The sequence below is a fragment of the Staurois parvus genome, unplaced genomic scaffold, assembly GCF_062004578.1.
Source record: "Staurois parvus isolate SC_StPar_1 unplaced genomic scaffold, SC_StPar_1.0 ptg002326l, whole genome shotgun sequence".
Classification (NCBI taxonomy): Eukaryota; Metazoa; Chordata; class Amphibia; order Anura; family Ranidae; genus Staurois; species Staurois parvus.
This window is the reverse complement of record NW_028320122.1, coordinates 139-72,227: the sequence shown is the minus strand read 5'-3', so window position 1 is coordinate 72,227 and position 72,089 is coordinate 139. Positions and strand designations below refer to the sequence as shown.

The window sequence follows — 72,089 nt, the reverse complement described above, 5'->3', positions numbered from 1 at the left end:
CTGAATACCGCACTGTATATATATATATATGATGTCTTCTGAATACCGCACTGTATATATATATATATATATATATGATGCCTTCTGAATACCGCACTGTATATATATATATATGATGTAATTTCCTCTCTTTTGTCTTTCTTTATATATGAATTAATTCATATGAATTCCCCGTTTTTCTCGGCGCCGTTCTCGCCGTTTTCTCTTCTTGTTTTGTTTAATCAAACTTTTATCTTTTCTGTAAACATTTCCGTAATGAAATATCCGCTAAGCTGACATAATGTTGGTAAATTTGACTTCATGGCGATCAATAATTTTCCGGGATTTAGTCGGATTCCAGGAATCTCGGAGAGTCACATACAGAGATCAGGCGGTGTCTGAGTCAGGCGCGCAGTCAGCTGTCCGCCATGTACAGTATGAAATATGTGACTGTCTGAGGGTTGTTCTGAAGACGGGAGACTCTGACACGGAGCACATTGTGTAGTCTGTGATTTCACCCTCCGATGAGATTATCCCAAACAATGTGAGTGCTGGTGATTGCAAGCTCTTGTGAAGAGAGAGTCAGATAGATTGACGTGGATGGTGATGTGAGAAGAGTGGGAAGGAGCCTGCGCAGAGCAGGCTCAATGTCCGTATGGTGTTACCGGTACCCCGTCCTTTATACAAGGAGACCCCACCATTACAAACCAATAGGACTTTATACAAATATTCCTGTTCATTGTACAAAAAGGGTATTGAGAAACAAGGCGCCCCGACCGCGTGTGCCAAAAAGAGCTCAATTGGTATAAGTAGCAGTTTACAAATAAACATGGCCCCCAGATGGTCCCGTGCCCCCAGATGGTCCCGTGCCCCCAGATGGTCCCGTGCCCCCAGATGGTCCCGTGCCCCCAGATGGTCCCGTGCCCGCAGATGGTCCCGTGCCCCCAGATGGTCCCGTGCCCCCAGATGGTCCCGTGCCCCCAGATGGTCCCGTGCCCCCAGATGGTCCCGTGCCCGCAGATGGTCCCGTGCCCCCAGATGGTCCCGTGCCCCCAGATGGTCCCGTGCCCCCAGATGGTCCCGTGCCCGCAGATGGTCCCGTGCCCCCAGATGGTCCCGTGCCCGCAGATGGTCCCGTGCCCCCAGATGGTCCCGTGCCCCCAGATGGTCCCGTGCCCGCAGATGGTCCCGTGCCCGCAGATGGTCCCGTGCCCCCAGATGGTTCTGTGCCTGCAGATGTTCCGACGCGTTTCGCAGGAACAAAGCCCGCTTCTTCAGGGAGAGTTATACAGGGTTCAGTCATGAAGGCACAAATGGCAGCAGTCGGGCCACAAGAGTAGAACCACAACCACTGCATGGCGAAGAACCCAACCACACCTTCCATGATGTATAAATGTGGAAGGAGGCCGATGGAATGTACTCCTTCAGTAAGCCGAAAAGGTAAATTATGGATCCCAGAGGTTTCCCGGAGGACGGCCATCCTACAAAGCACTGCAATGGGCAATTCCATCCATGACTTTGAAAGAAAGACCACACCGAGTTGGCTGGTTTACACCTCTGGGATCCGCCATGGTTGGGGTTCTACTCTTGTGGCTCAGACTGATATTTGTGTCTTCATTATTATTTCACCCTGAAGAAGCCGGCATTGTGCCTGCGAAACGCGTCGGAGACATCTACATGAATATGACCATCTGGAGGTTATGTCTGGAAATGGCTAATTGTCCCGCCTGCAGCTCTTTGAGACGCGCGCTGCTGGAGTTCCGTGTTTTTAAACACATTTTTAATGTTTTTGTACAATAAAGATGAACATTTTTCTATATAATTTGGTGTGGTACCAGTACAGCCGTTACTTCGTAATGTTGGGGTCTTGTTGTTCTTCAGTGTCTTCAATGACTTACAGTCGGGTGGGGTCAGGTGGGCGGTGGCTGGGCTAACTCCTCCTACTGCTACAGCATGGATGGACGTTTCCTCAGCCGGCACCCTCAGTGGGCAGCAGCATCCAGTTCATCGGACCTTGTCAGCCTGAGGGGGGTCACAGCACTTATCGGGGTCACTTTATAAAATGAAGACCGGTCTCCCCAGGAGGAGACAGCGAGGTGGTGGAGAAGTGTGCTCCCCCCTCAGAGGTCCTCCCAGGAGGAGACAGCAAGGTGGTGGAGAAGTGTGCTCCCCCCTCAGATGTCTCCCCAGGAGGAGACAGCGAGGTGGTGGTGAAGTGTGCTCCCCCCTCAGAGGTCTCCCCAGGAGGAGACAGCGAGGTGGTGGAGAAGTGTGCTCCCCCTCAGAGGTCCCCCCAGGAGGAGACAGCGAGGTGGTGGAGAAGTGTGCTCCCCCCTCAGAGGTCCCCCCAGGAGGAGACAGCGAGGTGGTGGAGAAGTGTGCTCCCCCCTCAGAGGTCTCCCCAGGAGGAGACAGCGAGGTGGTGGAGAAGTGTGCTCCCCCTCAGAGGTCCCCCCAGGAGGAGACAGCGAGGTGGTGGAGAAGTGTGCTCCCCCCTCAGAGGTCCCCCCAGGAGGAGACAGCGAGGTGGTGGAGAAGTGTGCTCCCCCTCAGAGGTCCCCCCAGGAGGAGAGAGGAGAGAGTGAGGTGGTGGAGAAGTGTGCTCCCCCTCAGAGGTCCCCCCAGGAGGAGAGAGGAGAGAGCGAGGTGGTGGAGAAGTGTGCTCCCCCTCAGAGGTCCCCCCAGGAGGAGAGAGGAGAGAGCGAGGTGGTGGAGAAGTGTGCTCCCCCTCAGAGGTCCCCCCAGGAGGAGAGAGGAGAGAGTGAGGTGGTGGAGAAGTGTGCTCCCCCCTCAGAGGTCTCCCCAGGAGGAGACAGCGAGGTGGTGGAGAAGTGTGCTCCCCCCTCAGAGGTCCCCCCAGGAGGAGACAGCGAGGTGGTGGAGAAGTGTGCTCCCCCCTCAGAAGTCTCCCCAGGAGGAGAGTGGAGAGAGCGAGGTGGTGGAGAAGTGTGCTCCCCCTCAGAGGTCTCCCCAGGAGGAGACAGCGAGGTGGTGGAGAAGTGTGCTCCCCCTCAGAGGTCCCCCCAGGAGGAGACAGCGAGGTGGTGGAGAAGTGTGCTCCCCCTCAGAGGTCTCCCCAGGAGGAGACAGCGAGGTGGTGGAGAAGTGTGCTCCCCCTCAGAGGTCTCCCCAGGAGGAGACAGCGAGGTGGTGGTGAAGTGTGCTCCCCCCTCAGAGGTCCCCCCAGGAGGAGACAGCGAGGTGGTGGAGAAGTGTGCTCCCCCCTCAGAGGTCCCCCCAGGAGGAGACAGCGAGGTGGTGGAGAAGTGTGCTCCCCCCTCAGAGGTCCCCCCAGGAGGAGAGAGGAGAGAGTGAGGTGGTGGAGAAGCGTGCTCCCCCCTCAGAGGTCTCCCCAGGAGGAGAGTGGAGAGCGGGGTGGTGGTGAAGCGTGCTCCCCCCTCAGAGGTCCCCCCAGGAGGAGAGTGGAGAGAGCGAGGTGGTGGAGAAGTGTGCTCCCCCCTCAGAGGTCTCCCCAGGAGGAGAGTGCGAGGTGGTGGAGAAGTGTGCTCCCCCCTCTGAAGTCTCCCCAGGAGGAGAGCGGAGAGAGTGAGGTGGTGGAGAAGCGTGCTCCCCCCTCAGAGGTCTCCCCAGGAGGAGAGTGGAGAGCGGGGTGGTGGTGAAGCGTGCTCCCCCCTCAGAGGTCTCCCCAGGAGGAGAGTGGAGAGAGTGAGGTGGTGGAGAAGCGTGCTCCCCCCTCAGAAGTCTCCCCGGGAGGAGAGTGGAGAGAGCGAGGTGGTGGAGAAGTGTGCTCCCCCCTCAGAGGTCTCCCCAGGAGGAGAGCAGAGAGAGCGAGGCTGACACCCCCTACATTCCTCTTGTCTCAGGAACATGTCGGAGCCGGGACGAGCTGCGGTTGGATGGATCCGTCTTCTTTCTGGTTGTTGTCGGATTTGCTGCCTGGGGAGGAGGGGCAGGTCGGATATCATAACTACACCTAAAGCACCGCACTACATGGGACCGCATGTACCTTGTCCCATGATGGGGGGGGGGGACAGAAGAATGTAAAAACTTTGTCTTGTTAGATCTTTGAGACAAGCCACCAAATTGTCCACCAAATTGTCCACCAAATTGTCCACCAAATTGTCCACCAACGCGCCACAGCAGACAATAGAGGACATGCAGCAGTTTTCTGACACAACACATCCAACAGTAGTGTGTCCTGGGGGGGGGGGGTTGTAGTACACTGAGCCACATCTGGTCGGAGGTGCGGGGGGTTAATGCATTGGGGTGATATTCAAAATCAATATCCCCGCGTCATGCTAAGGCATGCGATGAGAACTGACAGGTGTTGCAGAAACACAGCCGTGTCATTGTGGGGCCCGATGTCTCCTGAGTGGGTGCCGTTCCTGACAATAGATCAGAATCATGCAGAATAGTCCCTGTCGCTGCTTACTCCACCCCTGAAGATACTAGAGCTCCACTCTGAGGACACTGGTGCCCCACCCCTGAGGACACTGGTGCCCCACCCCTGAGGACACTGGTGCCCCACCCCTGAGGAAGCTAGGGCTCCACCCTGAGTATAATGAAGTCCTACCCCTGGGGATACTGGAGCCTTACCCCTGAGGATACTAGGGCTCCACCCTGAGTATAATGAAGTCCTACCCCTGGGGATACTGGTGCCCCACCCCTGAGGAAGCTAGGGCGCCACCCTGAGGATAATGAAGTCCTACCCCTGGGGATACTGTTGCCCCACCCCTGAGGAAGCTAGGGCGCCACCCTGAGGATAATGAAGTCCTACCCCTGGGGATACTGGAGCCCTACCCCTGAGGATACTAGGGCTCCACCCTGAGTATAATGAAGTCCTACCCCTAGGGATACTGTTGCCCCACCCCTGAGGAAGCTAGGGCGCCACCCTGAGGATAATGAAGTCCTACCCCTGGGGATACTGGTGCCCCACCCCTGAGGAAGCTAGGGCGCCACCCTGAGGATAATGAAGTCCTACCCCTGGGGATACTGTTGCCCCACCCCTGAGGAAGCTAGGGCGCCACCCTGAGGATAATGAAGTCCTACCCCTGGGGATACTGGTGCCCCACCCCTGAGGAAGCTAGGGCGCCACCCTGAGGATAATGAAGTACTACCCCTGGGGATACTGGAGCCCTACCCCTGAGGATACTAGGGCTCCACCCTGAGTATAATGAAGTCCTACCCCTAGGGATACTGTTGCCCCACCCCTGAGGAAGCTAGGGCGCCACCCTGAGGATAATGAAGTCCTACCCCTGGGGATACTGGAGCCTTACCCCTGAGGATAATGAAGTCCCACCCCTGGGGATACTGGAGCCCCACCCCTGAGGATACTAGGGCTCCACCCTGAGTATAATGAAGTCCTAGCGCTGGGGATACTGGAGCCCCACCCCTGAGGGTACTAGGGCTCCACCCTGAGTATAATGAAGTCCTAGCGCTGGGGATACTGGAGCCCCACCCCTGAGGGTACTGCCTCTCTCCTGCCTCAGCTGTAACCAGATGATTGCCCGCTCTCACCTACATGTTGTCTGGACCGACCTGCTGATAATTCGATGTGTAGGGAAGTGGTGGTGACAGCTGACTTCATTCTGATGATATAAAGAGCCGGACTTGACAGACAGAATATTCTGGAGTGGATTTCCAGGAGCCGGAGGTCCGCCATCCTCTATTGATCTGTGAGTGATGCCATTCGCCTGCCAATTCTCCATTGATTTCCAGCAATGAGCCGATGGCGGCCGATCTTCTGTGATTTATAGGAAGCTCCCGGTTCTGGTATCATGGATCGAATATTTGGAGGAAGCGAACTCTGATCTCCTCCGGTGCCCTCCACACAACATGCATGGCCCTGAGTGACCCCCCCCCCTCGTTGTCGCCTGTTGGAGTGACACCTTCAGAATGAGTCTTCCAGAGCATCCAATATAAATCTACCCGACCCGTACTGCGGGGGGCGCTGCGGCAGGATGAATACAGCCTGGGCCATTATTTGTGCTCAGATATCTCAAGGATAAGTTCACCTTTCCAAAAAATCATCTTTTTGCAGAAAAAGAAAACATTTATTATTTACACGAGCCTGCAGAGCATTGCACCTGTGATCAGCGGATGGCGGGGGCTCCTGCAGACACTGCCGAGGGCTCTGAGCCCGTACCTCGTACCTCTGTATGGACTGGGCGTTCCAGAGCTGTAGGCAGTGTGAATGGACTAGGAATACTCTGATCAGCTCTCCGGCACGTCATTGATGCCACGGGATGTCTGCCGCAGTGGCCGATGGCACTTGTAGTTCAGTCATAGATTCCCATGAAAGAATGACGCAGCTGAGTAGGCGGAGCCCCACACAGCCACATTGTTTTCAAAGTGTGACAGCAGGTGTTGGAAGAAGAACCCCCTCCCTCTGTCACAGGAAGTGAACTGGGGGGGGGGGGCTTAATTCAGGTGTAACAGTTGCTAAAGGTGACCCCCTCCTGTACACATTATCTGGATGGACTGGTGTCTCCACTCAATGTGTCTTCTCATCACTGTGGGGTCTCCTTACCAACCCAGTGGAGATATTGCCCAACACAGGGGTCTCAGGTCACCACAGGGGTCTCAGGTCACCACAGGGGTCTCAGGTCACCACAGGGGTCTCAGGCCACCACAGGGGTCTCAGGTCACCACAGGGGTCTCAGGCCACCACAGGGGTCTCAGGGTGGACCTTGGAGATGCACATTTTTAGAGGCATCTGGTATATATTGTGCTGATGGGAGGGGCCGATGGTCACAAGTCAATGAGGGTTTTCTACACCTGACTTTGTTATAACCACAAAAAGCTAAATTCTCCCAGCCGATCTCTTCATCAATAGAAAAAGCAGGAGGTGTGGAACCCTCATTGTGCTTCCCGTGTATCCTACTACTGATCATTCCCTTATGTGGTCCCTATATCATGACCACCAGCCCATCACCCCTATAGCCTGACCACCAGTCCATCACCCCTATAGCCTGACCACCAGTCCATCCACCCTACATCCTGACCACCAGTCCATCACCCCTATAGCCTGACCACCAGCCCATCACCCCTATAGCCTGACCACCAGTCCATCACCCCTATAGCCTGACCACCAGCCCATCACCCCTATAGCCTGACCACCAGTCCATCACCCCTATAGCCTGACCACCAGCCCATCACCCCTATAGCCTGACCACCAGTCCATCCACCCTACATCCTGACCACCAGTCCATCCACCCTACATCCTGACCACCAGTCCATCCACCCTACATCCTGACCACCAGTCCATCCACCCTACATCCTGACCACCAGTCCATCCACCCTACATCCTGACCACTAGTCCATCCACCCTACATCCTGACCACCAGTCCATCCACCCTACATCCTGACCACCAGTCCATCACCCCTATATCATGACCACCAGTCCATCCACCCTACATCCTGACCACTAGTCCATCAACCCTCCATCCTGACCACCAGTCCATCCACCCTACATCCTGACCACCAGTCCATCCACCCTACATCCTGACCACCAGTCCATCCACCCTACATCCTGACCACTAGTCCATCCACCCTACATCCTGACCACCAGTCCATCCACCCTACATCCTGACCACCAGTCCATCACCCCTATATCATGACCACCAGTCCATCCACCCTACATCCTGACCACTAGTCCATCAACCCTCCATCCTGACCACCAGTCCATCCACCCTACATCCTTACCACCAGTCCATCCACCCTACATCCTGACCACCAGTCCATCAACCCTATATCCTGACCACCAGTCCATCCACCCTATATCCTGACCACCAGTCCATCACCCCTATATCATGACCACCAGCCCATCACCCCTATATCATGACCACCAGCCCATCACCCCTATAGCCTGACCACCAGCCCATCACCCCTATAGCCTGACCACCAATCCATCACCCCTATAGCCTGACCACCAGTCCATCACCCCTGTAGCCTGACCACCAGTCCATCACCCCTGTAGCCTGACCACCAGTCCATCACCCCTGTAGCCTGACCACCAGTCCATCACCCCTGTAGCCTGACCACCAGTCCATCACCCCTGTAGCCTGACCACCAGTCCATCACCCCTGTAGCATGACCACCAGTCCATCACCCCTGTAGCCTGACCACCAGTCCATCACCCCTATAGCCTGATCACCAGTCCATCACCCCTATAGCCTGACCACCAGTCCATCACCGCTATAGCCTGACCACCAGTCCATCACCCCTATAGCCTGACCACCAGTCCAACACCCCTATAGCCTGACCACCAGTCCATCACCCCTATAGCCTGACCACCAGTCCATCACCGCTATAGCCTGACCACCAGTCCATCACCCCTATAGCCTGACCACCAGTCCATCACCCCTATAGCCTGACCACCAGTCCATCACCCCTATAGCCTGACCACCAGTCCATCACCCCTATAGCCTGACCACCAGTCCATCACCCCTATAGCCTGACCACCAGTCCATCACCCCTATAGCCTGACCACCAGTCCATCACCCCTATAGCCTGACCACCAGTCCATCACCCCTATAGCATGACCACCAGTCCATCACCCCTATAGCCTGACCACCAGTCCATCACCCCTATAGCCTGACCACCAGTCCATCACCCCTACAGCCTGACCACCAGTCCATCACCCCTACATCCTGACCACTAGTCCATCCACCCTACATCCTGACCACTAGTCCATCCACTCTACATCCTGACCACTAGTCCATCCACCCTACATCCTGACCACTAGTCCATCCACCCTACATCCTGACCACTAGTCCATCCACCCTACATCCTGACCACTAGTCCATCCACCCTACATCCTGACCACTAGTCCATCCACCCTACATCCTGACCACTAGTCCATTCACCCTACATCCTGACCACCAATCCATCCACCCTACATCCTGACCACCAGTTCATCCACCCTACATCCTGACCACCAGTCCATTAACCCTATATCCTGACCACCAGTCCATCCACCTTACATCCTGACCATCAGTCCATCACTCCTACACCCTAACCACCATTCCATCCACCCTACATCCTGACCACCAGTCCATCCACCCTACATCCTGACCACCAGTCCATCCACCCTACATCCTGACCACCAGTCCATCCACCCTACATCCTGACCACCAATCCATCCACCCTACATCCTGACCACCAGTCCATCCACCCTACATCCTGACCACCAGTCCATCCACCCTACATCCTGACCACCAGTCCATCCACCCTACATCCTGACCACCAGTCCATCCACCCTACATCCTGACCACCAGTCCATCCACCCTACATCCTGACCACCAATCCATCCACCCTCCATCCTGACCACCAGTCCATCCACCCTACATCCTGACCACCAGTCCATCCACCCTACATCCTGACCACCAGTCCATCCACCCTACATCCTGACCACCAGTCCATCCACCCTACATCCTGACCACCAGTCCATCCACCCTACATCCTGACCACCAGTCCATCCACCCTACATCCTGACCACCAGTCCATCATTGTTCATTTTATATTGTTTAATAAGAGAAAAAGGTGCAAATAAAACATTTACAGAAAAGACATTACAAAAAGAAGACAATAATATGATAGAAAACATCAAAAGAATTGAGAATGAAAAGACCTAACTTAGTCCTGGAGGATCTGAGTTCCAACAGAGTTCAGTCAATGGCCAAAAAACGGGTCCAACTGTTGGCGCTCATCAGATTCCTGTTTCCATGGTGAAGAGAACTCCTCAGCTGGACATACACAAGCTTTGTGGGGACTTTCCAGAGGGTGTCACTGAGCCCTCCCCTCACCCAATCACAAGAACTAAAGGGTGCAGAAATGGGAAATGTACCTCATTCTAAACATATTCATATTTCTGGGCTACCCTACCTGCCACCTACCTACCTCTCTACCTACCCACCTACCTACCTCTCTACCTACCCACCTACCTACCTCTCTACCTACCCACCTACCTACCTCTCTACCTACCCACCTACCTACCTCTCTACCTACCCACCTATACTTCATAGTCAGGAGACCAACATACGTATCATGATGCAGAATTCCATCTGTACCAGTCAATAGAAACCAATACTGACCATCTGATATGGAATCCTAGGACCCGGAATGTGACTAATTATCCTCCTGCACCGTATACCCGGCTGAGCTGGACCTGGATTGTTCCACTTGTTCTTCTACATGGGAATGTATCCTTCTTGGTGTCATTTAATGGGTTCAGGATTTATATAAATGTCGGCTCTGCAGGGAGACCTATTCCACCAGGAATGTGTTCTTAGCACTCAGCAGGGTAAACTACGATAGATCCATAGACTGGGCCTCATAGGTTATCTATTGTATGATAGATCCATAGACCGGGCCTCGTAGGTTATCTATTGTATGATAGATCCATAGACTGGGCCTCGTAGGTTATCTATTGTACGATAGATCCATAGACCGGTCCTCATAGGTTATCTATTGTATGATAGGTCCATAGACCGGTCCTCGTAGGTTATCTATTGTATGATAGATCCATAGACCGGTCCTCATAGGTTATCTATTGTACGATAGATCCATAGACCGGTCCTCATAGGTTATCTATTGTATGATAGGTCCATAGACCGGTCCTCGTAGGTTATCTATTGTATGATAGGTCCATAGACTGGGCCTCATAGGTTATCTATTGTACGATAGGTCCATAGACCGGGCCTCATAGGTTATCTATTGTACGATAGATCCATAGACCGGTCCTCATAGGTTATCTATTGTATGATAGATCCATAGACTGGGCCTCATAGGTTATCTATTGTACGATAGGTCCATAGACCGGTCCTCATAGGTTATCTATTGTATGATAGATCCATAGACCGGGCCTCATAGGTTATATATTGTACGATAGATCCATAGACCGGGCCTCATAGGTTACCTATTGTATGATAGGTCCATAGACCGGGCCTCATAGGTTATCTATTGTACGATAGATCCATAGACCGGGCCTCGTAGGTTATCTATTGTACGATAGATCTGTAGACCGGGCCTTATAGGTTACCTATTGTATGATAGGTCCATAGACCGGGCCTCGTAGGTTATATATTGTACGATAGATCCATAGACCGGTCCTCATAGGTTATCTATTGTATGATAGGTCCATAGACCGGGCCTTATAGGTTATCTATTGTATGATAGATCCATAGACCGGGCCTCATAGGTTATCTATTGTATGATAGATCCATAGACTGGGCCTCATAGGTTATCTATTGTATGATAGATCCATAGACCGGGCCTCATAGGTTATCTATTGTATGATAGGTCCGTAGACCGGGCCTCATAGGTTATCTATTGTACGATAGATCCATAGACCGGGCCTCATAGGTTGTTACCTTGGACTATCAGATGTTGACTGAGGTCATTACTGAAGTTGGGTCTCCACACATCCCTTCCAAAGTCCTAAAATGGGGGTCTAGTTGTAGAGCCGGTCCTGTATGGGACATACGAAGGTTCTCCTCAGCAGATCTCTGGTTATCGGTGTTCTTCTAAGGGACGATTTTTCTGCATTGTTTATGGTGATTTCTAACCGAAGGAAGTTCTCAGAAGATTTGAATGAAACTTGTAAAATGTAAGCAGAGTAAGGGGGCCACAGAGTTCCTGATCCATTATTGGGGGGCCCTGACCTGATTACTGTCATATAGGAGCTTCACCCCACTAATTGGCTGCTGCCGTCTCACAGCCGCAATGGAGGCCTTGCACATGGTGACCATGGTCCAGCAGACGTGACCATGTAGAGTGATCTCTGTCCCGTGTCCATTCATAGGATGAGCTCTGGCACAGGCCACCCCGTGTCCATTCATAGGACAAGCTCTGGCACAGTCCACCCCGTGTCCATTCATAGGATGAGCTCTGGCACAGTCCACCCCGTGTCCATTCATAGGACGAGCTCTGGCACAGTCCACCCCGTGTCCATTCATAAAATGAGCTCTGGTTCAGGCCACCCCGTGTCCATTCATAGGATGAGCTCTGGCACAGTCCACCCCGTGTCCATTCATAGGATGAGCTCTGGTACAGGCCACCCCGTGTCCATTCATAGGATGAGCTCTGGTACAGGCCACCCCGTGTCCATTCATAGGATGAGCTCTGGCACAGTCCACCCCGTGTCCATTCATAGGATGAGCTCTGGTTCAGGCCACCCCGTGTCCATTCATAGGATGAGCTCTGGCACAGTCCACCCCGTGTCCATTCATAGGATGAGCTCTGGCACAGGCCACCCCGTGTCCATTCATAGGATGAGCTCTGGCACAGTCCACCCCGTGTCCATTCATAGGATGAGCTCTGGTTCAGGCCACCCCGTGTCCATTCATAGGATGAGCTCTGGTTCAGGCCACCCCGTGTCCATTCATAGGATGAGCTCTGGCACAGTCCACCCCGTGTCCATTCATAGGATGAGCTCTGGCACAGGCCACCCCCCTCCATGGTGTTCCCATCGTATTTGTTGCTGGAAATTCCGAGAACATTTCTTGTGAACAGAAGAGGAAGCTCCCGCCTGAGATGAAGGGGCGGCATAAAGCGGTGGAGAGTCCCCGACGTCGGTGTTTGTGCTCGGAATGATAAGTCCTCTCTTCCAGGACATGATAAAGGACTCCTTTGTGTTTGGAGTCGGGATGCTGCATTGATTCCGCAGACAAACACAGGAGCAGCCGCTGTGCGGTGATAATACGGAGCAGCCGCTGTGCGCTGATAATACGGAGCAGCCGCTGTGCGCTGATAATACGGAGGAGCCGCTCTCTCATGGATCTCACAAGACGGCCAGGAAATTCTTCATCTCGGAGATTTCTCAGGAAGCAGAATCTGTGTGTTTTCTGCAGATTAAAGACAAGAAGCAAATCTGCCATTTTTTCTGGTTTGTGGAATTGCAGAGGAATGGGGTGGGGGATGGGAGTTCTGCCAGACACAGGTGATCTCTGTAGATTGGGGACTTCTTCTCAATCTATTCATCCTAATGGTAGTAATGGAAATGTAGTTCTGGGCGCACCATCACCACGCGTAGGCGCTCTCTCATGACATCTCTGATGAAAAGACTCCACATAATCGTTACTCAGATAATTGGCCATCAGGTATTGGGCAGCTCAAACTCCTCTATTCCTCCAAGTCATCTTATTCCTGCATCGGTCAGGATTTTTTGGGCCCTTGACTGGGGCCCTTTGGGTTTAGCATTATAAAGGCCAGGACTGGGGTCTTCTGCACTTTGTGTTGAACAAGTCAGGGCTGTGGTCTTTTGGGTCCTGTGTTATATTGGTCAGGACTGGGGTCTTCTTCTTTTGGGTCCTGTGTTATATAGGTCAGGACTGGGGTCTTCTTCTTTTGGGTCCTGTGTTATATAGGTCAGGACAGGGGTCTTCTTCTTTTGGGTCCTGTGTTATATTGGTCAGGACTGGGGTCTTCTTCTTTTGGGTCCTGTGTTATATAGGTCAGGACAGGGGTCTTCTTCTTTTGGGTCCTGTGTTATATTGGTCAGGACAGGGGTCTTCTTCTTTTGGGTCCTGTGTTATATTGGTCAGGACAGGGGTCTTCTTCTTTTGGGTCCTGTGTTATATTGGTCAGGACTGGGGTCTTCTTCTTTTGGGTCCTGTGTTATATAGGTCAGGACAGGGGTCTTCTTCTTTTGGGTCCTGTGTTATATAGGTCAGGACAGGGGTCTTCTTCTTTTGGGTCCTGTGTTATATTGGTCAGGACTGGGGTCTTCTTCTTTTGGGTCCTGTGTTATATTGGTCAGGACTGGGGTCTTCTTTTTTGGGTGTTGTGTTATAGAGGTGAGGACTGGGGTCTTCTTCTTTTGGGTCCTGTGTTATATTGGTCAGGACTGGGGTCTTCTTTTTTGGGTGTTGTGTTATAGAGGTGAGGACTGGGGTCTTCTTCTTTTGGGTCCTGTGTTATATTGGTCAGGACTGGGGTCTTCTTCTTTTGGGTCCTGTGTTATATTGGTCAGGACTGGGGTCTTCTTCTTTTGGGTCCTGTGTTATATTGGTCAGGACTGGGGTCTTCTTCTTTTGGGTGTTGTGTTATATTGGTCAAGACTGGGGTCTTCTTCTTTTGCATCCTGTGTTATATTGGTCAGGACTTGGGTCTTCTTCTTTTGGGTCCTGTGTTATATTGGTCAGGACTGGGGTCTTCTTCTTTTGGGTCCTGTGTTATATTGGTCAGGACTGGGGTCTTCTTCTTTTGGGTCCTGTGTTATATTGGTCAGGACTGGGGTCTTCTTCTTTTGGGTCCTATGTTATAGAGGTCAGGACTGGGGTCTTCTTCTTTTCGGTCCTATGTTATAGAGGTCAGGACTGGGGTCTTCTCTTGGGTCTTGTAATATAGAGATCAGGCCTGGGGTGTTCATCTTCTGGGTCCTCTGTTATATTGGTAAGGACCAGAGTCTTCTTTTGGGTCCTGCAATATAGAGGTCAGGACTGGGGTCTTCTTTTTCTGGGTCCGTGTTGGAGAGGCCAGCACTGGGGTCTTCTTCTGGATCCTGTGTTAGGTAGGTCAGGATGGAAGTATTCTGGGCTCCATGTTGGGGGTCAGGACTGGAATCTATTAAGTGCTGTGTTAGGTAGGTCAGGATGGAAGTATTCTGAGCTCCATGTTGGGAGGTCAGGACTGGGATCTACTGGGTGCTGTGTTAGGTAGGTCAGGATGGAAGTATTCTGGGCTCCATGTTGGGGGTCAGGACTGGGATCTACTGGCTGCTGTGTTAGGTAGGTCAGGATGGAAGTATTCTGGGCTCCATGTTGGGGGGTCAGGACTGGGATCTTCTGGGTGCTGTTAGGTAGGTCAGGATGGAAGTGTTCTGGGCTCCATGTTGGGAGGTCAGGACTGGGATCTTCTGGGTGCTGTTAGGTAGGTCAGGATGGAAGTGTTCTGGGCTTCATGTTGGGAGGTCAGGACTGGGGTCTTCTTCTGGGTGGTGTGTTAGGTAGGTCAGGATGGAAGTATTCTGGGCTTCATGTTGGGAGGTCAGGACTGGGGTCTTCTTCTGGGTGGTGTGTTAGGTAGGTCAGGATGGAAGTATTCTGGGCTCCATGTTGGGAGGTTAGGACTGGGATGTACTGGGTGCTGTGTTAGGTAGGTCAGGATGGAAGTATTCTGAGCTCCATGTTGGGAGGTCAGGAATGGGATGTACTGGGTGCTGTGTTAGGTAGGTCAGGATGGAAGTATTCTGGGCTCCATGTTGGGGGGTCAGGACTGGGGTCTTCTTCTGGGTAGTGTGTTAGGTAGGTCAGGATGGAAGTATTCTGAGCTCCATGTTGGGGGGTCAGGACTGGGATCTTCTGGGTGCAGTGTTAGGTAGGTCAGGATGGAAGTATTCTGGCCTCCATGTTGGGGGTCAGGACTGGGATCTTCTGGGTGCTATTTTAGGTAGGTCAGGATGGAAGTATTCTGGGCTCCATGTTGGGGGGTCAAGACTGGGGTCTTGTTCTGGGTGCTGTGTTAGGTAGGTCAGGACTGGGATCTTCTGGGCTCCATGTTAGGTAGGTCAGGATGGAAGTGTTCTGGGCTCCATGTTGGGGGTCAGGATGAAAGTGTTCTGGGCTCCATGTTAGGTAGGTCAGGACTGGGATCTTCTGGGCTCCATGTTAGGTAGGTCAGGATGGAAGTGTTCTGGGCTCCATGTTGGGGGTCAGGATGGAAGTGTTCTGGGCTCCATGTTAGGTAGGTCAGGACTGGGATCTTCTGGGCTCCATGTTAGGTAGGTCAGGATGGAAGTGTTCTGGGCTCCATGTTGGGGGGTCAGGACTGGGATCTTCTGGGCTCCATGTTAGGTAGGTCAGGATGGAAGTGTTCTGGGCTCCATGTTAGGTAGGTCAGGATGGAAGTGTTCTGGGCTCCAGGTTAGGTAGGTCAGGATGGAAGTGTTCTGGGCTCCATGTTAGGTAGGTCAGGATAGAAGTGTTCTGGGCTCCATGTTAGGTAGGTCAGGACTGGGATCTTCTGGGCTCCATGTTGGGGGGTCAGGACTGGGATCTTCTGGGCTCCATGTTAGGTAGGTCAGGATGGAAGTGTTCTGGGCTCCATGTTGGGGGGTCAGGACTGGGATCTTCTGGGCTCCATGTTAGGTAGGTCAGGATGGAAGTGTTCTGGGCTCCATGTTGGGGGGTCAGGACTGGGATCTTCTGGGCTCCATGTTGGGGGGTCAGGACTGGGATCTTCTGGGCTCCATGTTGGGGGGTCAGGACTGGGATCTTTTGGGCTCCATGTTAGGTAGGTCAGGATGGAAGTGTTCTGGGCTCCATGTTGGGGGGTCAGGACTGGGATCTTCTGGGCTCCATGTTGGGGGGTCAGGACTGGGATCTTCTGGGCTCCATGTTAGGTAGGTCAGGATGGAAGTGTTCTTGGGGTGGTCCTGGTGTTCTGTGTCAGTCATGTATGGATGATGTATCTCCGGAATGTTCGGATGGATGATCTCTCGTACATTGTAGATGGAGTATGTCTGTATTTCCCTCATGCAGGCGCTCTGCACATCCCGTGTTTATGGCGGTCTCCATGTATGTGTTCTGCGGATGGATTGTTCTCCTCCAATGGTAACGTGTTATTTAATGAGCGCTCTGTGACCGCGCGGCTCGCTGTTCTGGCCGTTTGTTTTGATTATCGTGGTTTGAATGTAAATCTGCGTCAGCCGGGAGGCGCTGTGTGTGGAGCCGACCTCGTGAATAAAACATTTCTCCTCCACATCTGGAATACTTCTATCTGTTCTCATGGAATTCCTCCGGGATCCATTATTGGACGATTCGCCGGCAACAAACGACACTCACAGGCAGATCCGGTCTTCTCCTCTCCGTGTTTTATTACTGAAACGTGAATTCTCCCCGGGAGGCTTCTATTAAACGGATTCTTCTACATTGTGTCACAACTGACCTCACACACTGGAACACGCTTCCTGCCCTCCACTCCACCCTGACATGGCATCATGCACCAGAACATGCTTCCTGCCCACCACTCCACCCTGACATGGCATCACGTGCCCACCACTCCACCCTGACATGGCATCACGTGCCCTCCACTCCACCCTGACATGGCATCATGCACCAGAACACGCTTCCTGCCCTCCACTCCACCCTGACATGGCATCATGCACCAGAACACGCTTCCTGCCCACCACTCCACCCTGACATGGCATCATGCACCAGAACACGCTTCCTGCCCACCACTCCACCCAGACATGGCATCATGTGCCCACCACTCCACCCTGACATGGCATCATGTGCCCACCACTCCACCCTGACATGGCATCACGTGCCCACCACTCCACCCTGACATGGCATCACGCGCCCATCACTCCACCCTGACATGGCATCATGCACCAGAACACGCTTCCTGCCCACCACTCCACCCAGACATGGCATCATGTGCCCACCACTCCACCCAGACATGGCATCATGCACCGGAACACGCTTCCTACCCACCACTCCACCCTGACATGGCATCAAGTACCCACCACTCCACCCTGACATGGCATCAAGTACCCACCACTCCACCCAGACATGGCATCATGTGCCCACCACTCCACCCTGACATGGCATCAAGTACCCACCACTCCACCCAGACATGGCATCATGTGCCCACCACTCCACCCTGACATGGCATCACGTGCCCACCACTCCACCCTGACATGGCATCATGCACCGGAACACGCTTCCTGCCCACCACTCCACCCTGACATGGCATCAAGTACCCACCACTCCACCCTGACATTGCATCACGTGCCCACCACTCCACCCTGACATGGCATCATGCACCGGAACACGCTTCCTACCCACCACTCCACCCTGACATGGCATCAAGTACCCACCACTCCACCCTGACATGGCATCACGTGCCCACCACTCCACCCTGACATGGCATCATGCACCGGAACACGCTTCCTGCCCACCACTCCACCCTGGCATGGCATCACGCACCCACAACTCCACCCTAACATGGCATCATGCACCGGAACACGCTTCCTGCCCTCCACTCCACCCTGACATGGCATCACGTGCCCACCATTCCACCCTGACATGGCATCACACACAAGAACCCGCTTCCTGCCCACCACTCCACCCTGACATGGAATCACACACCGGAACACGCTTCCTTCCCACCACTCCACCCAGACATGGCATCACGTGCCCACCATTCCACCCTGACATGGCATTATGCACCGGAACACGCTTCCAGCCCACCATTCCACCCTGACATGGCATCACGCACCCACCACTCCACCCTGACATGGCATCACGCACCCACCACTCCACCCTGACATGGCATCACGCACCCACCACTCCACCCTGACATGGCATCACACACCAGAACCCGCTTCCTGCCCACCACTCCACCCTGACATGTCATCATGTACCCACCACTCCACCCTGACATGGCATCACACACCAGAACCCGCTTCCTGCCCACCACTCCACCCTGACATGGCATCACGTACCCACCACTCCTCCCTGACATGGCATCACGCACCAGAACACGCTTCCTGCCCACCACTCCACCCTGACATGGCATCACGCACCAACCATTCCACCCTGACATGGCATCACGTGCCCACCACTCCACCCAGACATGGCATCAGGTACCCACCACTCCACCCAGACATGGCATCAGGTACCCAGCACTCCACCCTGACATGGCATCACACACTGGAACCCGCTTCCTGCACACAACCCACCACTCCACCCTGGCATGGCATCAGGTACCCACCACTCCACCCTGGCATGGCATCAGGTACCCACCACTCCACCCTGACATGGCATCAGGTACCCACCACTCCACCCTGACATGGCATCAGGTACCCACCACTCCACCCAGACATGGCATCAAGTACCCACCACTCCACCCTGACATGGCATCAGGTACCCACCACTCCACCCAGACATGGCATCAGGTACCCACCACTCCACCCAGACATGGCATCAGGTACCCACCACTCCACCCTGACATGGCATCAGGTACCCACCACTCCACCCAGACATGATTAGTCTGATGAAATGCCTGGTCACTAGGCTTCTCCCCCAGGTACATGGCTTCTGTAAAGTCCCCTCAGTATAAAGACGATACAAAGGAGGCCACAGCTGGCTAACATACAACATGGAAGATCCACACATTACATACATGTGAATTCAGCAGAGTTGGAGTTCTGTTGTCTGATGTCTCACACGACATCCTAATATTGTGAAGGAAAAGAATTCCTGGACTCCATCCACCTGGAGGATACTTGGCTGGAGGTAACAATGATTTATTGAGAAGGAACACGTGATCAGCAGATCAGTAACAATCGATAATAATTACACGTGGAGACAAATGGCCATCAATTCCAACCAATAAGAATGATAAGCTGGTAGTCGGGAGAAATGCTTCTAAAGCATATTATTCAATTCAAGAGGGAAAAAACTTCCCCCAAAAAACATCTGGAGAACCCATCCCCCCCGGGCAAAACTCTACAATATTCTACAGTTTATAGCGATTCGTTTCTGCGTCCTTCATGGCCTTCATGGCCTTCATCTTCATGCTTTCCAGTTGTCCTCACTAGATTTCTGAATTGAGGGTTCTCAAGTGCCATATTCATCATATTCATCTCCAGATCTCTTCTCATTTCACACTTCAGTCGTACCTGACCAATGTCTGACCAATCAACACCATTATTTCCTAATTTTCCTCCCTCTTCCATCCCACACTCCTTCAACCTTCTGAGAACTCTCTCCTCTACCTCAATAGGCACCAAATGGATTTTTAAGGATCCTCCACCTTGCATGTATATTGTCACCAGTCCCAGCGTAAACCAAGACAGCTGCCCAACCCTCTCGGTGATCTGTCCAAAGTCCCTCCAACCATGACCCTGGGGAGACACAAAGCGTTCTCCTGAGATGATCCTGGCAATGAAGTATTGGATATCCTTCTTATTGATTACAGAGCTCCCTATAACTACCACCAGTCTAGGCCTGCCTACGTGACCCGTCCTACTCATACTAGATGGGCTGGTCTTCCAGCTGTTCAGGGAATCAGTATTTTGGGGGGGATTCCCACTTCTGAGTTTGTCCCCTCACATCATCACTCAACTTGACAAATGCGTTTCCCTACCCTACTTTAACATCTATCTCAGCATCTGATTCCAGCTGCCTGTCAGGCACTCAACAAGGAGCCTACCTGACCAAAGCAGATTTCTCTGCCGCTATATCAGATGTTCTCGGACAAATAAAGGCTCCCTTTCTACCAGCCTCTCCTCCTACCTCCACCGGAATTGATACCATCTGCCCTAGAAGGTAGACCTGCAAAAATTTGAAAAAGCCTGTGAGATGTTAGAGGAAGCTGTGGAATATTTTTCCCCCCCCGCACTCCCTGCTTCCTGCAATGTGCTTGACCGTGTAGCTATGCACTCTTCTGTACAAAATCCTTATAGCTGCACTTGATTCTCCTCCTCCTGCCCTTCTGGGTAGGAAGGGAACTAAAAAAAAAAGACATTTCCCATTCGTGAACAAATAGAATTGGAGATTTAAGGCACTTGGGATTCTAGTGAAAATAACTAAAACGTGGACTGCCCCAGTAGTAGACCTTGTTGTCTCAGACCCTGCAGAATCTTATGGCTGACATTATGGCTGGTTGAAGCTGCCAATAAGACCCCTCACTTGGACCCTCTTTGGTGAGGCACTTGACAAATTCTTAAAAAAATGTCACAAGAGGGAAGGTCCTTCTGCCATGGTGAAGGGTTCTAAAAAATCCTTCTTCATGGGCCTTTGCCTCCTAAAAAATGCAGAGCATGTAGTATGAAGTCTCTCTCTAACGTCTCATGCTCAGGCCTTAAGATTCAAAAGAGATCCCTCAGTGAGATTCTCCATGAGAGTCCTGGCTCTCATGGCTGCCTCATTCAAAGCTGTTCCCTTCACTCAGTCCCACTCCAGGCCTCACCAACACAACATTCTGGAACTGCTTGGAACAAAACATACTCCTTAATTCGATCTTCTTATGCTTCTCTCCAGTCAAGTGAGGAACTTTCTAGCTTGGTGGATTGCCAGTCCCACTTTGGTAATTGGAAATGTGTTTCTCCTACAGTCGCAGGCTAAGGAGGAGTCTTCCAATCTTTCACCGTTTAGGGAATCTGGTCTCTTTGAGAAGCAAAGCTCTCTATCAACATAATGGAGCTCAGAGCAATAAAATCGTCTCAGTATCACTGGACCCCCCTTCTTCAAAGATACCCAATCAGTGCGCAGTCATACGGTGCCAAGTTAGTGGCCTATATAAATCATCTGGAGGTTACTAGGAGTCAGGAAGCCTCGAAGGAAGGAAAATGCTGTCCAGCCATCTCTGCTGTTCACATCCTGGGATTGGACAGTTGGAAGGTGGATTTCCTCAGACAGTGCCTGGATCAAGGAAAAGGATCAAGGTTCCTTATTGCCTTCAATCTCCTATGTCAGAAATGGGGGACTTTGATGTGGACATCCTGGCCTCCAGGTTCAACAACTTACACCTGTTTGTGGCCAGGGCCAAGGACAATCTAGAACTGGCATCCAATGCTCTGGTGATCTAATAGACTCAGTTCAGTTTAATATGTTTTCCCTTTAGTGTGGATTCATCCTCAACCACTCCATAAAAAGAGAGGATGAGAAGAAAATGGTGATCTTCACTGAAACAAACTGGCTCAGAAGAACCTGGGCCAAAAATCTACTCAGACTTCTAGGACCCCTTGCACACAGGCTGGACCTGCAGTCTCAAGATCCCCTGTTCCATCCTGCTTCTCAGTCACTGGCTTTAGTGGCATGGCTGTTGAAACTCAGGTTGTGAAGGACAGGGGCATATTTGATGCTGTCATTCCCACAATAGTCAGGGAGAGAAAAGCCATCTCTATAAAAATCTATGACTGTAGATAGAGATCCTGCTTTGCCTGGTGTGAACGCATGTATTTCAACCCCAAAGATGATATGGCACCTCGCATTTTGGCTTTCCTGCAGGTGGACTTGACCAAAACCTGGCTCTTAAGCACCATAGAAGTACATGGATTCAGAACAATGGGCAGCAGATCAGGGGTATTGTGCTGTTATCAGGTGGGAAGGACATGGCTTTAGCATCATGGACAGCAGATCAGGGGTACGGTCCCATTATCAGGTGAGGAGGACATGACTTCAGCACCACGGACAGTGAATCAGTTAAGGTCTCGTTATCTGGTGAGGAGGACATAGGCTCAGCACCATGGACAGAGGATCAGTGGTAAGGTCCCATTATCTGGTGAGGAGGACATGACTTCAGAAACGTGGACAGAGGATCAGTGGTAAGGTCCCATTATCTGGTGAGGAGGACATGGGCTCAGCACCATGGACAGAGGATCAGTGGTAAGGTCCTATTACCAGTTGGGGAGGATTTGGCTTCAGCACCATGGACAGAGAATCTGAGTTAAGGTCCCCTTATCTGGTGAAGAGCACATGGGTTCAGCACCATGGACAGAGGATCAGAGGTAAAGTCCTGTCATGAGGTGAGGACACAACTTCAGCACCATGGACAGCAGATAGGAATAAGTAATATTTATTATTATTATTATTATACAGTATTTATAAAGCTCCAATAGTTGGCTCAGCGCTGTACATTACAGAGGGGGACAGAACATGTGACAGAACAATACCAATACAATGCGAAACATGAAGGGATCGAGGGCCCTGATCCTGGGAGCTTACAATCTAGGAGGGAGGGGATGGTGGCACAGGAGGAGATAGCTGTGGGGGATGGAGTGGTAGGAAGAGTGGAGGAGGTTGGCAAGTTAGCAGGGGGTGGGGTAGGCTTCCCTGAAGAAATGGATTTTCAGGGTGCGCCTAAAGGAGAGGAGAGTAGGTGATAGTCTGATGGATTAGGGTAGGGAGTTCCAGAGGATGGGAGACACCCTGGAGAAATCCTGGAGGTGGGCATGGGAGGAGGAGACTAGGGAATTAAAGAGAAGGTCTTGTGAGGAGCGGAGTGTGCGTGTTGGGCGGTACTTGGATATTAGGTCGATGATGTAATTTGGGGCAGTATGGTGGACGGCTTTGTACGTCAGTGTTAGGATTTTGAATTTGATCTGTTGGGCAATCGGGAGCCAGTGGAGGGATTGGCAGAGAGGGGTGGAGGACACTGAGTGGAGGCCAGTGGAGGGATTGGCAGAGGGGGGGTGGAGGACAATGAGTGGAGACCAGTGGAGGGATTGGCAGAGGGGGGTGGAGGACACTGAGTGGAGACCAGTGGAGGGATTAGCAGAGAGGGGTGGAGGACACTGAATGGAGGCCAGTGGAAGGATTGGCAGAGGGGGGTGGAAGCCAGTGGAGGGATTGGCAGAGAGGGGTGGAGGACACTGAGTGGAGGCCAGTGGAGGGATTGGCAGAGGGGGGTGGAGGGCACTGAGTGGAGGCCAGTGGAGGGATTGGCAGAGGGGGGGTGGAGGACAATGAGTGGAGGCCAGTGGAGGGATTGGCAGAGGGGGGTGGTGGAGATGGAGCGGTTGGAAAGGTGAATGAGTCTGGCAGCCGTATTCAGGATGGACTGAAGAGGGGATAGCCAGCGGCGAGGCAGGCCAGTGAGGAGGGAGTTGCAGTAGTCGAGTCGTGATATGATGAGGGAGTGGATGAGCTGTTTAGTGGTTTCTGGGGTTAGGAATGTGCGGATTTTGGCAATGTTGCGGAGGTGGAGTCTGCATGTTGTGGAGGTGGAGTCTGCATGTTGCAGGGGTGGAGTCTGCATGTTGCGGAGGTGGAGTCTGCATGTTGCGGAGGTGGAGTCTGCATGTTGCAGGGGTGGAGTCTGCATGTTGCGGAGGTGGAGTCTGCATGTTGCGGAGGTGGAGTCTGCACGAGTTTGTTAAAGATTGGACTTGGGGCTGGAAGGATAGGTTGGAGTCCAGAATGACACCAAGTACTTTGGCTTGCGGGGTGGGGCTGATGGTGGCATTGGTGGTTGTGATGGAGAGGTCGGGGGGGTGGGGTCCAGGCTGGGGGGAAGACTAGGAGCTCAGTTTTGGAGAGGTTCAATTTGAGGAAGTGGAGTGACATCCAGTCTGATATGTCGCTCAGTAGGTGTGTGATTCGGGCAGAGACCGAGGGGGTGAGGTGGGGGGTTGAGAGATAGATTTGTGTGTCGTCGGCATAGAGGTGGTAATTGAAGCCGTGAGAGTGTATGAGTTGGCCAAGGGAGGAGGTGTAGATGGAGAAGAGAAGGGGCCCGAGGACGGAGCCTTGGGGGACCCCAACAGAGAGGGGGAGTGAGGGGAAGGTGGTAGCATTATAGGTAACACTGAAGGAGCATTGGGATAGGTAGGAGGAGAGCCAGGTGAGGGCGGAGTCTCTGATGCCGAGGGAGTGTAGTTTTTTGAGGAGGAGGGGGTGGTGGACTGTGTGGAAGGCCGCAGAGAGGTCAAGGAGTAGGAGCACTGAATAGTGGCCATTAGCTTTGGCGGTTAGCAGGTCGTTGGAGAGTTTGAGTAGGGTGGTTTCGGTGGAGTGTAGGGGGGTTTCAGTGGAGTGTAGGGCGGTGTCGGTGGAGTGTAGGGCGGTTTCGGTGGAGTGTAGGGCGGTGTCGGTGGAGTGTAGGGCAGTTTCGGTGGAGTGTGGGGCGGTTTCGGTGGAGTGTAGGGCGGTTTCGGTGGAGTGTAGGGCGGTGTCGGTGGAGTGTAGGGCAGTTTCGGTGGAGTGTGGGGCGGTTTCGGTGGAGTGTAGGGCGGTTTCGGTGGAGTGTAGGGCGGTTTCGGTGGAGACTGAGGGGGTGAGGTGAGGAGGCGGAGACTGAGGGGGTGAGGTGGGGGGATGATAGATAGATTTGTGTGTCGTCGGCATAGAGGTGATAGTTGAAGCCGTGGGAGTGTATCAGTTGGCCGAGGGAGGAGGTGTAGATGGAGAAGAGAAGGGGCCCGAGGACAGAGCCTTGGGAAACCCCAACAGAGAGGGGGAGGTGGTGGCATTATAGGTAATGCTGAAGGAGCGTTGGGATAGGTAGGAGGAGAACCAGGAGAGGGCGGAGTCTCTGAGGCCGAGGGAGTGTAGTTTAGTAAGGAGGAGGGGGTGGTGGACTGTGTGGAAGGCCGCGGAGAGGTCGAGGAGTAGGAGCACTGAATAGTGGCCATTAGCAGGTTGTTGAAGAGTTTGAGTAGGGCGGTTTCGGTGGAGTGTAGGGCGGTTTCGGTGGAGTGTAGGGCGGGTTTGGTGGAGTGTAGGGCGGTTTCGGTGGAGTGTAGGGGGGTTTCGGTGGAGTGTAGGGCGGTTTCGGTGGAGTGTAGGGGACGGAAGCCGGACTGTAGGGGGTCGAGGAGGTTGTTGTCGGTGAGGTGGGCGTTAGGCGATTGTAGACTAAGCTCTTGAGGAGTTTGGATGTAAATGGCAGCAGGGAGATGGGTCTGAGGTTGTTCAGGTCGGTGGGGTCCAGGGAGGGCTTTTTAAGTATGGGGGTGATGTGCGCGTGCTTTGGGGGGGAGGGGAATGCGCCGGAGGAGAGGGAGAGATTGAAGATGTGGGTGAGGGAGCGTAGGATGGAGGGGGAGGGAGGTCGTAGGAGTTGTGAGGGGATAGGGTCAAGTGGGCAGGTGGTGAGGCGGGCATTAGAGAGGACCTTGGTGACCTCCTCGATGGTAGTGTGGTTGAAGGAGCGGAGTGTTGGGCTTCAGTATGAGGAATGTTAGGTGGGGTGGAGGTCATAGCAGTGGTGAGACCGAGGGAGAGGGGTGATGAGGGGGTTGCTGTGTGAGAGGGGATGGGTGGGGGGGGGAGTTTGAGGAGCGGCGATGTCCCTGCGAATTGGTCAATCTTATTTTTTAAGCGATTGGCAATCTCGTGGGCGGTGAGTGAGGTGCTGGGTGGGGGCGGGGAGCGGTGAGTGAGGTGCTCGGTGGGGGCGGGGAGCGGTGAGTGAGGTGCTCGGTGGGGGCAGGGAGCGGTGAGTGAGGTGGGGGTGGGGGGGGGGGGGGGCGAGAGTAGAGAGTTGAAGGTGGAGAAGAGTCGGCGAGGATTGGAGGAGAGGGCCTTGATGAGGGTCAGGAAGTCGGCTTGTTTGGCTGCGTGGAGGGAGGAGGTGGAGGTGAGGAAGGTGGATTTGTAGCGGGTGAAGGCTTGTTGGGATCTGGTTGTGCGATATTTCACTATCAGCCAATACTGCTGCCCTGATTTTGGGCCCAGGTCTCTAATTTTGGGTCAGGTCTCTAATTTTGGGTCCAGGTCTCTAATTTTGGACCCAAGTCTCTAATTTTGGACCCAGTCTCTAATTTTAGGTCAGGCCTATTTTTGGGCCCAGGTCTCTAATTTTGGGTCAGGTCTATTTTTGGGTCAGGTCTCTAATTTTGGGTCAGGTCTATTTTTGGGTCAGGTCTCTAATTTTGGGTCAGGCCTATTTTTGGGCCCAGGTCTCTAATTTTAGGTCAGGCCTATTTTTGGACCCAGGTCTCTAATTTTGGGTCAGGTCTCTAATTTTAGGTCAGGCCTATTTTTGGGTCAGGTCTCTAATTTTGGGCCCAGGTCTCTAATTTTGGGTCCAGGTCTCTAATTTTGGGTCAGGCCTATTTTTGGGTCCAGATCTCTAATTTTGGGTCAGGTCTAATTTTGGGCCCAGGTTACTGGTTCTGGGTGGTATCTGTCCCAGCTGTGCACTCTGTACATTTCGATCTTCTCTTCCCCCCTCCCCCATGCTGGAACCGTCCCCGGCACTGTGCTCACGTTTCTCGAGTGACATGGATGTGTGCTGAGACTAAGCGGGGGCAAGCTGTCTTCTCTCCTCGCTCTCTCATTACTCTCTTCTCTCCATACTTGTGCTCCCCTCCCCCACCATCATCTCCCTGTACCGTATTTATCTTCACTGGACGCTTGCTTGCAGGGAATGTGATCTTGGCCGTGTGTATTACCCACTAGAACTGTACAGCTGAGGCAGAATGAGCGGAATCTCCGCGATGGAGATGATACCTCATGGATGGCCGTATTTCCATCTTCCTACGGGGACTTATAGCGCCATCAATGTACGCAGCGCTGTACTTGTCTCCTGTACATCAGGCCCCGCCCCCGAGGAGCGTACAATCGAAGGTCCATCACTCACATACATACATATCCATACTAGGGCCGGTGCAGACAGGAGCCAATTATCCTCCCAGCATGTCTATGGCGTGTGGGAGGAAACCGGAGTACCCAGAGGAAACCCACGCAGGCACAGGGAGAATATGCAAACTCCATGCAGGTAGTGCCGTGGTTGGGATTCTGACCCGATGAACCTAATACTGCCCTGGCTACAACCATGGATGATCCCAGCTTCTTCCTCCAGATATTCCTGCAATGTAGATCGGATGATCCGTGTGATTGGTCAGCGAATTCTTGTACCCACCCAGGGGGTCCGGGGATGGGGGTCCGGGGACGGGGGTCCGGGGATGGGGGTCCGGAGATGGGGGTCCGGGGGTCCGGGGATGGGGGTCCGGAGATGGGGGTCCGGGGACGGGGGTCCGGGGATGGGGGTCCGGGGACGGGGGTCCGGGGATGGGGGTCCTCTCAACAGGCTGTAATAGGATAGAGTCTGATACCTCGGTACCGGGAATCTGGGCTCAGGTCTCTGATCGCTGTACCAGGATAGACCCAGACACCTCGGTACCGGGAATCTGGGGTCAGGTCTCTGATCGCTGTACCAGGATAGACCCAGACACCTCGGTACCGGGAATCTGGGCTCAGGTCTCTGATCGCTGTACCAGGATAGACCCAGACACCTCGGTACCGGGAATCTGGGCTCAGGTCTCTGATCACTGTACCAGGATAGACCCAGACACCTCGGTACCGGGAATCTGGGCTCAGGTCTCTGATCGCTGTACCAGGATAGACCCAGACACCTCGGTACCGGGAATCTGGGGTCAGGTCTCTGATCGCTGTACCAGGATAGACCCAGACACCTCGGTACCGGGAATCTGGGCTCAGGTCTCTGATCGCTGTACCAGGATAGACCCAGACACCTCGGTACCGGGAATCTGGGCTCAGGTCTCTGATCACTGTACCAGGATAGACCCAGACACCTCGGTACCGGGAATCTGGGCTCAGCTTTCTGATCACTGTACCAGGATAGACCCAGACACCTCGGTACCGGGAATCTGGGGTCAGGTCTCTGATCGCTGTACCAGGATAGACCCAGACCCCTCGGTACCGGGAATCTGGGCTCAGGTCTCTGATCGCTGTACCAGGATAGAACAAGACCCCTCGGTACCGGGAATCTGGGCTCAGGTCTCTGATCGCTGTACCAGGATAGACCCAGACACCTCGGTACCGGGAATCTGGGCTCAGGTCTCTGATCGCTGTATCAGGATAGACCCAGACACCTCGGTACCGGGAATCTGGCCTCAGGTCTCTGATCGCTGTACCAGGATAGACCCAGACACCTCGGTACCGGGAATCTGGGCTCAGGTCTCTGATCGCTGTATCAGGATAGACCCAGACACCTCGGTAGAGATGAGAAAACAGTGAGCACCAATCACCTCTCATGTCATGTTCTTCCTCCATTGTCTGCATACATTGCATGACCAATCAGAGATCATCTCGGGGAGCAGAACTACCCCACCCCCCCCCCCTTCATGGAAGGTGCCAACCATCTGCTCGCTGTGCCCCGTGCCACCATATGGCACACCTTGTGTCCTGGAGGAGAATGACTGGAGATCAGAAATAATTCTCCATCTCCAGAACTTGTAGAAGGACTCCTCATCCTCATCCTCATCCTCCTCCTCCCCCATCAATATGGGTCCTGTTACAAATCCAGTCACACCAAGGGCCCAGAATTGATGATTGGAGGAGTCCCGGTAATTGGAGAACGTTCCGTGTCACATAATGGAGAGCGTTCCGTGTCACATAATGGAGAGCGTTCCGTGTCACATAATGGAGAGCGTTCCGTGTCACATAATGGAGAGCGTTCCGTGTCACATAATGGAGAGCGTTCCGTGTCACATAATGGAGAGCGTTCCGTGTCACATAATGGAGAACATTGTACAACTCCGGAACTTTTGTGGATCACACATTTCAAACTCCCCATTTGTCTGGAACAACACGAGCCAATCGGATTACTCGACCAGCCCCGGAAATTCCCGGAGTAGGAAATGACCGATTCTCCTCGCTATTCACTAACATCTCATCACTTCCCCGACAAATACCAGATCCACATGTCAGTGTGAGGTCATAATTCCGGAATATGGGACCCATCACATGGGGGGCCCATGGGTCAAGGCCAGGAGCAACACCCAGCCCCCAACTGCCACTGTCATCTGCTTTCCTGTACTGCCTGCCTGCAGTGCCACCTACCTTCCTGTGCCACCCACCTGCCAGCAGTACCACCTTCCTCTACTATCTGCCTTCCATGCCACCCACCTGCCTGCAGTGCCACCTACCTTCCTGTGCCACCCACCTGCCTGCAGTGCCACCTACCTTCCTGTGCCACCCACCTGCCTGCAGTGCCACCTACCTTCCTGTGCCACCCACCTGCCTGCAGTGCCACCTTCCTCTACTATCTGCCTTCCATGCCACCTACCTTCCTGTGCCACCCACCTGCCTGCAGTGCCACCCACCTGCCAGCAGTACCACCTTCCCCTACTATCTGCCTTCCATGCCACCTACCTTCCTGTGCCACCCACCTGCCTGCAGTGCCACCTACCTTCCTGTGCCACCCACCTGCCTGCAGTGCCACCTACCTTCCTGTGCCACCCACCTGCCTGCAGTGCCACCTACCTTCCTGTGCCACCCACGTGCCAGCAGTACCACCTTCCTCTACTATCTGCCTTCCATGCCACCTACCTTCCTGTGCCACCCACCTGCCAGTTTTACCGGCTCCCTGAACTACCTACCTTCCTGTACCACCCACTTGCCAGTTTTACCGACTCCCTGAACCACCTACCTTCCTGTACCACCCACTTGCCAGTTTTACCGACTCCCTGAACCACCTACCTTCCTGTACCACCCACTTGCCAGTTTTACCGGCTCCCTGAACTACCTACCTTCCTGTACCACCCAGCTGCCAGTTTTACCGACTCCCTGAACCACCTACCTTCCTGTACCACCCACCTGCCAGTTTTACCGACTCCCTGAACCACCTACCTACCTGTACCACCCACCTGCCAGTTTTACCGGCTCCCTGAACCACCTACCTTCCTGTACCACCCACCTGCCAGTTTTACCGGCTCCCTGAACCACCTACCTTCCTGTACCACCCACCTGCCAGTTTTACCGGCTCCCTGAACCACCTACCTTCCTGTACCACCCACTTGCCAGTTTTACCGACTCCCTGAATCACCTACCTTCCTGTACCACCCACCTGCCAGTTTTCTTTATATTTTAATAAATATAGTCAGGACCTAAAAATAATAATATGGAGAATAACAACTTGTGCTTTTGAGTCTGAAGCGGTCTTCTCCCCCCCCCCCCCCCCGGAGGGGGCTCTTGGCTCGCCGTCATGTTCTCCAGGCACTCCTTAGCTCTGTCATAAAAGAACGAATTGTTTACAGAGCACAATAGCTGAAACTGTACACAGGACAGCGAGGCAGAGCTGGGACTTACATCTGAGGTAGCCCACAGACTCTGGGAATCCTTTGTCCCGGGTTAGCTGTGTTTTACTGATTGTATATAATGGACGTCGGGCTATAAAGGTGTCAGTCTGGAGTTCCCCTTTAAGGATCTTGGATTGGAATTACTGAAGATTGTTGGGCTGGGAGGCAGAAATAATAAATCTCACCGATGAGCCGCGTTCTCTGCCAGGCGTGTGAGACGTGATTTATCTGCATGTGTGTTCTCTGCCAGGCGTGTGAGACGTGATTTATCTGCATGTGTGTTCTCTGCCAGATGTGTGAGACGTGATTTATCTGCATGTGTGTTCTCTGCCAGGCGTGTGCGAGACGTGATTTATCTGCATGTGTGTTCTCTGCCAGGTGTGTGCGAGATGTGATTTATCTGCATGTGTGTTCTCTGCCAGACGTGTGAGACGTGATTTATCTGCATGTGTGTTCTCTGCCAGACGTGTGAGACGTGATTTATCTGCATGTGTGTTCTCTGCCAGACGTGTGAGACGTGATTTATCTGCATGTGTGTTCTCTGCCAGGCGTGTGAGACGTGATTTATCTGCATGTGTGTTCTCTGCCAGGCGTGTGAGATGTGATTTATCTGCATGTGTGTTCTCTGCCAGACGTGTGCGAGACGTGATTTATCTGCATGTGTGTTCTCTGCCAGGCGTGTGAGACGTGATTTATCTGCATGTGTGTTCTCTGCCAGGCGTGTGAGACGTGATTTATCTGCATGTGTGTTCTCTGCCAGACGTGTGCGAGACGTGATTTATCTGCATGTGTGTTCTCTGCCAGGCGTGTGAGACGTGATTTATCTGCATGTGTGTTCTCTGCCAGACATGTGAGACGTGATTTATCTGCATGTGTGTTCTCTGCCAGGCGTGTGAGACGTGATTTATCTGCATGTGTGTTCTCTGCCAGGCGTGTGAGACGTGATTTATCTGCATGTGTGTTCTCTGCCAGACGTGTGAGACGTGATTTATCTGCATGTGTGTTCTCTGCCAGACGTGTGTGAGATGTGATTTATCTGCATGTGTGTTCTCTGCCAGGCGTGTGAGACGTGATTTATCTGCATGTGTGTTCTCTGCCAGGCGTGTGAGACGTGATTTATCTGCATGTGTGTTCTCTGCCAGGCGTGTGAGATGTGATTTATCTGCATGTGTGTTCTCTGCCAGGCGTGTGCGAGACGTGATTTATCTGCATGTGTGTTCTCTGCCAGGCGTGTGAGACGTGATTTATCTGCATGTGTGTTCTCTGCCAGGCGTGTGAGACGTGATTTATCTGCATGTGTGTTCTCTGCCAGACGTGTGAGACGTGATTTATCTGCATGTGTGTTCTCTGCCAGGCGTGCGAGACGTGATTTATCTGCATGTGTGTTCTCTGCCAGGCGTGTGTGAGACGTGATTTATCTGCATGTGTGTTCTCTGCCAGGCGTGTGAGATGTGATTTATCTGCATGTGTGTTCTCTGCCAGGCGTGTGCGAGACGTGATTTATCTGCATGTGTGTTCTCTGCCAGGCGTGTGTGAGACGTGATTTATCTGCATGTGTGTTCTCTGCCAGGCGTGTGAGACGTGATTTATCTGCATGTGTGTTCTCTGCCAGACGTGTGAGACGTGATTTATCTGCATGTGTGTTCTCTGCCAGGCGTGTGCGAGACGTGATTTATCTGCATGTGTGTTCTCTGCCAGGCGTGTGCGAGACGTGATTTATCTGCATGTGTGTTCTCTGCCAGGCGTGTGCGAGACGTGATTTATCTGCATGTGTGTTCTCTGCCAGGCGTGTGCGAGACGTGATTTATCTGCATGTGCGTTCTCTGCCAGACGTGTGCGAGACGTGATTTATCTGCATGTGTGTTCTCTGCCAGGCGTGTGTGAGACGTGATTTATCTGCATGTGTGTTCTCTGCCAGGCGTGTGCGAGACGTGATTTATCTGCATGTGTGTTCTCTGCCAGGCGTGTGCGAGACGTGATTTATCTGCCTGTGTGTTCTCTGCCAGGCGTGTGCGAGACGTGATTTATCTGCATGTGCGTTCTCTGCCAGGCGTGTGCGAGACGTGATTTATCTGCATGTGCGTTCTCTGCCAGACGTGTGCGAGACGTGATTTATCTGCATGTGCGTTCTCTGCCAGGCGTGTGCGAGACGTGATTTATCTGCATGTGCGTTCTCTGCCAGGCGTGTGTGAGACGTGATTTATCTGCATGTGTGTTCTCTGCCAGGCGTGTGCGAGACGTGATTTATCTGCATGTGCGTTCTCTGCCAGACGTGTGCGAGACGTGATTTATCTGCATGTGTGTTCTCTGCCAGGCGTGTGTGAGACGTGATTTATCTGCATGTGTGTTCTCTGCCAGGCGTGTGCGAGACGTGATTTATCTGCATGTGTGTTCTCTGCCAGGCGTGTGCGAGACGTGATTTATCTGCATGTGTGTTCTCTGCCAGGCGTGTGCGAGACGTGATTTATCTGCATGTGCGTTCTCTGCCAGGCGTGTGCGAGACGTGATTTATCTGCATGTGCGTTCTCTGCCAGACGTGTGCGAGACGTGATTTATCTGCATGTGCGTTCTCTGCCAGGCGTGTGCGAGACGTGATTTATCTGCATGTGTGTTCTCTGCCAGACGTGTGCGAGACGTGATTTATCTGCATGTGTGTTCACTGCCAACCTGGGATCTGCACCGTGGCCAGCGGAGATGTGACAATGAAACGGCGAGGATGAAGCGGATCATGGTGAAGGGTGACCATGAGGATGAGGATGAGGAGGAGGATGATCTGGACAGTAATGGTGGGGAGGTGTTTCTGTTATTCACAATCAGTTGCCTCCAAGGCCTGTGTGGCTGATTGTGGCCCTCTGAGAGGTTTCAGGGGCCCCTCATATTCTGGCTGGCCATCAATGGTTCTATTCTGATAATCCTCCCCCATATCATGCCATGTTTGGTGAATTTCCGGTTCCAGGTGGAGTTGAGGTTTCCTCTGGTCAGAGGTTCTCCTCGCAGGTAGAAGGACGTCCTCAGAATGTGAGAAGATTGAATACCGATCTCCTCTGACTCCAAGTCTCAGCCGGTGTTCCTTCATGACTTTGTATGGAGAATGTTGTCACCTTCAGGGACTGATGAACCGCTCCGTACGTGGGAGGGACTAATGAACCGCTCCATACGTGGGAGGGACTGATGAACCGCTCCATACGTGGGAGGGACTGATGAACCGCTCCATACGTGGGAGGGACTAATGAACCGCTCCATACGTGGGAGGGACTGATGAACCGCTCCATACGTGGGAGGGACTAATGAACCGCTCCATACGTGGGAGGGACTGATGAACCGCTCCATACGTGGGAGGGACTGATGAACCGCTCTATACGTGGGAGGGACTGATGAACCGCTCCATACATGGGAGGGACTGATGAACCGCTCCATACGTGGGAGGGACTGATGAACCGCTCCATACGTGGGAGGGACTGATGAACCGCTCCATACGTGGGAGGGACTGATGAACCGCTCCATACGTGGGAGGGACTGATGAACCGCTCCATACGTGGGAGGGACTGGCCGGGACTGAGTGACACCATCACAGCAGACCTGAGCTGGCCACCAATTGTGTAGATGGGGAACAGGCGGTCGGTCGGTGGATGGTCACTTCATGACACTTGTAGTCCTCCACCCTCCAGAATTCCGCACATCCGTACTCCTCCATTGTCAGCTGATGGAGTCTCATTAACAGGTGGAGCTGACATGGAGTCCTCTTCTTGTCCCATCAATATTCCTTGTTCTTCCCTGGAGTCGGCTCAGTCTGGGATTGGATATCTGGACACACTTATAGATCGCTCTGCTGGTCTGGGTGGAAATGGATCTGATTGGTCCGAATGACGGAGTTTGATGGACCAGCATTGATGAAGGATAATGTGTCCTCATAGAATGTTCCATGACACCTCCTGGCTGAATCAGCAGAAACCCGGAGCACTGGGGTCAGAGAGGAGAGCGACTGTCCCTTTAAGAAATGGAGGAAATAGAATCTAATGGGATGTCAGGGCCCCCCCCCCCCCTCCCCGGAGGAGAACATCCCACTGAGGTCCCATCAGTCTCTGTACCAGAGGAGCTTACACTCTAATGTCCCCTCCCCCACAGTCCCATCAGTCTCTGTACCAGAGGAGCTTACACTCTAATGTCCCCTCCCCCACAGTCCCATCAGTCTCTGTACCAGAGGAGCTTACGCTCTAATGTCCCCTCCCCCACAGTCCCATCAGTCTCTGTACCAGAGGAGCTTACACTCTAATGTCCCCTCCCCCACAGTCCCATCAGTCTCTGTACCAGAGGAGCTTACACTCTAATGTCCCCTCCCCCACAGTCCCATCAGTCTCTGTACCAGAGGAGCTGACACTCTAATGTCCCCTCCCCCCAGCTCTGACATATACCACACTCACTGCTGCTCTCTGGCCTTGTCTCCGCCCCTCCTGTAGTTGTCTGTGGTGGGTGGAGCCTGCTGGGAGCTCTGTGATAGGCCCAGTGATGACTTTAGCGGGTAATATCTGGGTTTGTGATTGGCTGACCGTTGGTGTGATCTCCTCTCTTCCAGAACATGAAGTCGTCTACAAGAACCGGGACGGTTATGTCTTCAAGCTGAACGTAGAAACCACCGAGATGGCGACTCTGCTGGACAACTCCACCTTTGTAAGAATCTCTGCGGGGGAGGGGCGGGGGGGTCCGACATTGGATGGGGCCACATTAATACTGCGGGGGGAGGGGGGTCCAACATAGAGATGGGGCCACATTATACTGCGGGGGAAGGGGGGGTCCGACATAGGATGGGGGCCACATTATACTGCGGGGGAAGGGGGGGTCCGACATAGGGGTGGGGGCCACATTATACTGCGGGGGAAGGGGGGGTCCGACGTAGGGATGGGGCCACATTAATACTGCGGGGGGAAGGGGGGGTCCGACATAGGGATGGGGCCACATTAATACTGCGGGGGGAAGGGGGGGTCCGACATAGGGATGGGGCCACATTAATACTGCGGGGGGAAGGGGGGGTCCGACATAGGGATGGGGCCACATTAATACTGCGGGGGAAGGGGGGGTCCGACATAGGGATGGGGCCACATTAATACTGCAGGGGAAGGGGCGGGGGGGTCCAACATAGGATGGGGCCACATTATACTGCAGAGGAAGGGGGGGTTCGACATTGGATGGGGCCACATTAATACTGCAGAGGAAGGGGGGGTTCGACATTGGATGGGGCCACATTAATACTGCGGGGGGAGGGGGGTCCAACATAGGATGGGGCCACATTATACTGCAGGGGAAGGGGGGGTCCAACATAGGATGGGGCCACATTATACTGCAGGGGAAGGGGGGGTCCGACATAGGATGGGGGCCACATTATACTGCGGGGGAAGGGGGGGTCCGACATAGGGATGGGGCCACATTAATACTGCGGGGGGAAGGGGGGGTCCGACATAGGGATGGGGCCACATTAATACTGCGGGGGGAAGGGGGGGTCCGACATAGGGATGGGGCCACATTAATACTGCGGGGGGAAGGGGGGGTCCGACATAGGGATGGGGCCACATTAATACTGCAGGGGAAGGGGCGGGGGGGTCCAACATAGGATGGGGCCACATTATACTGCAGAGGAAGGGGGGGTCCGACATAGGGATGGGGCCACATGAATACTGCGGGGGAAGGGGGGTCCGACATAGGATGGGGCCACATTAATACTGCGGGGGAAGGGGCGGGGGGGGGGGTCCAACATAGGATGGGGCCACATTAATACTGCGGGGGAAGGGGGGGTCTGACATAGGATGGGGGCCACATTAATACTGCGGGGGAAGGGGGGGTCTGACATAGGATGGGGGCCACATTAATGCTGCGGGGGAAGGGGCGGGGGGTCCGACATAGGGATGGGGGCCACATTAACACTGCGGGGGAAGGGGCGGGGCGGGTCCGACATAGGATGGGGCCACATTAATACTGCGGGGGAAGGAGCGGGGGGTCCAACATAGTGATGGGGCCACATTAATACTGCGGGGGAAGGGGCGGGGGGGTCCGACATAGGATGGGGCCACATTAATACTGCGGGGGAAGGGACGGGGTCTGACATAGGGATGGGGCCACATTAACACTGCGGGGGAAGGGGCGGTGGGGTCCGACATAGTGATGAGGGCCACATTAATACTGCGGGGGAAGGGGGGGTCCGACATAGGATGGGGCCACATTAATACTGCGGGGGAAGGGACGGGGTCTGACATAGGGATGGGGCCACATTAATACTGCGGGGGAAGGGGGGGTCCGACATAGTGATGGGGCCACATTAATACTGCGGGGGAAGGGGGGGGTCCGACATAGGGATGGGGCCACATTAATACTGCGGGGGAAGGGGCGGGGGGGGGAATTTATACCTCATTGTCCCCGAGAAGTCCTTACGTTGTTGTCCTGGAGCTCGGCTCTGTATGAAGTCCATAGAATCATGGAGGCCTCTGGTCTGTTCTCCTCATTCCATCCAGAATCTGCTCAGCAGTAAATACCAAGTCTGGGATGAATGTCCATCCGGTGTTGTGGGACCCCTCCGACACATGGCTAGGAATGGTCACATGGTCACCTCTTCCTGACGACGATGACCAGAGGACTCGCCCTCCATTCTTCCCTGGAGCCACCAGGAGCTCCTTATTCTTGGTGTCACCCTGGAAGCTCCATGTTGGATCTATGAATATTGTACCCGGAAATGTTGGCCATGTAATGAGAAGACTCTGATGTAGACTTTCCTCTCCCGGTAATCAGGACTCCCTCTCTTCTTGTCTTCCAGGTAACATTCAAAGCGTCTCAGTACTCGGTGTCTCCGGACCTGCGCTATGTCCTGCTGGCCTACGACGTCAAACAGGTGAAGCATTTATATCGGAATACTTAGACCTCCTGTGGTTGTGTCCATCTCCTCACCGATCTTCTCCATCTCTTCACCGATCTCCATCTCCTCACCAATCTCCATCTCTTCACCCGATCTTCTCCATCTCTTCACCGATCTCAATCTCCTCACCGATCTTCTCCATCTCTTCACCGATCTCCATCTCCTCACCAATCTCCATCTCTTCACCCGATCTTCTCCATCTCTTCACCGATCTCCATCTCCTCACCGATCTCCATCTCCTCACCGATCTTCTCCATCTCTTCACCGATCTCCATCTCCTCACCGATCTTCTCCATCTCCTCACCGATCTCCATCTCCTCACCAATCTCCATCTCTTCACCCGATCTTCTCCATCTCTTCACCGATCTCCATCTCCTCACCGATCTTCTCCATCTCCTCACCGATCTTCTCCATCTCCTCACCGATCTTCTCCATCTCCTCACCGATCTCCTCCATCTCCTCACCGATCTCCATCTCCTCACCGATCTCCATCTCTTCACCCGATCTTCTCCATCTCTTCACCGATCTCCATCTCCTCACCGATCTTCTCCATCTCCTCACCGATCTTCTCCATCTCCTCACCGATCTCCATCTCCTCACCGATCTCCATCTCCTCACCAATCCCCATCTCTTCACCGATCTTCTCCATCTCTTCACCCGATCTTCTCTGTCTCCTCACCGATCTTCTCCACCTCTTCACCCGATCTCCATCTCCTCACCGATCATCTCCATCTCTTCACCGATCTTCTCCATCTCTTCACCGATCTTTTCTGTCTCCTCACCACCTTCCCAGTCATAATGACAATGTACGATGATGGGACCATGTACGATGATGGACCATGTACGATGATGGACAATGTATGATGATGGACAATGTATGATGATGGACAATGTATGATGATGGACAATGTATGATGATGGACAATGTACGATGATGGACAATGTATGATGATGGACAATGTATGATGATGGACAATGTATGATGATGGACAATGTATGATGATGGGACAATGTATGATGATGGACAATGTATGATGATGGGACAATGTATGATGATGGGACAATGTATGATGGTGGGACAATGTATGATGATGGGACAATGTATGATGATGGACAATGTATGATGATGGGACAATGTATGATGATGGACAATGTATGATGATGGACAATGTACGATGATGGACAATGTACGATGATGGGACAATGTATGATGATGGACAATGTATGATGATGGACAATGTATGATGATGGACAATGTATGATGATGGGACAATGTATGATGATGGACAATGTATGATGATGGGACAATGTATGATGATGGGACAATGTATGATGATGGGACAATGTATGATGATGGACAATGTATGATGATGGGACAATGTATGATGATGGGACAATGTATGATGATGGGACAATGTACGATGATGGGACAATGTATGATGATGGGACAATGTACGATGATGGGACAATGTACGATGATGGGACAATGTACGATGATGGGACAATGTACGATGATGGGTGTGTGAAGCCGTCTACATGTGGTTGGTGGAGTTCTGATGGTGGGAGGGGCTGTCCTCAGGTGCTGGTGATGTCCGGACTGCACATTGGACACAACGAGCCTCTCTGGGCTATTCAGTCATAATGTCAGTTTTGTGAACGGGAACATCTGATTGGTTACAATGATAACTGCTAAACCCCTCATCTTTCTTACCCCCTGACACCATGAACCCCTCATCTTTCTTACCCCCTGACACCATGAACCCCTCATCTTTCTTACCCCCTGACACCATGAACCCCTCATCTTTCTTACCCCCTGACACCATGAACCCCTCATCTTTCTTACCCCCTGACACCATGAACCCCTCATCTTTCTTACCCCCTGACACCATGAACCCCTCATCTTTCTTACCCCCTGACACCATGAACCTCTCATCTTTCTTACCCCCTGACACCATGAACCCCTCATCTTTCTTACCCCCTGACACCATGAACCCCTCATCTTTCTTACCCCCTGACACCATGAACCCCTCATCTTTCTTACCCCGTGACACCATGAACCCCTCATCTTTCTTACCCCGTGACACCATGAACCCCTCATCTTTCTTACCCCCGACACCATGAACCCCTCATCTTTCTTACCCCTTGACACCATGAACCCCTCATCTTTCTTACCCCGACACCATGAACCCCTCATCTTTCTTACCCCGTGACACCATGAACCCCTCATCTTTCTTACCCCGTGACACCATGAACCCCTCATCTTTCTTACCCCGTGACACCATGAACCCCTCATCTTTCTTACCCCCGACACCATGAACCCCTCATCTTTCTTACCCCTTGACACCATGAACCCCTCATCTTTCTTACCCCGACACCATGAACCCCTCATCTTTCTTACCCCGTGACACCATGAACCCCTCATCTTTCTTACCCCCTGACACCATGAACCCCTCATCTTTCTTACCCCCTGACACCATGAACCCCTCATCTTTCTTACCCCCTGACACCATGAACCTCTCATCTTTCTTACCCCCTGACACCATGAACCCCTCATCTTTCTTACCCCCTGACACCATGAACCCCTCATCTTTCTTACCCCCTGACACCATGAACCCCTCATCTTTCTTACCCCGTGACACCATGAACCCCTCATCTTTCTTACCCCGTGACACCATGAACCCCTCATCTTTCTTACCCCCGACACCATGAACCCCTCATCTTTCTTACCCCTTGACACCATGAACCCCTCATCTTTCTTACCCCGACACCATGAACCCCTCATCTTTCTTACCCCGTGACACCATGAACCCCTCATCTTTCTTACCCCGTGACACCATGAACCCCTCATCTTTCTTACCCCCGACACCATGAACCCCTCATCTTTCTTACCCCCTGACACCATGAACCGCTCATCTTTCTTACCCCCTGACACCATGAACCCCTCATCTTTCTTACCCCCTGACACCATGAACCCCTCATCTTTCTTACCCCGTGACACCATGAACCCCTCATCTTTCTTACCCCCGACACCATGAACCCCTCATCTTTCTTACCCCCTGACACCATGAACCCCTCATCTTTCTTACCCCTTGACACCATGAACCCCTCATCTTTCTTACCCCCTGACACCATGAACCCCTCATCTTTTTACCTGTTGCCAATATTAAGCCCTCCTCTGAATTGTCTGTGGCCACCCTGAACCCCCCATTCCCTCCACTGCTTGTTCTGCTATTTCCCATGAGGACATGAATGGCAGGGTGGCAACATAAACCAGGAGCCATCACTCACTGGGGAGTTGTTCATATCGAGCCCTCACTCCGAGCCATCACTTGGAACTTTCATTCAGGAGCCATCACTCGGGAGCCATCACTCGGGAGCCATCACTCGGGAGCCATCACTCGGGAGCCACCACTCGGGAGCCACCACTCGGGAGCCACCACTCTGGAGCCACCACTCTGGAGCCATCACTCGGGAGCCATCACTCGGGAGCCATCACTCGGGAGCCATTAATCGGGAGCCACAATCAGGAGCCATCACTTGGAACTTTCATTCAGGAGCCATCACTCAGGAGCCATCACTCGGGAGCCATCACTCGGGAGCCACCACTCGGGAGCCACCACTCTGGAGCCATCACTCGGGAGCCATCACTCGGGAGCCATTAATCGGGAGCCACAATCAGGAGCCATCACTTGGGAGTCATCACTTGGGAGCCACAATCAGGAGCCATCACTCAGGAGCCACAATCAGGAGCCATCACTTGGGAGCCATCACTTGGGAGCCGCAATCAGGAGCCATCATTCGAGAGCCATTACTCGGAAGCCATCACTCTGGAGCCATCATCAGGAGCCATCACACGGGAGCCATCACTCCGAGCCATCACTTGGAACTTTCATTCAGGAGCCATCACTCGGGAGCCATCACTCGGGAGCCATCACTCGGGAGCCATCACTCGGGAGACATCACTCGGGAGACATCAATCGGGAGCCATCACTTGGAAGCCAAAATCAGGAGCCATCACTCGGGAGCCATCACTCGGGAGCCAAAATCAGGAGCCATCACTCGGGAGCCATCACTCGGGAGCCATCACTCGGGAGCCACAATAGGGAGCCATCACTCGGGAGCCATCACTCGGGAGCCATCGCTCGGGAGCCATCGCTCGGGAGCCACAATCGGGAGCCATCACTCGGGAGCCATCACTCGGGAGCCATCACTCGGGAGCCATCACTTGGCAGCCGTATATGTAGATCAGAATTTCTGTGTTATGGCTGATCTCCTGGGATGGATGAAAAATGAATCCAGAGATTTCCATTGGATGGTGGTTGAGCTGGGTCACCCTGAGATTGGTAACTGACCCATCCATGGTGTTCCCAATAATGATGTTCTCCATCGCCGCCATGTGAAGGGCCCACTGGTGGATGGATTCCATAGGAAGTGCAGACATGGGTTACATAGAAGTTCATTTCTGGTTGCTGATCGACATGCGGAATCCATTTATTGAGATGACAATCATCCCTCTTCCCGCCATGATGTCTAGAGAGACGAGCGCCATGACGACCCCGCTCCCCCCTCCCCCTCCCCCGACTGACTCAATCTAATTGACACCGTTAGCCACTAACTACATATTTCAGACCTCGGGCGAAATCCATTTCCAGAGACTTGAAATCAAAGGGCAGAAATGTTTCTTTTGTTTAATACGCTCCATAAAAATCCCATCATGACTCTTGTCGCTCTGACATTTAGTGAAATGAAAAATGTGACCGTGCGAGAATGGAGCGTGCGAATGCGGAGCGCCGTCCCTTCATCTTCCTGCCGCACACAGGTGACTAGCGAGGTTTAATTACACGTGCCGCCTGAAAGGGAACATGAGATAAATGCTGGAGAGGAGGTGGCCTGACCTCCATATCGAGTATTACTGGAGGAGGCCACAGCAGCCAATCAACCTCCATCACCAGACCGGCCTCTCCAAGATACCACCAATAGATACTATTACCAGAGGAGGCCACAGCCTCCATCACCAGCCCGGCCTCTCCAAGATACCACCAATAGATACTATTACCAGAGGAGGCCACAGCCTCCATCACCAGACCGGCCTCTCCAAGATACCACCAATAGATACTATTACCAGAGGAGGCCACAGCAGCCAATCAACCTCCATCACCAGACCGGCCTCTCCAAGATACCACCAATAGATACTATTACCAGAGGAGGCCACAGCCTCCATCACCAGACCGGCCTCTCCAAGATACCACCAATAGATACTATTACCAGAGGAGGCCACAGCAGCCAATCAACCTCCATCACCAGACCGGCCTCTCCAAGATACCACCAATAGATACTATTACCAGAGGAGGCCACAGCAGCCAATCAACCTCCATCACCAGACCGGCCTCTCCAAGATACCACCAATAGATACTATTACCAGAGGAGGCCACAGCAGCCAATCAACTTCCATCACCAGACCGGCCTCTCCAGGATACCACCAATAGATACTATTACCAGAGGAGGCCACAGCAGCCAATCAACTTCCATCACCAGACCGGCTTCTCCAGGATACCACCAATAGATACTATTACCAGAGGAGGCCACAGCAGCCAATCAACCTCCATCACCAGACCGGCCACTCCAAGATACCACCAATATATACTATTACCAGAGGAGGCCACAGCAGCCAATCAACCTCCATCACCAGACCGGCCTCTCCAGGATACCACCAATAGATACTATTACCAGAGGAGGCCACAGCAGCCAATCAACCTCCATCACCAGACCGGCCTCTCCAAGATACCACCAATAGATACTATTACCAGAGGAGGCCACAGCCTCCATCACCAGACCAGCCACTCCAAGATACCACCAATAGATACTATTACCAGAGGAGGCCACAGCAGCCAATCAACCTCCATCACCAGACCGGCCTTTCCAGGATACCACCAATAGATACTATTACCAGAGGAGGCCACAGCAGCCAATCAACCTCCATCACCAGACCGGCCTCTCCAAGATACCACCAATAGATACTATTACCAGAGGAGGCCACAGCAGCCAATCAACTTCCATCACCAGACCGGCCTCTCCAGGATACCACCAATAGATACTATTACCAGAGGAGGCCACAGCAGCCAATCAACCTCCATCACCAGACTGGCCTCTCCAAGATACCACCAATAGATACTATTACCAGAGGAGGCCACAGCAGCCAATCAACCTCCATCACCAGACCGGCCACTCCAAGATACCACCAATAGATACTATTACCAGAGGAGGCCACAGCAGCCAATCAACCTCCATCACCAGACCGGCCACTCCAAGATACCACCAATATATACTATTACCAGAGGAGGCCACAGCAGCCAATCAACCTCCATCACCAGACCGGCCTCTCCAGGATACCACCAATAGATACTATTACCAGAGGAGGCCACAGCAGCCAATCAACCTCCATCACCAGACCGGCCTCTCCAAGATACCACCAATAGATACTATTACCAGAGGAGGCCACAGCCTCCATCACCAGACCAGCCACTCCAAGATACCACCAATAGATACTATTACCAGAGGAGGCCACAGCAGCCAATCAACCTCCATCACCAGACCGGCCTTTCCAGGATACCACCAATAGATACTATTACCAGAGGAGGCCACAGCAGCCAATCAACCTCCATCACCAGACCGGCCTCTCCAAGATACCACCAATAGATACTATTACCAGAGGAGGCCACAGCAGCCAATCAACTTCCATCACCAGACCGGCCTCTCCAGGATACCACCAATAGATACTATTACCAGAGGAGGCCACAGCCTCCATCACCAGACCAGCCACTCCAAGATACCACCAATAGATACTATTACCAGAGGAGGCCACAGCAGCCAATCAACCTCCATCACCAGACCGGCCTCTCCAGGATACCACCAAAAAACCTGTATGGTATCAACAAGCACATTGTGTGTTATGGCAGAACAAATGGCTCTGTTGTCTATCAGGAGCCCAGTGGGGGAGGAGCTGCTTTGGCTATCAGGAACAAATTGAGGATTGGGCTGTGCTTGGCATCAGGAGCTCAATGGAAAAATGGCTCTGTTGTCCATCAGGAGCCCGGTGGGGGAGAGCTGTGTTGACTGAGAAGAGCCCAGTGGGCGGTGGGATTGTATTGGCTAAAAGGAGCTCAGTGAGGGGAAGGACTTAGTAGGATCTCAGGAGTCCAGTGATGGTAAGGGCGTGGATGGACCTCAGGAGCCTAGTGGGGGGAGGGGGGCTAGGTTTTATCTTAGGAGTTCAGTGGGGGGGGAAGAGCTTCATTGGATCTCAGGAGCCCAGTGGGGTTAAGGGCTTGGATGGATCTTAGGAGCCCAGTAGTGGGAAGGACTTGGTTAATTTCAGGAGCTCAGTGGGGGTAAGGGCCTGGATGGATCTCAGGAGCCCAATAGGGGGAAGGGCCCAGTCGGATCTCAGAATCCCAGTTGGGGTAAGGCCTTGGATAGATCTCAGAAGCTGGGTGGGGAGAAGGGCTTGGATGCATCTCATGAACTGGGTGGGGGAAGGGCTCAGTAGGATCTTAGGAGCCCAGTGGAGGTAATGGCTTGGAAGGATCTCAGGAACCCAGTGGGGGGAAGGGCTTGGATGCATCTCAGGAGCCCAGTAGGGGAAAAGGTCTCAGCTGGATCTCAGGAGCCCAGTAGGGGAAAAGGTCTCAGCTGGATCTCAGGAGCCCAGTAGGGGGAAGAGCCCAGTTGGATCTCAGGAGCCCAGTAGGGGGAAAGGTCTCAGTTGGATCTCAGGAGCCCAGTAGGGGGAAGAGCCTAGCTGGATCTCAGGAGCCCAGTAGGGGGAAGAGCCTAGCTGGATCTCAGGAGCCCAGTAGGGGGAAGAGCCTAGCTGGATCTCAGGAGCCCAGTAGGGGGAAGAGCCTAGCTGGTTCTCAGGAGCCCAGTAGGGGGAAGAGCCCAGCTGGATCTCAGGAGCCCAGTAGGGGGAAGAGCCCAGCTGGATCTCAGGAGCCCAGTAGGGGGAAGAGCCCGGCTGGATCTCAGGAGCCCAGTAGGGGGAAGAGCCCGGCTGGATCTCAGGAGCCCAGTAGGGGGAAGAGCCCGGCTGGATCTCAGGAGCCCAGTAGGGGGAAGAGCCCGGCTGGATCTCAGGAGCCCAGTAGGGGGAAGAGCCCGGCTGGATCTCAGGAGCCCAGTAGGGGGAAGAGCCCGGCTGGATCTCAGGAGCCGAGTAGGGGGAAGAGCCTAGTTGGATCTCAGGAGCCCAGTGAGGAAGGGTCTGTTTTCATCTTGTCGGAGTCCAGGTGAGGGCGGGACTATGTTGGTTCTTAGGAGCCCATGGGGGGAGGGGGCTGTGTTTGCTCTCAGGAGCCCATTGTGAAGGGGGGGTTGTGTTGCTCTGTTGAGGTTGTCAGCATGCCAGACGTTAGGACTGATTAGGATTCTCCAGCTGTAGGTTCTCGATGAGCGTCTCTCCGATTTCTTCTGTCAGGAGGGTTTGAAAGAACTAATTTCCTCCTAATGAGAGACGTCTTTTCATTGCCCCCGTCTGGGGAGATCTCATTTATTCCTCCACACCCCTCCCCCACCAACCCCATCGCCAGTCTGCAGAGCCTCCACCGTGTAACCAAATCCGTGCCGGAGAACATTCCGTATACAGGGGAGAACATTCCGTATACAGGGGAGAACATTCCGTATACAGGGGAGAACATTCCGTATACAGGGAGAACATTCCGTATACGGGGAGAACATTCCGTATACAGGGGAGAACATTCCGTATACAGGGAGAACATTCCGTATACAGGGGAGAACATTCCGTATACAGGGGAGAACATTCCGTGTACAGGGGAGAACATTCCGTATACAGGGAGAACATTCCGTATACAGGGAGAACATTCCGTATACAGGGGAGAACATTCCGTATACAGCAGAGAACATTCCGTGTACAGCAGAGAACATTCCGTGTACAGGGGAGAACATTCCGTGTACAGGGGAGAACATTCCGTGTACAGGGGAGAACATTCCGTATACAGGGGAGAACATTCCGTGTACAGGGGAGAACATTCCGTGTACAGGGGAGAACATTCCGTATACAGGGGAGAACATTCCGTATACAGCAGAGAACATTCCGTATACAGCGGAGAACATTCCGTGTACAGGGGAGAGCATTCCGTATACACCGGAGAACTTTCCATATACAGGGGAGAACATTCCGTATACAGCGGAGAACATTCCGTATACAGCGGAGAACTTTCCGTATACAGGGGAGAACATTCCGTGTACAGGGGAGAACATTCCGTGTACAGGGGAGAACATTCCGTATACAGGGGAGAACATTCCGTATACAGGGGAGAACATTCCGTATACAGGAGAGAACATTCCGTATACAGGGGAGAACATTCCGTATACAGGGGAGAACATTCCGTATACAGGGGAGAACTTTCCGTATACAGGGGAGAACATTCCGTATACAGGGGAGAACATTCCGTGTACAGGGGAGAACATTCCGTGTACAGGGGAGAACATTCCGTATACAGGGGAGAACATTCCGTATACGGGGAGAACATTCCGTGTACAGGGGAGAACATTCCGTGTACAGGGGAGAACATTCCGTGTACAGGGGAGAACATTCCGTATACGGGGAGAACATTCCGTGTACAGGGGAGAACATTCCGTATACAGCGGAGAACATTCCGTATACAGCGGCCCCCGTCTGGGGAGATCTCATTTATTCCTCCACACCCCTCCCCCACCAACCCCATCGCCAGTCTGCAGAGCCTCCACCGTGTAACCAAATCCGTGCCGGAGAACATTCCGTATACGGGGAGAATATTCCGTATACAGGGGAGAACATTCCGTATACAGGGGAGAACATTCCGTATACAGTGGAGAACATTCCGTATACAGGGGAGAACATTCCGTATACAGGGGAGAACATTCCGTATACAGGGGAGAACATTCCGTATACAGCGGAGAACATTCCGTATACAGCGGAGAACATTCCGTATACAGGGGAGAACATTCCGTATACGGGGAGAACATTCCGTGTACAGGGGAGAACATTCCGTGTACAGGGGAGAACATTCCGTATACAGCGGAGAACATTCCGTATACGGGGAGAACATTCCGTATACGGGGAGAACATTCCGTATACGGGGAGAACATTCCGTGTACAGGGGAGAACATTCCGGGTACAGGGGAGAACATTCCGTATACAGCGGAGAACATTCCGTATACGGGGAGAACATTCCGTATACGGGGAGAACATTCCGTATACGGGGAGAACATTCCGTATACGGGGAGAACATTCCGTATACAGCGGAGAACACTCCGTATACAGCGGAGAACATTCCGTATACGGGGAGAACATTCCGTATACAGCGGAGAACATTCCGTATACGGAGAGAACATTCCGTATACGGGGAGAACATTCCGTATACGGGGAGAACATTCCGTATACAGGGGAGGACATTCCGTATACAGGGGAGGACATTCCGTATACAGGGGAGAACATTCCGTATACAGGGGAGGACATTCCGTATACAGGGGAGAACATTCCGTATACAGGGAGAACATTCCGTATACAGGGAGAACATTCCGTATACAGCGGAGGACATTCCGTATACAGGGGAGGACATTCCGTATACAGGGGAGAACATTCCGTATACAGGGAGAACATTCCGTATACAGCGGAGGACATTCCGTATACAGGGGAGAACATTCCGTATACAGCGGAGAACATTCCGTATACAGGGGAGAACATTCCATATACAGCGGTATAGAACATTCTGGGGGTGTCATGCACATAGTGCCAGGGTCAGTAATGTGAAATGTATGGACTGGGGGGGGGCAGGAGAGCACAACCCTCACAAGCAATACTGTCCCCCAATTTACCCTTTCAGCAAGAATATTAACTCCACCCTCCACAATAATATCTTCTACTCCCCCAATTACCCCTCTGAACACAAATCCTACCCCTCCCAAATCCCCCTTCTAGTACAAGTCCTCTTCCCCTCCAACCCCCCCCACCCCATGCAACAAATCCCCCTACTCCACTATCCCCCTCCCCCTGCAACAAATCCCCCTACTCCACTATCCCCCTCCCCCTGCAACAAATCCCTCTCCTCCCCTATACCCCCCCCCCCCGCAACACATCCTTCTACTCTGCTATCCCCTCTCCCACTCACAAATCCCCCTTCCTCCCCTATCCCTCTCCACAACAATCCCTCTGCTCCCCTCCCCCCCTCCCGCAACAAATCCCTCTCCTCCCCTATCCCCTTGTGACGGGAGTCACTTTGGGTGGGGGGCTCTGTGACGGGAGTCACTTTGGGTGGGGGGCTCTGTGACGGGAGTCACTTTGGGTGGGGGGCTCTGTGACGGGAGTGACTTTGGGTTGGGGCCCATGGAACACAGCCCCCTTTGGAGAGGTGGGGAGACCCCTGTCTCAGCTCCCCATATCCCTCTTATGTGTAAGTCCCCCTGTGCCTGTTAGGGGTACAGGGGGATCTGTCCTAATATTGGGGGGGGGTTGTGGATTGTTTGGTGTCATGTGGTGCATCCCATTGTTCTATTGTGTGTCTGGCTTGGAAAAAAACTATTATGGGATGTATGTGTTTGTGTATTGGTTTGGTGGGGGGTGTCTCCAGCAGTCCTCCCTCCTGATGGGACTGTCTGTTGGTGTGTCTCTTGTTACTAAATGTAGATTGCCCCGCCCTGTGTCATTATGCAGGGAGGGGGGATTGCCCCGCTCTGTGTCATTATGCAGGGAGGGGGGATTTCCCGCCCTGTGTCATTATGCAGGGAGGGGGGATTTCCCCGCCCTGTGTCATTATGCAGGGAGGGGGGATTGTCCCGCCCTGTGTCATTATGCAGGGAGGGGGGATTGTCCCGCCCTGTGTCATTATGCAGGGAGGGGGGATTGCCCCGCCCTGTGTCATTATGCAGGGAGGGGGGATTGCCCCGCCCTGTGTCATTATGCAGGGAGGGGGGATTGCCCCGCCCTGTGTCATTATGCAGGGAGGGGGGATTGCCCCGCCCTGTGTCATTATGCGGGAGGGGGGATTTCCCCGCCCTGTGTCATTATGCAGGGGGGGGGGATTGTCCCGCCCTGTGTCATTATGCAGGGAGGGGGGTTGTCCCGCCCTGTGTCATTATGCAGGGAGGGGGGATTGCCCCGCCCCGTGTCATTATGCAGGGAGGGGGGATTGCCACGCCCTGTGTCATTATGCAGGGAGGGGGGATTGCCCCGCCCCGTGTCATTATGCAGGGAGGGGGGATTGTCCCCCGAGTGTATATATCTTGTATCTGTGTTCACATAAAGCAGTCTACTTCCTGGTTTACTCCAAGACTGGTGTCATCTAATCCTGTATGGTCTCTGTGGTGTCAGTGGTCAGTGTTCGGACGGGGAAGCGGGAGTCTAACAGAAGTACCCAAGTACAGTCTGGGATGGTTTTGTTACACCCCCCTCCCAGCACAAATCCCCCTCCTCAATTTCTCCTCCCTGCAAAAATCTCTCCCCCAATCCCACTCCCTACACAAATCCTCTACCAATCCACAAATTCTACCTTCTCAGCAAAAAGCTCCCTGCCAAGTTCTGCCTCTTAATATATATTCTCTCCCCTCTTCTAGCACAGATTCTTTCTCCCCAAATCCCTCTCCTTCTTGTGTAAATCCTCTTCCCCCACACACACCCTGCCAGGGCAAAATTCTACACCCCTCCCCCCATCACCTCTCCTAACATAAATCCTCCCTCCGAATCTGCCCTCCCAGTACAAATCATCTTCACCTTCCGGCACAAATTTCTCTGTCCCCTCAATCACCCCTCCCAACACAAATCCTCTCCCCCTTCCCCCCCTCCCAGGATAAATCCTCTCCCCCCCCCCTCAGAATTAATCCTCTCCCCCTTCAACGATTCCAGGATAAATCCTCTCCCCTTCCCCCATCCCAGGATAAATCTTCTCCCCCTTTCCCCCCTCTCCCAGGATGAATCCTCTGTAGAAGTCTCAGTCATTGTGGCCCCTGTACATTATTCCAGAGCCAGTGTTCTCAGTGTGGCCTCTCTACATTGTTCCAGAGCCAGGCTCTCAGGCATTGTGGCCCCTGTACATTGTTCCAGAGCCAGGCTCTCAGTCAGTGTGGCCCCTGTACATTGTTCCAGAGCCAGGCTCTCAGGCATTGTGGCCCCTGTACATTGTTCCAGAGCCAGGCTCTCAGTCAGTGTGGCCCCTGTACATTGTTCCAGAGCCAGGCTCTCAGGCATTGTGGCCCCTGTACATTGTTCCAGAGCCAGGCTCTCAGTCAGTGTGGCCCATGTACATTGTTCCAGAGCCAGGCTCTCAGGCAGTGTGGCCCCTGTACATTGTTCCAGAGCCAGGCTCTCAGGCAGTGTGGCCCCTGTACATTGTTCCAGAGCCAGGCTCTCAGGCATTGTGGCCCCTGTACATTGTTCCAGAGCCAGGCTCTCAGTCAGTGTGGCCCCTGTACATTGTTCCAGAGCCAGGCTCTCAGGCATTGTGGCCCCTGTACATTGTTCCAGAGCCAGGCAGAGCCAGGCTCTCAGTCAGTGTGGCCCCTGTACAATGCTCCAGAAAGGGTCTCCTAGAACAGAGCGTCCTTGTCATTTGTCTGGTATTTTCTTTTGTCGTTTCCCTAGAATTCAGAAGAATCTAATTACGGGATTTTATGAGATCATTAATCTAGAAGAGATAATAGAGGCGCTCCGACTCCCGGGATTAGCGATTGTCTCATAAAAGCTCCACAAAGATCTCTCTTCATATGGAAGTCTCATCTGAAATGAGTTCTTGTTCCCCTAATCTGGAACATTAATACGTTCCTTTCAAATGATACTGTAGATTTGTGCCGGGATGTCTGACAAGTCCCTCCAGGAGCAGGAAAGTCTTTCCGGAGCATTGAGGAGTGAGATAAAAGTCTTGTCTTCCCTGCAGGATTCCAGATCTAGAATCGCTCTGCACATACAAATACAGATCTGACCTACAGACTCAAATCAAATGTCACCAAGATGGCTGCCAGGCCATTGATACACCTTCCCTGACCTCTAGAACGCTATGACATCACTAATAAAGCCCAGCTGGATCTAGATCTCTATGACAGCCTTTTGCAACCAGGATGCCGTGGTATTCTGGAGTAACTTCTGGGTTCTTTAGGGGTGGCTTGGTAAAATGACAAAAAAATTCCCCAAAGTGCCCAAAAATGTCCAACAAGCCAGCTGGCTAGGTCATCACTTGTAAAGCCCTGGCAGATCTAGAACTCTAGGGAATCACTTGTAAAGCCCTGTCAGATCTAGAACCCTAGGGAATCACTTGTAAAGCCCTGTCAGATCTAGAACCCTAGGACGTCACATGTAAAGCCCTGTCAGATCTAGAACTCTAGGGAATCACTTGTAAATCCCTGTCAGATCTAGAACCTTAGGACGTCACATGTAAAGCCCTGTCAGATCTAGAACTCTAGGGAATCACTTGTAAAGCCCTGTCAGATCTAGAACCCTAGGGAATCACTTGTAAAGCCCTGTCAGATCTAGAACCCTAGGACGTCACATGTAAAGCCCTGTCAGATCTAGAACCCTAGGGAATCACTTGTAAAGCCCTGTCAGATCTAGAACCCTAGGGAATCACTTGTAAAGCCCTGACAGATCTAGAACCTTAGGACGTCACTTGTAAAGCCCGTCAGATCTAGAACCCTAGGGAATCACTTGTAAAGCCCTGACAGATCTAGAACCCTAGGACATCACTTGTAAAGCCCTGACAGATCTAGAACCCTAGGGAATCACTTGTAAAGCCCTGTCAGATCTAGAACCCTAGGGAATCACTTGTAAAGCCCTGACAGATCTAGAACCTTAGGACGTCACTTGTAAAGCCCGTCAGATCTAGAACCCTAGGACATCACTTGTAAAGCCCCTTCTATAAACAGATGTCATTTGAGAACAAGGCTGAGCAGTTTGACTAGAAGATGGAATATTGGAAGGACGTTAGGAGAATATTGGGAGATTTGGGAGATCTGGATGTGGTATGACCCGTATCCTCTGATATCTGCTGATAGAAATGTTCTGGATGTAGGTGGTCGGTCTGATTTGTACTTTTTCTCTCAGGAGATATCATGGCACTTCTCATGTTATATTCAGATGTTGTACTGACCCTTCCCTAGAAATAACTCTTCCAAGCCCGGCTCCCCTCTCTTCTCGCTCTTCCCTCCTCTCCTCTCCCATCCCCTCTCCTCTCTTCTCCTCTTCCCTCCTCTCCTCTCCCATCCCCTCTCCTCTCTTCTCCTCTTCCCTCCTCTCCTCTCCCATCCCCTCTCCTCTCTACTCCTCTTCCCTCCTCTCCTCTCCCATCCCCTCCCCTCTCTTCTCCTCTTCCCTCCTCTCCTCTCCCATCCCCGGAGACCCTCCTCAATAATTCATTGTCTACAAGTAAACAGGAGCTTCCACTGAACATTTCATGAGGATCCGTCTGTAACGGATACTGTCTGTGACCCGGCGTGTCCTCTGCCAGGAAACCAAAGAGGAGCATCAAAAATATGCCCTTCATTGCTTTGGTCATCCATCCAAATCTACCATCCAGAACAATGACACATGGACACTTGGGGGTCCCAATGATACACTAACAATTGGGGGGTCCCAATGAAATGTGGACAGTTGGAGATTTGGGGGTTCAGAACAATGGCACATTGACAGTTGGGGGCTGCAGTCTTTGTTTTCATGAATGATCGGGTTTTCTGTGCAGAGGGAACATTCTGTACATGTCTAGTAAATCCTCGTTCTGTGCATTCTGCTCGGGTTCTGATTTTTCTTCTCCTAGATGAATTGGCATCCTGAATGCAGAACTTCGTAGCCTTGGGGGGTACACATCCTGTGTGAGGTCCCCCCATTCTTTCATCAATCACCCTGACTGGGTCCAGTGTGCTGTTGTCTTTAAGTATGATTGAGTGTTTTCTGGGGGTGTCGGCTATAGAAACTCCTCCCAGTGTGCAGGAGGGCGGGGTGTGTGCAGGAGGGGCGGGGTGTGTGCAGGAGGGCGGGGTGTGTGGTGTCAGCCTTCCTTATCACAAATGGTGTCTGGAATCTCCCTGTTATGGAGCACTGACTCCTGTTGCCTTCCTCTCCTCTCCTCTCCTCTCCTCTCCCCTCCCCTCCTCTCCTCTCCTCTCCTCTCCCCTCCTCTCCTCTCCTCTCCTCTTCCCTCCTCTCCTCTCCTCTTCCCTCCTCTCCTCTCCCCCTCCTCTCCTCTCCTCTCCTCTTCCCTCCTCTCCTCTCCTCTCCTCTTCCCTCCTCTCCTCTCCTCTTCCCTCCTCTCCTCTCCCCTCCTCTCCTCTCCTCTCCTCTCCTCTCCTCTCCTGCTCCCCCTCCTCTCCTCTCCTCTCCTCTCCTCTTCCCTCCTCTCCTCTCCTCTCCTCTCCCCTCCTCTTCCCTCCTCTCCTCTCCTCTCCTCTTCCCTCCTCTCCTCTCCTCTTCCCTCCTCTCCTCTCCTCTTCCCTCCTCTCCTCTCCTCTCCCCTCCTCTTCCCTCCTCTCCTCTCCTCTCCTCTCCTCTCCTCTTCCCTCCTCTCCTCTCCTCTCCTCTCCCCTCTCCTCCTCTCCTCTCCTCTCCTCTCCCCTCCTCTTCCCTCCTCTCCTCTCCTCTCCCCTCTCCTCCTCTCCTCTCCTCTCCTCTCCCCTCCTCTTCCCTCCTCTCCTCTCCTCTCCCCTCTCTCCCCTCTCCTCCTCTCCTCTCCTCTCTTCTCCTCTTCCCTCCTCTCCTCTCCCATCTCCTCTCCTCTTCTCTCCTCTTCCCTCCTCTCCCATCCCCTCTCCTCTCGTCTCCTCTTCCCTCCTCTCCTCTCCCATCTCCTCTTCTCTCCTCTCCTCTCCCCTCTCCTCCTCTCCTCTCCCCTCCTCTCCTCTCTTCTCCTTCTCCTCTCCTCTCCTCTCCCATCTCCTCTCTCTTCTCTCCTCTTCCCTCCTCTCCCATCCCCTCTCCTCTCTTCTCCTCTTCCCTCCTCTCCCATCCCCTCTCCTCTCGTCTCCTCTTCGCTCCTCTCCTCTCCCATCTCCTCTCCTCTTCTCTCCTCTCCTCTCCCCTCTCCTCCTCTCCTCTCCTCTTCCCTCCTCTCCCCTCTCCTCCTCTCCTCTCCTCTCCTCTCCCCTCCTCTCCTCTCTTCTCCTCTTCCCTCCTCTCCTCTCCCATCTCCTCTCCTCTTCTCTCCTCTTCCCTCCTCTCCCATCCCCTCTCCTCTCGTCTCCCTCTTCGCTCCTCTCCTCTCCCATCTCCTCTCCTCTTCTCTTCCTCTCCTCTCCCCTCTCCTCCTCTCCTCTCCTCTTCCCTCCTCTCCCCTCTCCTCCTCTCCTCTCCTCTCCTCTCCCCTCCTCTCCTCTCTTCTCCTCTTCCCTCCTCTCCTCTCCCATCTCCTCTCCTCTTCTCTCCTCTTCCCTCCTCTCCCATCCCCTCTCCTCTCGTCTCCTCTTCCCTCCTCTCCTCTCCCATCCCCTCTCCTCTCCTCTTCTCTCCTCTCATCTCCCGTTGTCTTTTCCTAGATGTTTCTCTATATTTCTGTCCCAGTACTTCTTGTGGAGTAACGGTTCCATGTTTCTTGTGTTCCAGATATTCCATTATTCATTCACAGCCTCTTACGTCATCTATAACATCCACACCAGGTAAGTGCCCCCCCCCCCCCCCCCCCCCGTTCTCCTTTCCTATCCATCCCACAGGAGAGGCTGCCCCTCACTCTCATGTGTTTTTCTTTGAAGGGAAGTTTGGGAGTTGAACCCCCCAGAGGTGGAGGATTCCGTGTTGCAGTACGCAGCGTGGGGTGTCCAGGGTCAGCAGCTGGTGAGTCTCCTGTCAGTCGTTTCCTCATGTCTGACTGAACGCTCAGTCCCACCAACCACCCTGACATTGACCCTGATGCCCAAAACCACCGATAAATCCACCCCACACCTCCGACAAATCCACCCCAACACCTCCGACAAATCCACCCCAACACCTCCGACAAATCCACCCCAACACCTCCGACAAATCCACCCCACACCTCGGACAAACCCACCCCCACACCTCGGACAAACCCACCCCACACCTCGGACAAACCCACCCCAACACCTCCAACAAACCCACCCCAACAAATCCACCCCACAGCTCTGACAAACCCACCCCAACACCTCGGACAAATCCACCCCAACACCTCCGACAAATCCACCCCAACACCTCCGACAAATCCACCCCACACCTCGGACAAACCCACCCCAACACCTCCGATAAATCCACCCCACACCTCGGACAAATCCACCCCCACACCTCGGACAAATCCACCCCAACACCTCCGACAAATCCACCCCAACACCACCGATAAATCCACCCCAACACCACCGATAAATCCACCCCAACACCTCCGACAAATCCACCCCACACCTCCGACAAACCCACCCCAACACCTCCGACAAACCCACCCCACACCCTCCGACAAATCCACCCCACAATCTCTCAAATCCACCCCACACCTCCGACAAATCCACCCCAACACCTCCAACAAACCCACCCCAACACCTCCGACAAATCCACACCCCAACACCTCCGACAAACCCACCCCACACCTCCGACAAACCCACCCCCACACCTCCGACAAACCCACCCCACACCTCGGACAAATCCACCCCACACCTCGGACAAATCCACCCCACACCTCGGACAAATCCACCCCACACCTCGGACAAACCCACCCCAACACCTCTGACAAACCCACCCCAACACCTCTGACAAACCCACCCCAACACCTCCGACAAATCCACCCCCAACACCTCCGACAAATCCACCCCAACACCTCTGACAAACCCACCCCAACACCTCCAACAAACCAACCGACAAATACGTTTCCGCAGCTGTTGCTCTCTATAGCTGCCAATAAGCCAATCAGCTCTTTCCTTCCTTTCTCTAACAACAAAGACATCTGGAATGTGATTGGTTACTCTGGGTATCACAGTCATGTTCCTTTTCCCCAGTCTGAGGTCACCTGGCCAGGTGAGGAATTCACAGCGATGTCATCCTGTATTGAACATGGCGGGTGATGGAGCCATAATCATGGTGTTTCCATGGTAACAGAAGGGCTTCCTTCATTCGCTGCCGGCCATGACAGGAACACGCTGAGGATACACGGCAATAATATTCCGGCAATTAAAGACGAGACGGTGCAGATCAGAGGACTAGAATGTCCCCATCTGTGTATAATCATTTATGTATCCCACCAATCAGATCTGCTCCTGCCCTCCACATGCAGATTTACATTGTAAGGATGAACACGGCATGTGTAGTCCAAACCATCGATGAGAATTGATTGGTCAGTTTTTAGTGGAAGAGGATGTACATCAACCAATCAACTGTGCAGCTCTTCAGGTGGATCTGGGCACATAGTCTGCCATGTGTGTGATTGGCGTGTTCCCAGGCACACAGAGTGTGCCATGTCTGTGATTGGCGTGTTCCCAGGTACACAGAGTCTGTGACTGGTATGTTCCCGAACACACACTGTCTGCCATGTCTGTGATTGGCATGTTCCCCGGGCACACAGTGTCTGCCATGTGTGTGATTGGCGTGTTCCCGGGCACACAGTGTCTGTCATGTCTGTGATTGGCGTATTCCCGGGCACACAGTGTCTGCCATGTCTGAGATTGGCATGTTCCCGGGCACACAGTGTCTGTCATGTCTGTGATTGGCGTGTTCCCAGGCACACAGAGCCTGTGACTGGTATGTTCCCGGGCACAAAGTGTCTGTCATGTCTGTGATTGGCATGTTCCAGGGCACACAGTGTCTGCCATGTCTGTGTTTGGCGTGTTCCCAAGCACGCAGTGTCTTTCTTGTCTTATTGTTGCAATTCCTCACCCTGGATCTGCATCCCATGTTTGTAGACATGTATGTGGGAATCATGTTTAGGACTAAAACACTGTTTCTGCTTTCTTGGCCAACTGTCATTGAAGCTAGAACCAACAACAAACTGCCTGCCATCACTGCACCTTCTGACCGCCGGTCTCACGAGATCTAGACTGAGATTTGGTGATGTCACTGTTGTGCTGCTCACTGTTCTCCATGCTGGAGTGGAAGCCGTACCTGAGGACCTGCAGTGCCAGGATTTCCCTGCTTCCTCCATTCTGTCAATCTGTGCTTCCTCTCTCATTACCCCTCCAGTCATTGGGGGAGCAGCTCTGAAATGTGGAAGCAAAGCCCTGCCTCTACCAAGATGGCTGCCTCCACACGGATACACATGGCAAATCAGTAATGGAAGAAAATCAGCTGTAGGGAGCCCACAGGCCGTACTGAGGACTTGTTCCTTTGCCGTCTGCCCATGTTTTTTTTGCACAGCTTCCTGGGGACAGGTCCTCTTTATATAGTAATGATATATCAGGGGTAGGCACCCTTGGCACTCCAGTTGTGGGAGAAACTACATGTCCCACCACACTTCTACCCCTGGAAGTCACACTTGTAGTTCCACAACAGCTGGAGTGCTGCGGTTGCCTACCTCTGATATATACACCGCGTTCCAAATTATTCTGCAGATTCTATTTAAGTGTCACAAAGATGAAATCTGTTGTTTTTCAGTGTAACTCATGGATGGCATTGTGTGTCAGGGCTCTTTTGATCACTGAAAACAATCTGGGACACCTGTGATAATTCGATTGGCCGGTGAGCCCAATTTCAGGACAAACTCCTAAAGGACGGCGTTCCCCATTATTAAGCAGAGCGCCATTTTCCAGCAATATGGGGAAGAAAAAGGATCTCTCTGCTGCCGAAAAGAGTGGAATAGTTCGATGCCTTGGACGAGGGATGAAAACATTCGATATTTCAGGAAAACGTCAGCGTGATCATCGCACTATGAAGAGATTTGTGGCTGATTCAGAGCACAGACGGGTTGGTGCAGATAAAGGCACATTGAGGAAGATTTCTGCCAGATCCAGGCATCGGATCCAGAGAGCAGCTGCTAAAATCCCATTACAGAGCAGCAAACAGATATTTGAAGCTGCTGGTGCCTCTGGAGTCCCACGGACATCAAGGTGTAGAGTCCTCCAGAGTCCTCCAACTGTGCAGAAACCTTCTATTCGGCCACCACTAACCAATGATCACAAGCAGAAACGGCTGCATTGGGCAGGAAAATACATGAAGACTCATTGTCAAACAGTCCTGTTCACTGATGAGTGCCGTGCAACCCTGGATGGTCCAGATGGATGGAGTAGTGGATGGTTGGTGGACGGCCACCCTGTTCCAACAAGGCTGCGACGTCAGCAAGGCGGTGGTGGAGTCATGTTTTGGGCCGGAATCATGGGAACAGAGCTGGTCGGCCCATTTAGAGCCCCCGAAGGTGTAAAGATGACCTCTGCAAAGTATGTGGAGTTTATGACTGACCACTCTTTTCCCTGGTACAGAAGGAAGAACTATGCTTTCCGTAATAAAATCATCTTCATGCATGACAATGCACCATCTCATGCTGCAAAGAATACCTCCGCATCAATGGCTGCTATGGGGATAAAAGGAGAGAAAGTCATGGTGTGGCCTCCATCCCTCCCCTGACCTCAATCCTATGGAGAACCTTTGGAGAAAGTCATGGTGTGGCCTCCATCCTCCCCTGACCTCAATCCTATGGAGAACCTTTGGAGCATCCTCAAGCAAAAGATCTATGAGGGTGGGGGGCAGTTTACATCCAAACAGCAGCTCTGGGAGGCTATTCTGACATCTTGCCAACAAATTCCAGCAGAAACTGTCCAAAAACTGCCAAGTTCAGTGGATGCCAGACTTGTGATCTGCTATCAGATAAGGGCTCCTATGTTACAATGTAACGTGACGCTTCAAATGTTTACAAAGTTACAATGTTGGCAAAAGTTGGATTGAAATCACTTTTGATTTCAGTAAATTTGCTGCAAACACAACAAATGACAATTTTCAGTTCTTTACAACCTAGAAAGTGTTTGGAAACTTCCTGTGCGGAATAATCCGGAACACAAATCCTGTTATCATTAGGAGGTTTGTTCAATAAAATGTGAATTGTCCTCTTCTAGTTGTCACCTGAGAATTCTGCCGACTGATATTTACATCAATTATTGAGGGAAAGGAGGAAATATCATCTGCAGAATCATCGGGAACGCGGTGTATATATATGAACCCCCAATTGTATGCCCCCACCTCGGGAATGAAGGGCACGCCATGACCCTTGTATATGTCAGCAGACGCTGTGTGCCGAGTTACATCCATTCAGCAGATGATTCTGCGTGGGGAGCGATTCTAATGTGTACTGGAAGTAACCCAGCTAAACGCTGCTTCATCCTTCAATAAATGTTCCTTCTCCCTCCTCCGCCCATCGCTGGCTCCGTGCCCCCCTCCTCCCATCACTGGCTCCATGCCCCCCTCCGCCCATCGCTGGCTCCGTGCCCCCCTCCTCCCATCGCTAGCTCCGTGCCCCCCTCCTCCCATCGCTAGCTCCGTGCCCCCCTCCGCCCATCGCAGGCTCCGTGCCCCCCTCCGCCCATCGCTGGCTCCGTGCCCCCCTCCGCCCATCGCTGGCTCCGTGCCCCCCTCCGCCCATCGCAGGCTCCGTGCCCCCCTCCGCCCATCGCTGGCTCCGTGCCCCCCTCCGCCCATCCCTGGCTCCGTGCCCTCCTCCGCCCATCCCTGGCTCCGTGCCCTCCTCCGCCCATCGCTGGCTCCGTGCCCCCCTCCGCCCATCGCTGGCTCCGTGCCCCCCTCCGCCCATCGCTGGCTCCGTGCCCCCTTCCGCCCATCGCTGGCTCCGTGCCCTCCTCCGCCCATCGCTGGCTCCGTGCCCCCCTCCGCCCATCGCAGGCTCCGTGCCCCCCTCCGCCCATCGCTGGCTCCGTGCCCCCCTCCGCCCATCGCTGGCTCCGTGCCCCCCTCCGCCCATCGCTGGCTCCGTGCCCCCCTCCGCCCATCGCTAGCTCCGTGCCCCCCTCCTCCCATCCCTGGCTCCGTGCCCCCCTCCGCCCATCGCTGGCTCCGTGCCCCCCTCCTCCCATCCCTGGCTCCGTGCCCCCCTCCGCCCATCGCTGGCTCCGTGCCCCCCTCCGCCCATCCCTGGCTCCGTGCCCCCCTCCGCCCATCGCTAGCTCCGTGCCCCCCTCCTCCCATCCCTGGCTCCGTGCCCCCCTCCGCCCATCGCTGGCTCCGTGCCCTCCTCCGCCCATCGCTGGCTCCGTGCCCCCCTCCGCCCATCGCTGGCTCCGTGCCCCCCTCCCCGCTGTGACTGGAACATTGTATGATGAGATCTTCGTACAGCGATGTGTGAAATGTCCATTGCAGACACTTTGTTCCTGGAAGGAATCCGCTTCCAACAATGGAATGTAGAAGAACATAGAACCTCATATAATCTGATTGGACACAAGCCGCGGGGTTCAATCAGCTGCCTGCGTGCGTCCGCTTAGCGGGGGAGGATGGCGGGGGGAGGATATGGAGCTTATATCGTTACGTTCCGCCATCTTTCCATTCACAACTGCCGAGCCAGATCTCCTCCGATCCCTAATTATTAACGGTCCTCTGTGCTGGAGGAAACAATATGTATGGTAGCTATAGATCCGAGAACGCGGTCACCCTATAGGAGATCAATACCTTACATCGTATTTATAGATCCGAGAACGCGGTCACCCTATAGGAGATCAATACCTTACATCGTATTTATAGATCCGAGAACGCGGTCACCCTATAGGAGATCAATATCTTACATCGTATTTATAGATCCGAGAACGCGGTCACCCTATAGGAGATCAATATCTTACATCGTATTTATAGATCCGAGAACGCGGTCACCCTATAGGAGATCAATACCTTACATCGTATTTATAGATCCGAGAACGCGGTCACCCTATAGGAGATCAATACCTTACATCGTATTTATAGATCCGAGAACGCGGTCACCCTATAGGAGATCAATACCTTACATCGTATTTATAGATCCGAGAACGCGGTCACCCTATAGGAGATCAATACCTTACATCGTATTTATAGATCCGAGAACGCGGTCACCGTATAGGAGATCAATACCTTACATCGTATTTATAGATCTGAGAACGCGGTCACCCTATAGGAGATCAATACCTTACATCGTATTTATAGATCCGAGAACGCGGTCACCGTATAGGAGATCAATACCTTACATCGTATTTATAGATCTGAGAACGCGGTCACCCTATAGGAGATCAATTCCTTACATCGTATTTATAGATCCGAGAACGCGGTCACCCTATAGGAGATCAATATCTTACATCGTATTTATAGATCCGAGAACGCGGTCACCCTATAGGAGATCAATACCTTACATCGTATTTATAGATCTGAGAACGCGGTCACCCTATAGGAGATCAATATCTTACATCGTATTTATAGATCCGAGAACGCGGTCACCGTATAGGAGATCAATATCTTACATCGTACTTATAGATCCGAGAACGCGGTCACCGTATAGGAGATCAATATCTTACATCGTATTTATAGATCCGAGAACGCGGTCACCCTATAGGAGATCAATACCTTACATCGTATTTATAGATCCGAGAACGCGGTCACCGTATAGGAGATCAATATCTTACATCGCATTTATAGATCCGAGAACGCGGTCACCCTATAGGAGATCAATACCTTACATCGTATTTATAGATCCGAGAACGCGGTCACCCTATAGGAGATCAATTCCTTACATCGTATTTATAGATCCGAGAACGCGGTCACCCTATAGGAGATCAATACCTTACATCGTATTTATAGATCCGAGAACGCGGTCACCCTATAGGAGATCAATATCTTACATCGTATTTATAGATCCGAGAACGCGGTCACCCTATAGGAGATCAATACCTTACATCGTATTTATAGATCCGAGAACGCGGTCACCCTATAGGAGATCAATACCTTACATCGTATTTATAGATCCGAGAACGCGGTCACCGTATAGGAGATCAATATCTTACATCGTATTTATAGATCCGAGAACGCGGTCACCCTATAGGAGATCAATATCTTACATCGCATTTATAGATCCGAGAACGCGGTCACCCTATAGGAGATCAATACCTTACATCGTATTTATAGATCCGAGAACGCGGTCACCCTATAGGAGATCAATACCTTACATCGTATTTATAGATCCGAGAACGCGGTCACCCTATAGGAGATCAATATCTTACATCGTATTTATAGATCCGAGAACGCGGTCACCCTATAGGAGATCAATATCTTACATCGTATTTATAGATCCGAGAACGCGGTCACCCTATAGGAGATCAATACCTTACATCGTATTTATAGATCCGAGAACGCGGTCACCCTATAGGAGATCAATACCTTACATCGTATTTATAGATCCGAGAACGCGGTCACCGTATAGGAGATCAATATCTTACATCGTATTTATAGATCCGAGAACGCGGTCACCCTATAGGAGATCAATATCTTACATCGCATTTATAGATCCGAGAACGCGGTCACCCTATAGGAGATCAATATCTTACATCGTATTTATAGATCCGAGAACGCGGTCACCCTATAGGAGATCAATACCTTACATCGTATTTATAGATCCGAGAACGCGGTCACCCTATAGGAGATCAATATCTTACATCGTATTTATAGATCCGAGAACGCGGTCACCCTATAGGAGATCAATACCTTACATCGTATTTATAGATCCGAGAACGCGGTCACCCTATAGGAGATCAATACCTTACATCGCATTTATAGATCCGAGAACGCGGTCACCGTATAGGAGATCAATACCTTACATCGTATTTATAGATCCGAGAACGCGGTCACCCTATAGGAGATCAATATCTTACATCGTATTTATAGATCCGAGAACGCGGTCACCGTATAGGAATCTTCGGACATTCCTTTGGTCTCTGGGATATGTAACATGTTCTGGGATTCGGGAATGATCCCGGCTGGTGTGGAATCTTCGGACATTCCCGGGATCTCTGGGATATGTAACATGTTCTGGGATTCGGGAATGATCCCGGCTGGTGTGGAATCTTCGGACATTCTCGGGATCTCTGGGATATGTAACATGTTCTGGGATTTGGGAATGATCCCGGCTGGTGTGGAATCTTCGGACATTCCTGTGGTCTCTGGGATATGTAACATGTTCTGGGATTCGGGAATGATCCCGGCTGGTGTGGAATCTTCGGACATTCCCGGGATCTCTGGGATATGTAACATGTTCTGGGATTCGGGAATGATCCCGGCTGGTGTGGAATCTTCGGACATTCCCGGGGTCTCCGGGATATGTAACATGTTCTGGGATTCGGGAATGATCCCGGCTGGTGTGGAATCTTTGGACATTCCCGGGATCTCTGGGATATGTAACATGTTCTGGGATTCGGGAATGATCCCGGCTGGTGTGGAATCTTCGGACATTCCCGGGATCTCTGGGATATGTAACATGTTCTGGGATTCGGGAATGATCTCGGCTGGTGTGGAATCTTCGGACATTCCCGGGATCTCTGGGATATGTAACATGTTCTGGGATTCGGGAATGATCCCAGCTGGTGTGGAATCTTCGGACATTCCCGGGATCTCTGGGATATGTAACATGTTCTGGGATTCGGGAATGATCCCGGCTGGTGTGGAATCTTCGGACATTCCCGGGGTCTCTGGGATATGCAACATGTTCTGGGATTCGGGAATGATCCCGGCTGGTGTGGAATCTTCGGACATTCCTGTGGTCTCTGGGATATGTAACATGTTCTGGGATTCGGGAATGATCCCGGCTGGTGTGGAATCTTCGGACATTCCCGGGGTCTCCGGGATATGTAACATGTTCTGGGATTCGGGAATGATCCCGGCTGGTGTGGAATCTTCGGACATTCCCGGGATCTCTGGGATATGTAACATGTTCTGGGATTCGGGAATGATCTCGGCTGGTGTGGAATCTTCGGACATTCCCGGGATCTCTGGGATATGTAACATGTTCTGGGATTCGGGAATGATCCCGGCTGGTGTGGAATCTTCGGACATTCCCGGGATCTCTGGGATATGTAACATGTTCTGGGATTCGGGAATGATCCCGGCTGGTGTGGAATCTTCGGACATTCCCGGGGTCTCTGGGATATGTAACATGTTCTGGGATTCGGGAATGATCCCGGCTGGTGTGGAATCTTCGGACATTTTCGGGATCTCTGGGATATGTAACATGTTCTGGGATTCGGGAATGATCCCGGCTGGTGTGGAATCTTCGGACATTCTCGGGATCTCTGGGATATGTAACATGTTCTGGGATTCGGGAATGATCCCGGCTGGTGTGGAATCTTCGGACATTCCCGGGGTCTCTGGCATATGTAACATGTTCTGGGATTCGGGAATGATCCCGGCTGGTGTGGAATCTTCGGACATTCCCAGGGTCTCTGGGATATGTAACATGTTCTGGGATTCGGGAATGATCCCGGCTGGTGTGGAATTTTTGGACATTCCCAGGGTCTCTGGCATATGTAACATGTTCTGGGATTCGGGAATGATCCCGGCTGGTGTGGAATCTTCGGACATTCCCGGGATCTCTGGGATATGTAACATGTTCTGGGATTCGGGAATGATCCCGGCTGGTGTGGAATCTTCGGACATTCCCGGGGATCTCTGGGATATGTAACATGTTCTGGGATTCGGGAATGATCCCGGCTGGTGTGGAATCTTCGGACATTCCCGGGGTCTCTGGGATATGTAACATGTTCTGGGATTCGGGAATGATCCCGGCTGGTGTGGAATCTTCGGACATTCCCGGGATCTCTGGGATATGTAACATGTTCTGGGATTCGGGAATGATCTCGTCTGGTGTGGAATCTTCGGACATTCCCGGGGTCTCTGGGATATGTAACATGTTCTGGGATTCGGGAATGATCCCGGCTGGTGTGGAATCTTCGGACATTCCCGGGATCTCTGGGATATGTAACATGTTCTGGGATTCGGGAATGATCCCGGCTGGTGTGGAATCTTCGGACATTTTCGGGATCTCTGGGATATGTAACATGTTCTGGGATTCGGGAATGATCCCGGCTGGTGTGGTATCTTCGGACATTCCCGGGATCTCTGGGATATGTAACATGTTCTGAGATTTGGGAATGATCTCGTCTGGTGTTGAATCTTCGGACATTCCCGAGGTCTCTGGGATATGTAACATGTTTTGGGATTCGGGAATGATCCCGGCTGGTGTGGAATCTTCGGACATTCCCGGGGTCTCTGGGATATGTAACATGTTCTGGGATTCGGGAATGATCCCGGCTGGTGTGGAATCTTCGGACATTCCCGGGGTCTCTGGGATATGTAACATGTTCTGGGATTCGGGAATGATCCCGGCTGGTGTGGAATCTTTGGACATTCCCGGGGTCTCTGGGATATGTAACATGTTCTGGGATTCGGGAATGATCTCGGCTGGTGTGGAATCTTCGGACATTCCCGGGATCTCTGGGATATGTAACATGTTCTGGGATTCGGGAATGATCTCGGCTGGTGTGGAATGTTCGGACATTCTCGGGATCTCTGGGATATGTAACATGTTCTGGGATTCGGGAATGATCCCGGCTGGTGTGGAATCTTCGGACATTCCCTGGATCTCTGGGATATGTAACATGTTCTGGGATTTGGGAATGATCCCGGCTGGTGTGGAATCTTCGGACATTTTCGGGATCTCTGGGATATGTAACATGTTCTGGGATTCGGGAATGATCCCGGCTGGTGTGGAATCTTCGGACATTTTCGGGATCTCTGGGATATGTAACATGTTCTGGGATTCGGGAATGATCCGGCTGGTGTGGTATCTTCGGACATTCCCGGGATCTCTGGGATATGTAACATGTTCTGGGATTCGGGAATGATCTCGTCTGGTGTGGAATCTTCGGACATTCCCGAGGTCTCTGGGATATGTAACATGTTCTGGGATTCGGGAATGATCTCGTCTGGTGTGGAATCTTCGGACATTCCCGGGATCTCTGGGATATGTAACATGTTCTGGGATTCGGGAATGATCCCGTCTGGTGTGGAATCTTCGGACATTCCCGGGATCTCTGGGATATGTAACATGTTCTGGGATTCGGGAATGATCCCGGCTGGTGTGGAATCTTCGGACATTCCCGGGATCTCTGGGATATGTAACATGTTCTGGGATTCGGGAATGATCCCGGCTGGTGTGGAATCTTCGGACATTCCCGGGGTCTCTGGGATATGCAACATGTTCTGGGATTCGGGAATGATCCCGGCTGGTGTGGAATCTTCGGACATATTCGGGATCTCTGGGATATGCAACATGTTCTGGGATTCGGGAATGATCCCGGCTGGTGTGGAATCTTCGGACATTCCTGTGGTCTCTGGGATATGTAACATGTTCTGGGATTCGGGAATGATCCCGGCTGGTGTGGAATCTTCGGACATTCCCGGGGTCTCCGGGATATGTAACATGTTCTGGGATTCGGGAATGATCCCGGCTGGTGTGGAATCTTCGGACATTCCCGGGATCTCTGGGATATGTAACATGTTCTGGGATTCGGGAATGATCTCGTCTGGTGTGGAATCTTCGGACATTCCCGAGGTCTCTGGGATATGTAACATGTTCTGGGATTCGGGAATGATCTCGTCTGGTGTGGAATCTTCGGACATTCCCGGGATCTCTGGGATATGTAACATGTTCTGGGATTCGGGAATGATCCCGGCTGGTGTGGAATCTTCGGACATTCCCGGGATCTCTGGGATATGTAACATGTTCTGGGATTCGGGAATGATCCCGGCTGGTGTGGAATCTTCGGACATTCCCGGGATCTCTGGGATATGTAACATGTTCTGGAATTCGGGAATGATCCCGGCTGGTGTGGAATCTTCGGACATTCCCGGGGTCTCTGGGATATGTAACATGTTCTGGGATTCGGAATGATCCGGAAATTGCTGGTATGAACAGACAGATGAGGATTGTTGGGCGCACATAGCGTGTCGTCTCAGTCGCTCCCACAACACATGAATTTATTTTCTTATCATTGAGACGAAGAGGCTGGAAATCGTTAGGAGAGAGACGTTCGATGGCTCGTGCCTCCTGCCCGCTCGGCTCCTCCTGCCCGCTCGGCTCCTCCTGCCCACCCGGCTCCTCCTGTCCACCCGACTCCTTCTGCCCAGCCGACTGCTGCTACCCACCCGACTCCTCCTGTCCACCCGACTCCTCCTGTCCACCCGACTCCTCCTGTCCACCCGACTCCTCCTGTCCACCCGACTCCTTCTACCCACCCGGCTCCTCCTGCCCACCCGGCTCCTCCTGCCCTTCCGGCCCCTCCTGCCTAACCGACTTCTCCTGCACTCCCGGCTTCTCCTGCCCACCCAACTTCTCCCGCCCACCCGACTGCTCCTGCCTACCCGACTCCTCCTACCCACCCGGCTCCTCCTGTCCACCCGGATCCTCCTGCCCACCCGACTCCTTCTGCCCACCTGGCCCCTCCTGCCCACCCAACTCCTCCTGCCCTTCCGGCCCCTCCTGCCCTTCCGGCTCCTCCTGCCCACCCAACTTCTCCTGCCCCCCGACTGCTCCAACCCACCCGGCTTCTCCTGCCCACCCGGCCCCTCCTGCCCACCCGACTCCTCCTGTCCACCCAGCTCCTCCTGTCCACCCGGCCCCTCCTGCCCACCCGGCTCCTCCTGCCCTTCCGGCTCCTCCTGCCCACCCAACTTCTCCTGCCCCCCCGACTGCTCCTACCCACCCGGCTTCTCCTGCCCACCCGGCCCCTCCTGCCCACCCGACTCCTCCTGTCCACCCGGCTCCTCCTGTCCACCCGGCTCCTCCTGCCCACCCGGCCCCTCCTGCCCACCCTTCTCCTCCTGCCCACCCTTCTCCTCCTGCCCACCCGGCTCCTCCTGCCCACCCGACTTCTCCTGCCCACCCGGCTCCTCCTGCCCACCCGACTTCTCCTGCCCACCCGGCTCCTCCTGCCCACCCGACTTCTCCTGCCCACCCGGCTCCTCCTGCCCACCCGACTTCTCCTGCCCACCCGGCTCCTCCTGCCCACCCGGCTCCTCCTGCCCACCCGACTTCTCCTGCCCACCCAGCTCCTCCTGTCCACCCGGCTCCTCCTGCCCACCCTTCTCCTCCTGCCCACCCGACTTCTCCTGCCCACCCGACTTCTCCTGCCCACCCGGCTCCTCCTGCCCACCCTGCTCCTCCTGCCCACCCTGCTCCTCCTGCCCACCCGGCTCCTCCTGCCCATCCGACTTCTCTTGCCCACCCTGCTCCTCCTGCCCACCCGGCTCCTCCTGCCCATCCGACTTCTCCTGCCCACCCTGCTCCTCCTGCCCACCCGGCTCCTCCTGCCCACCCGACTTCTCCTGCCCACCCGACTTCTCCTGCCCACCCAGCTCCTCCTGTCCACCCGGCTCCTCCTGCCCACCCTTCTCCTCCTGCCCACCCGGCTCCTCCTGCCCACCCGACTTCTCCTGCCCACCCGGCTCCTCCTGCCCACCCGACTTCTCCTGCCCACCCGGCCCCTCCTGCCCACCCTGCTCCTCCTGCCCACCCGGCTCCTCCTGCCCATCCGACTTCTCCTGCCCACCCTGCTCCTCCTGCCCACCCGGCTCCTCCTGCCCATCCGACTTCTCCTGCCCACCCGGCTCCTCCTGCCAACCCGGCTCCTCCTGCCCACCCTGCTCCTCCTGCCCACCCTGCTCCTCCTGCCCACCCGGCTCCTCCTGCCCATCCGACTTCTCCTGCCCACCCTGCTCCTCCTGCCCATCCGACTTCTCCTGCCCACCCGGCTCCTCCTGCCCACCCGGCTCCTCCTGCCAACCCGGCTCCTCCTGCCCACCCGGCCAGACACACTTCCAATTATCTGCTGTAACTCTGGGAAAGAATCCGAGTAATGGGAGCGAATTACTTTCAGCCACGAGAGTCAGCAAATCGGTGCAGAATGGATGGAGCCGCTACATTCAGAGTCAGGGGCCCTATGTCCATCTTCATGACACCAAGTCCAGGGGGCCCAATATATTCCTCTATAATCTGTAAAGTGAGGGAGGACTGTCTGTGACACCAGCAGCAACCAATCAGAGTGAAGCTGCCATATTCCTGGAACATAGGGATAGGTGAGGGCCCCAGCATAGCTCCGGATCGCACACAGAGGATGATGATAGGACGGCTCTTCAGTCACACATTAGAGGATCCATTTCCATAATATAGAGCGATGAGATGATACAAAATGACCTCCATCATCCTCTCCCATCCCCTCAGGCAACCCTCAGTCATGGAGAGATTCCAGGATTCCCGTCTCCTGGATGGAGGCTGCCCATTTCCATGCTGATCCTTTCATTGCTGATTTCCCCATGCTGATCCCTCCTATGCTGATCCCTCCTATTCTGATCCCTCCCACGCTGATCCCTCCCACGCTGATCCTTTCATTGCTGATTTCCCCATGCTGATCCCTCCCATGCTGATCCCTCCCACGCTGATCCTTTCATTGCTGATCCCTCCCATGCTGATCCCTCCCATGCTGATCCCTCCCACGCTGATCCTTTCATTGCTGATTTCCCCATGCTGATCCCTCCTATGCTGATCCCTCCTATTCTGATCCCTCCTATTCTGATCCCTCCTATTCTGATCCCTCCCATGCTGATCCCTCCTATGCTGATCCCTCCTATTCTGATCCCTCCTATTCTGATCCCTCCTATTCTGATCCCTCCCACGCTGATCCCTCCCACGCTGATCCTTTCATTGCTGATTTCCCCATGCTGATCCCTCCCATGCTGATCCCTCCCACGCTGATCCTTTCATTGCTGATCCCTCCCATGCTGATCCCTCCCATGCTGATCCCTCCCATGCTGATCCCTCCCACGCTGATCCTTTCATTGCTGATTTCCCCATGCTGATCCCTCCCACGCTGATCCTTTCATTGCTGATTTCCCCATGCTGATCCCTCCCATGCTGATCCCTCCCACGCTGGTCCTTTCATTGCTGATTTCCCCATGTTAATCCCTCCCACGCTGGTCCCTCCCACGCTGATCCCTCCCACGCTGATCCCTCCCACGCTGGTCCCTCCCACGCTGGTCCCTCCCACGCTGGTCCCTCCCACGCTGGTCCCTCCCACGCTGAACCCTTCCATTGCTGATCCCTTCCATGCTGATCCCTCCTATTCTGATCCCTCCCATGCTGATCCTTACATTGCTTATTTTCCCCCATGCTGATCCCTCCGATTGCTGATCCCTTTCATTGTTGATCCTTCCATTGATGATCCCTCCCATGCTGATCTCTTCCATTGATGATTTTCCCCATGCTGATCCCTCCCATGCTGACCCTTCCTATGCTGATCCCTTCCATGCTGATCCTTTCCTATGCCAATCCCTCCCATGCTGATCCATTCCATGTTGATCCTTTCCGTGCTCATCCTCTCTCCATGCAGATCTTCTCTGTGTTACATTTCTTGTGTTGTTGATGATATTACATGTCTGATGATGATGGTGATGATGATATTACATGTCTGATGATGATGTTGATGATGATATTACATGTCTGATGATGATGGTGATGATGATATTACATGTCTGATGATGATGATATTACATATCTGATGATGGTGATGATGATGATATTACATGTCTGATGATGATGATGATGATATTACATGTCTGATGATGATGATGATATTACATGTCTGATGAGGATGATGATATTACATGTCTGATGATGGTGATGATGATATTACATGTCTGATGATGATGATGATGATGATATTACATGTCTGATGATGATGATGATGATATTACATGTCTGATGATGATGATGATGATATTACGTGTCTGATGATGATGATGATGATGATGATATTACATGTCTGATGATGGTGATGATGATATTACATGTCTGATGATGATGATGATATTACATGTCTGATGAGGATGATGATATTACATGTCTGATGATGGTGATGATGATATTACATGTCTGATGATGATGATATTACATGTCTGATGATGATGATATTACATGTCTGATGATGGTGATGATGATATTACATGTCTGATGATGATGATATTACATGTCTGATGATGATGATATTACATGTCTGATGATGGTGATGATGATATTACATGTCTGATGATGATGATGTCATTTCATTGATGATGATGATGATGATGATATTACATGTCTGATGATGATGGTGATGATGATATTACATGTCTGATGATGATGATGTCATTTCATTGATGATGATGATGATGATGATGATGATGATATTACATGTCTGATGATGATGTCATTACATTGATGATCATGATGATATTACATGTCTGATGATGATGATGTCATTTCATTGATGATGATGATATTACATGTCTGATGATGATGTCATTACATTGATGATGATGATGATGATGATATTACATGTCTGATGATGATGATGTTATTACATATCTGATGAGGATGAGGATGATGATATTACATGTCTGATGATGATATTACATATCTGATGAGGATGAGGATGATGATATTACATGTCTGATGATGATATTACATGTCTGATGATGATGATGTCATTACATTGATGATGATGATGATATTAAATGTCTAATGATGACGATGATGTTATTACATGTCTGATGATGATGTCATTACATTGATGATGATGATGATGATATTACATGTGTGATGATGATGTTATTACATGTCTGATGATGATGATGTCATTTCATTGATGATGATGATGATGATATTACATGTCTGATGATGATGATGTCATTACATTGATGATGATGATGATGATGATATTACATGTCTGATGATGATGATGATGTTATTACATTGA

At 52.8% G+C, this 72,089-nt stretch overlaps 1 protein-coding gene across 1 annotated transcript; it reads left to right on the top strand.

Moving 5' to 3' along the window:
• Positions 1–33,155: 33,155 nt before the first annotated feature.
• On the top strand, positions 33,156–55,446 carry LOC149431253 (uncharacterized). The gene is made up of 5 exons (XM_089665752.1): positions 33,156–33,219; positions 35,013–35,107; positions 37,239–37,313; positions 54,910–54,962; positions 55,056–55,446. The coding sequence occupies exons 1-5, from the start codon at positions 33,156–33,158 to the stop codon at positions 55,444–55,446; spliced, it is 678 nt and encodes a 225-aa protein (XP_089521878.1).
• The last annotated feature ends 16,643 nt before the right edge of the window (positions 55,447–72,089 follow it).

Excerpts from the sequence above, each read along its gene's own strand:
- LOC149431253 (XM_089665752.1), top strand. The coding sequence starts at position 33,156 with ATGAAGCGGATCATGGTGAAGGGTGACCATGAGGATGAGGATGAGGAG. Across the intron at positions 33,220-35,012 it reads GGAGGAGGATGATCTGGACA|AACATGAAGTCGTCTACAAG; the intron begins GTAATGGTGGGG and ends CCTCTCTTCCAG. Across the intron at positions 37,314-54,909 it reads TGGCCTACGACGTCAAACAG|ATATTCCATTATTCATTCAC; the intron begins GTGAAGCATTTA and ends CTTGTGTTCCAG.